At 42.4% G+C, this 70975-nt stretch overlaps 2 protein-coding genes across 3 annotated transcripts; one reads left to right on the top strand and one right to left on the bottom strand.

Moving 5' to 3' along the window:
* Positions 1 to 1578: 1578 nt before the first annotated feature.
* On the bottom strand, positions 1579 to 18171 carry LOC121340646 (solute carrier family 4 member 1 adaptor protein). Its single transcript, XM_041413538.1, has 14 exons — positions 17518 to 18171; positions 16626 to 16809; positions 15826 to 15948; positions 14857 to 14917; positions 13859 to 13998; positions 13573 to 13733; positions 12954 to 13023; positions 9099 to 9288; positions 8189 to 8300; positions 7370 to 7601; positions 6539 to 6613; positions 5464 to 5534; positions 3201 to 3273; positions 1579 to 2016 (listed from the first exon to the last, which is right to left on the bottom strand). Exons 1-14 carry the CDS (start codon positions 18043 to 18045, stop codon positions 1967 to 1969), a joined length of 2070 nt encoding a protein of 689 aa, XP_041269472.1. The 5' UTR covers positions 18046 to 18171; the 3' UTR covers positions 1579 to 1966.
* A 42-nt stretch (positions 18172 to 18213) lies between these two features.
* SUPT7L (SPT7 like, STAGA complex subunit gamma) lies at positions 18214 to 36165 on the top strand. 2 transcript variants are annotated; one of them, XM_041413540.1, is made up of 5 exons: positions 18214 to 18333; positions 18557 to 19218; positions 26069 to 26393; positions 27830 to 28067; positions 30979 to 36165. In XM_041413540.1, exons 2-5 carry the CDS (start codon positions 18806 to 18808, stop codon positions 31239 to 31241), a joined length of 1239 nt encoding a protein of 412 aa, XP_041269474.1. In that variant the 5' UTR covers positions 18214 to 18333; positions 18557 to 18805; the 3' UTR covers positions 31242 to 36165. The 2 variants fall into 2 exon arrangements, with proteins under 2 accessions (XP_041269474.1, XP_041269473.1); XM_041413539.1 differs by lacking the exon at positions 18214 to 18333 and having other exon boundaries at positions 18343 to 19218.
* The last annotated feature ends 34810 nt before the right edge of the window (positions 36166 to 70975 follow it).

Consider the following 70975-nt stretch of genomic DNA (forward strand, 5'->3'; position numbering starts at 1 on the left):
TGAGAAAGAATTTGATGAAAAGATGAAGCTTTATTGCTGTGTAGGTCCTTTTCTGTGTAATATGGTGATCTCTACTCCCATGTCCCTGTACTGGCTTACAGCTCTTACTGGAGGAAAAAGGTATTTGATGAATGATATGCATACCTGGCCCAAAAGGAGAGCATTCAAACCTGTCACACATTACACAGCTGTGGAGTATCAAGTGAGAAAGTGCTTCTGGGGTGGCAAAGTGATAACTGATGGGAGGACAACAACTTTCAAATATAATGGCTGCTTTTTCCACGGCTTTATCAAATGCCACCATGAAAATGACTGGAACCATCCAGTGGGGGATGACCTTTGGCTGTTCATGTTACACAATGAAGCAAAAGATGGATGGCCTAAAGAAAGCAGGGTTTACCATCAGATTCAGATGGGAGCACAAGTGAGCTGCTAAGAAAAGGAACAGATGGGGAGCTCACGGTCTTAGCCAGGAGCAAACTATCCAGGCCCTCATCCCTAGAGATATTTTCTGGCAGCAGGTCAGTGCCATTTGTCTGTACTACAAAGCAGCCCCTGATGAAAAGATACCATCCTGAAGTAGGTGGTCAGTGTAACAATAAAGGTGCACTTACATGGGCTCTTTGCCCTAGTGCTTTCCATGAGCATAAAAAGCAAATTATTATTTTCTCTGTCTGAAACCTGCCAGGCCTACTGCTGATGAATGGAACTCCCTACAGTTGCCTGGTACACCCTGGAACTGAAAAACACTCTGGGGAAGTGCTACAGCTATGAAACCTATGAGGTCTGGCATTTTGAATAGAGAGGCAACAGCCTTTCCTTGGATTACATAAAGATATGCCTCTGCCAGAAGCAGGAAGCTTTAGGCTGCCCAGCCTGGTGTGCAGATGCAGGCAAAACCCTGCTACATATGCTGAAGATTACAGGCAGAAAGATGCTGTTTTGTAGCTTGAGCCTGTTGAGTAAGGAGTTGTGTAGTTATCCCTTCACCCCAGCTTCTGATGTGCCCTCCTGTGATTTGTCCACGAGGATGCAGCCACTGGCTGCTGGAAGCACCCCAAAGGATGTGTGCCTCTGGTTTGCAAGACTGTCATTTTTGCAGTTTTCTTTGCCCCTGTATGGCTGTGCCTACAGCTATTTAAACCCTCACACATCCTGCATGACCTTGCCTTTACCACAGCACAGCCTCTGTGACAATCCTGAGTCACCCAGGGGATTTCTCCAGACAAAGACTATTTACCGGGCATGCCTTGAACCGCATTAAGATGGCACTTTGCTCATGTTGTGACACAAGAAGGACAGGCTCCATTACAAGCTTTTCCAGGATATCCTTCTGCCTGTTTCTTCTGTGCCAAGCAGTGCCAACCTCTTCAGTACTTTGGCATGTCTGAAACTTTATATAACACTGTACACTCACTATTTCTTGTCCAACTGCACGAGGGAGAAATGAAAACAATTTTCTTTTCAATATGTAAGTTGTTCTTTTTTCCATAGAAAAGGGAAAAAAAATGAACCTCAAGTTTTAGGTTGTGTTTACCATGACAGTATTTTCAAAAAGCAGTCACAGAAAAAACCCAATAGTGTTTCTTATTTTAATTTCATAAACCCAATATGAATAAATTTTATCAAGCCTGTAAGTATACAGAGGTGTATTCCTTTAATATTTTTGTCTACTTTTAGGTACAAATGGAAAAATGAGCTTACAGTTTAAAGCAAAATAAAAAAAAAAAAAGCCAAACAAACAAGGCTAAAAGTGAAAGAAGAGTAAGAAGAATGTGTGGGCTTTTACTTTAAAAAAGTATCTGGAAGACAAACAGAGGACACACAGGGAGAGCTAAGAGCCAGAGCAGCTGCTGATGCCCTTGAATTTAAATAGCATCTGAAAATCCAAGTCACTTAACGTGTAGTGAAAGAGTCCAAAACAGAGCAGTCCTTCAAGCCTCATGTACTCTGGGGCACTGGAAGTTCAGTAGCCATATTTTTCATTGAGATGAGTCTTGCCATCACCACTTTGACCTAATGGACAAAGAGGAAGAGTTGCATTATTCCTTTTATCCCTCACCTAAGAGAAATGTGTATCCCTGTATGAAAGAGTCTCTAGGTAGCACCAGCCATACAAGCGCAGAGGATACGAAGTCAGACTGCGTATTGCAATGTGTCTTTTGATTTACACTTAGAATTAATTTCAATTTTACTAACAGTGTTAAGATTACATCAGCTATTCCTGTTTGTGTGGCTGTTTTGTTTGGGCTTTTTTCTGGAGTCCTCATAATGCCAGCTTAGAAGGAATGTTTGACTATTTATTGTTAGGCAGAGCGAAAAAACAGAGCTCCCTCTTATGGACACTATCCCAGATCAGACTTTGGAGTTATTGAATCCAGGATTCTGCTCCTGTGGATTCATATGTCACAGATGTGCAGTCATTTCATTGAAGGATGATTCACCAGATTACAGTTTTCTTCAGTGAAATTTATTCTTATTTCTATACTCTTGCAACAGCCTTACAAAAATTATAGTAATAAATCTATCAAGTGAAGGCTAAACTTTGAAGTTACTCTGAAAACCTCAATGCACCAAAATGAGTTCTCTATTTTAGAAGAACTGAACATTCATTACCCTGTTTAAAAATAACTTCACCTAGCTAAAAACACCCTGGAACTAAAGATAAAAAATTATTCAAGTTTAACATATGTTGGATGAGTGCATCAATTATTCAGTGCCTTCACTGAAGCATTATCAATACTTTTCTCCAAAACAGCTGACACAGTGTTTATATTCCAATGATTTTTGAAAAAAACTGCAAAGAAGCATTTTTGGATTTCACAGACTTCTATGAAAACTGAGAATTCTGACATTGCTGGAGCATTTATCCCTAGAGGAGGTTTGAGCTAGTGTTTCAGCTAGGTTACCATACCACCATGTGAATGCAGTTAGCTCTCTCAGGTGTTACAAAACTGAAAAACAAACTTCAGGTGTCTCTCTCCATTTCCATGAAGCTACTACAGATATGGTCTGTATTTCACTGCAATACTTGCATGGCCATACAACAAACATGGGGCATAGCATGCCACAAAACATCAGGTTCTGGGTAAAGTATTCCTGAATCAGCTTTTTTCCAAGGACTTAGAAGGACATCCTGACGACTTATTAGGAAGATTCCTGAGTTATGAGACTAAAATCAGTAAGGAAATGGTTGATACCTGCAGGAGGAATCCATATGCAGTAGTCTGGGTCATCATCTGGGTACTGTGAGGAAAAAAAAGGTTGTTGGACCTGCAAAGAGAAGAAAGACTTTTTTAAGGTGCTGTACCCCTCCACCAATGTGTCACAACCACTAAATCCCTCACTAATTCAGAGATAAATAATCAGAAGTGAGGGTGATTTCCACAAGAGTCAGGGATGAAAACTAATACATAAGAAAAATCAAACCCTCAAACAGATCCAGTTCATTTCCATTGGAGTCACAGACTACTAAAAATGCTGTTTAGAGAGGACCTCTGGAGATCATCCAGTCCTATTTCTCCCTCAAAACAGAGTCTGTGCAGTTCTGGACAGTTTAAGTCTAATGTTTGGTGAAGTCATTTGGCATAGGATTTCTTTATGCAGGGAAAAGCTTTAGAGTAGAATTTTCAATAGGTGCTTTACTGATTTCAATGCACAATACCACTGAAAACTTTGGGTTTAAGGTGACTTTCAAACTGTAGCTTATAAAAGTTCAGGTATTATATAAGGGTAACTTAGTTTTCAAAGAGAAAAGAATGCTCATTGTTTTCAGGTCTCACTGGCATCCTGAAATGTTAAAGCAAACCACAACAGGTCACTTGCAATGCAGTTGTTGACACAGCAGTATCTTTCTGTCCCTAGATTTTTAGATTTTGCCACATCAGCATCATTTTCTCAACAACTTCTGTTTTCAACAACTGCAGGTAAAAAAAAATCATACAACTGTAGAGTACAAGACTTAAGAGCTCAAAATAATGACAAGTTACTCACTGATTTGCATTACTCTGTAGCATCATTGCAGTCTAAAGTTATGCAGTTGAAACAAATCTTCATTTCCTCAATAACTTTCCTTCCCCAAATTAACATCTAAAACAGCTTTTTTAGAAGACTAATGTTTTCCAAAGCATTAGAGTGCAGAGTTGTACAGCTTTTAAATATGGCTTGTGAACAATCACTTGGAAATTGTTTTTCCAGTTTTACATGATTCAAAGTTATTGAGATGTTACAAAAAAAAAAAAAAAAAAACCCAAAAAAAACAACCCAACAAAACCAATACCAAAAAAAACCAACTGACTTCTGCTTAATACTTTCCATGCAAGATCTGAGCCCAAAGGCAGAGACAACATGTGGAAAAAGTGGTTTGTCATGGGAGAAAGAATACATCTAAGCCATCTGGCCTTTGGAGAATGCTCAGTGTTAGAGCAAACTCTCTGCTGATGAGAGGTGCTGACTTGACTGCCTCAGCATGAGAAACTGCCTTGTCCTCCCATATTCATAAAAGTGGTAAAACTTGGGCTTTACCAGTATAAATAAACTCTCGATTTCTTCAGGATCTTCAGCGAGGCCAGCAACAAAAGACAGTTCTGAGGACTGTGCCTACCCAATCCCTGGGTCCTCAGCCAGGACTAACAAAGGAGCAGTCAGCACACACAGGATGCAGGGATCTGAGGTTCAGTAAGTGCTGCAGGGCTAAAATTAGATGGTCCCCACAAACAAACTGTTCCAGTGGTCAGAACTCATGGTCCACCAAGTACAGTAACCAAGTCAGCAGAAGGGTGGGATGCCCTCTAAAGGGAAGAGCCTCACAATAATCTTTAGGCTGTCAGAGAAGATCCTTTCCAGCTGGCAGGCAACAGGAAGGCAACAACTGACAGTGCCAAAATGTGCAAAGCTCACATAATTTACACTTTAATACAAATCTTATGTACAGGAGAAACATTATCTGGTACAACCACTCAAATTTAGTGGCAACTTGGTTGCAGAAGACATTAATCTCTCAAACTCATCTCTTTCACATCTTACAGAGAAGGATGAGGTTTGACACAGACTAACTGCAGCTTTAGTACAGTGTTCTGGGTCAGCCAATATGTATTTCCCAGGCTACTCTCCAAGCAAAGATCTGCACTGATATTCCAAAGCCTGGAGAGCACCGATGTTCTACAACACTTGTGATACAGGAGAAGCAGCAATCAGTACCTGCCAAGTGAAAAGGTGAAAAAACCAATTTTTGTGATTGAACAGGGAGCCTCTAGCATACCTGAAACGCTGTGCTTTACCTTTTCATTGGAGACCCCAAAATCTGTGTTCAATGGCAGTGTACAGTACTACATCTGGGTCTCAGTCAGCAGAGAAGCATTGCTATCACCAAGTTAGACTCCATCAACTTGTTACTCTTTCACTAAAAAAGAGCCTAGAAATGACTTCCTCTTAAGCTGCAGGAGTCATGGTATTATAACTGACCTTGCTTGAGCTATTGATTTTCTTAACTTTCTCAGATGTCTCTTCAGGTGCCTTATTTACTACCTTGGATGCTGGAAAGAAAGCAGAATGGTTTTATGACAGAGCCCAAATGACCAGTTCTACAGATATAAACTTACAGGAAGTTCACATAAAAATTAATACATCCATAATGAAATCAAAGATATCTCAATTCAACACAATTCTTACTTGAGAATAATACTGCTGGACATCTTACTGTTTTTCCTAGATTTAACTTAGGTTAAATACACTGTCAGTCACATAACTGAATGTAGTTTAGTAAGATCCTCTATTAGTGATTCTGTAATATTAACTTTAGTTAATAGCTGATGTTCATTTTCTAAAAGACACTCTCTGTAATCACTGCAGTGATTGATTTAGAAGGAAAGGAGCAGGAAATGTGCAGGACCAATTTGCTTTTTAAAAAAATAAACAAACAGCAAACTTTGAAGTTGATGGGTGAAAAGAACTCCTTGGTTTTCTGCCACTTAGTATTTGAAATGGCTCTCAATGGGTGAGATGATGAGGATAGATTCTAAGGAGTCTGAGTTACAAGAAAATAGAAATGTCATAAAAATCTCCTCCATGTACACTCAGCATTCTTCATTTTGAAGATCTGATTTTTTGTACATACATGCAGAGGCATTATCTAGGTCACCAGCAGATTATTACCTAATGTTATGTAGCATTTGTCACTTTATAAAAGAAAGTTTTGTCCTTCTGTAGTGTTAAGAGCTAGTGCAAGAGAATAACAGGAAAAACCATCATCATAGACTCCTAAATGAATGATTCTTCTCACACTGATTTTTTGGAACAAAAAAAAACCACCTCTAAACAGTTAATGACCATGAAAAGCAAGGACAGCTGTAATACAGTGGTGCCCAGTCTTTACCACACCCTTACCACTTCCCAAGCAAAACACAATCTTTCATTTCAATTCTAGATTCTTTAGGCTCTAGATTAGGCTCAGTTTGATTTAACCCACATAAGATACTAAGTCCTTTAGTCAGTTTCTAAACCCACATGCTATTACAAAATATTGTATTGTACTGTTCACCTTGGGATTTCTCTTGCGAGGGTCCCATCTGAGATTCATTCCTCAATACCTTTGGCTCAGGCAGAAAATCAACCCCTGTAACACAAGAAAGGAAGAGCTTAGTGGCACTGCAGTAACTCTGATGAGCAAAGTGCATCCCTGAGACCAAGTATAAAAGGGAACTCTGCTACATTTGTCTCAGGAACAACTCTTCTCTCCAAAGCCTTCCAAATTATTTCATCCACCAAGTCCATTGCAATACAATAAAGAAAATTCTGTGATCTGTTAAAACACTTTTCTGCAGCAACACGTCCAGCATTAAGCCAAAAACCTAGAACTAGCTTTCTGTTATCAAACATATTGTCCACTGAGAAACATCCTTACTGAGTTTTCAAATGAATCAGGCTGATGCAGAAAAGGAGGAACTGGAGATACCTCAAAGGTACCTTTCTGTTACCACTTTTGAAATTGTTTTTCTCCCTAAAAATGGATCTGAAGTTTTGTACAGACATTTGTTTTCTTATTATGTCACTTTTACTGCCAACAAAACATTGCAGTTGTTTTCATTTGGACAATCAATTTAATGGAAACAGGGCTTATCAAAATAGAACTTCCTTACATCCAGGAGATTTGTTCTTTCACCAAAAAGCATGAAAAACTGACTGCCAAGCAGAGTTTCACCTAGAACCATGTGAAACTCAGCTGCTGCCACTGTGGACTCATGGCAAGAAAACTATGGAAAATAAATAGGCTGGAGAACCTGTGACTCAAACATTTGATTCACATAGCTCTTAAAGTTCAGCATTAACAGACTCATCTTCATTACTAGAAAAATCAAAAACAATGGTTTACCGTCCTGAAGGGATTCTAGATTTTTGTTATTGCACGGGGAGCCATCAGGAGCATGAGTTTCTTTCCCTGTTTCTTTTTCTACTGTCATCTTCATTTCCAGGTTTGAAACTACTGCATCTGCTTCTTGCTGCTCTTCCATTTCTTCCTCTTCCTCCTCCTCCTCCTCCTCTGGTCCATCATCTTTTGTTTTCAACAAGCTTTCAGGGATGTCTGGACGCTTAACAGGCAACTTCTGCAAGACAAAGACTTGGGAATCAGCACCAAGACAGAGGCAGATGTCACAGATACTCATTACAGGAGAAAGCACACACATCACTGTCAGGGACAGGTGACAGGTAAGAAAACATTCAGGATGACAAATAGTTAGGATTTAAGGAAAAGTTATTAGTAGAGATGGCAAATGAAAAAACATATCCAGTCCATAAACAAGGAGTGCAGTCTTTTTTAAGAGGTACACTGGAAACTGAATCAATCATGGATATGATCTTGGCTATGAAGATGAAGAAAAACAAGAAAAGGACTGGCTGCTGAGGCAGAGCACTGGTTCAGCCTCATGTCCCCAGACTGCCTCTCTTGATCCACTGTCTTTTGATCACAGCTGTGCCCCAGGAAACAAGGACACAGAATGGCAACTGCTGGCAGCAAACAACATCCAACAGTCCCTGCTCATTGCCCATGCGCCTTCCACTGCCACAGGCTGCACCTCCATGCTGTTTCCATGCATGTTAGAACACACAGTTGCTATCTAGAGCCCCCACAGCCTGAGAAGGTGGTCCCACAAACAGCCACTGACCTGCAATACTTACAAGTCCAACTTACCCCTAGGCTTCCAGTTTTCAGTTTGAATTTGCTCCCCCCTTTCATTGCACCAAAGAGAGGCAGGTTCATCTTTTTAGGCTTGTTCTCTGCATTCAGACTGTAACTCCCACCCCTAATAAAAATTAGACATAAAGGAAAACAATATACAAAGTATCAAACAAATCTTATATATATATAAATGCAAAAAAAAAAAGTCTGCCTACGAGCAGATGATATATAAAAATTTTTTTATTTCTCTCCCACTTGCAACATCCAAGGAGGACACTGCAGGAGATGACTCCACCATCCTACATATATGTTGTAGGATTCACATGCCATAATAGGAAGCAAAAAATAAATGAACAAGGAAAAAACCCTCTGTATCACATAGACTCTCTTAAATTCAACTGCATACATACACACATTTATATATAAAAACACACTTGGAGGCCAAACCCTAATTTAAATGAAGCTCTAATCAAGCTGCCACTAGTAAATGAACCCAGCATATACCCTCTCAAACTGCAGTGGTACTGCTAGGCAGTAGCTGAACAGCCACTGCATTTGACTTCCAAATACATTTCACAGAGTGAGAGTGGGTTTCATGTTGTACGTAGTATCTGTAATATTCTTCAGCTCCTTTTGGATGCACATGGGAAAAAATTAAAGAAGCTAACAGTCTGCTTCCAGTCCCTTACCCGTGCCATCCTGCCAGCTTGGGCTGGTCTCACTTCAATGTGTGCATTTCCCTCAGCCATAGATGCTACAGTAGCCCAGAGGCACTGCAGCTCCTTAAAGAGAAGAGCCAGGTAGTTTGGAAGGCTCTCCTGCTTTTGTGATTGGAAAGCTGCCTATTTACTGGGTTTGCACAACTGCCCATGGAAAAGAATAAAGGGAGAAGTAATTGTTTGATGTTTTCACCAAGACTCACTGGGGCTTCAGCTCAGGTAGTTCTGTAGGCTTGACAAGCTTTATCAACCCTTTCAGTCTCTGCTGCTCTTTCTTCAGTTCAAAGGACCGCAAGTGAAGCTTCTTGCGTGCCACGCTGTCTAACGTGCATCCTGATTTCATTTCAGTCATGAACTCATCCAAGGAATCTTGAGCTGCTGGATGGGACTGGACTAGGCAAGATAAAAGGAAGATATATAATGTTATGTTGGGGAGATAACTGTAATCATCAGGTCCTGCCTTTAGAGAATAAGGTACATAGGAACAACTATCCTCTCTGTGAGTTCCTGTTGAATTGTGAAATAATGGAGTTGTCAGGCCTGGAAAGATGAAAGTATTTCTCCTAACAAAAGCCTGAAAGTAAACTTTAATTCACTTAACTAAAAAAGCCTCTCTTAAAATGAATGTTTCTTTGTGAGTGCTATTCCTGGTTGTTCATCTCACTTCTATATCTGCTATCCCTAAAAAAGTGGCTTAGGGATTTTTTTTGTAGTCACATACTAAACTAATCCCAGCCACACGAAAATGTACACCACTGCATAGGGAATCAGATTTTGACGTTCCTGGGATGTTTATGTCATAACATTTGCAAAGTTCAAAATCAATCAATGCTGCCTTGTACTCCTGAAAGAGTGCATACACACCAAATTTCATGCATTAGGCCAATCATATAGAATGTACCTTTGTTTTCACTGGATTTTCTGCAAGAAAACTGCTTTGAACTTGAAAAAGAGTAATGATAGTCTTTCTACTCCACCTGATTTCAAAATATTAACAATATTATGCATACTTGACTAATTAAAATAAAACTCAGGAGGTAAAACTAAATCTCTAACAACTAAGAAAAATAAATACTCCTATAATACTTGGATTTAAAATAACCAAACAAAAAGATCCAGAAAAATCCCTTTCTGTGGCTTGAACAGTATTTCAGAAGTTGTTATACGGTATTCAAAAATAACCTGGAGGCAAACAAAGAAAAATGTTCTTGCCAGAATTTTAACAAGTATTTTGACAGATAGTTTTATGCTTTTTAATATTCACTGGAAAGTGGCAAATTCAATATGTATTTTCTGCCTTATAAGTGTTTTTGTATATATGCACAAGCGTAATTGTTTGATCAAAGAGTTATTTTCAGTTCAGCTTGAGCTAATTAAGTAGCACTTGATATTTTAAATGCATAAAAATAAAACAGACTAAGTTATTCTAAAGATACATATTTGGGCAGTTTTACAAGACTTTAATTAGAGGAAAGTCTAATAAGACTCATGCTTAGAAATGGATTCAATTGAAAAGGGTATTTCTGACGTAAAACAAAACAGAGTTTACCATTTGAAAATACAAGAAAGCCATTAACAGTAACTGTTCAAAGACATACAGAATTAATAGGCTTCAAAAGATAAGAAACAGTTGTAGCATCTACCTCCATGCAAGCATAAATGATGACAAAACATGTCATAAAAGAAATTCTGATAGAAATACTCTTTCTTTTCATCACAACTATTTATACAAACTAAGATAAAAACCAGCAGTGAGAAGGTATTGTTAACAATGACTAAACCTCCTTGCAGGCAGGAGCTGAGCAGAATGATAATTAGATTTAAATATCAAATTACAAAGATGTGGTTTAGTGAATAGTCATATTCTCCAGAACAATTAAAGCTCCACAATTATATTCGGAGCTCACTGCTGCACTGCAGAGTGGTGTAAGTTCTTCAGTCAGTGAGTGATGCTCAGGTAGTTGGAGCACCCCTTCTTGCAAACTGGATTCTCTGCTCCATTCCACCAACAATGCCTAATAGCAGCCAGTTCAGCTTGCATTACAGTTAGCATTCCTTATCTGTTGCAGCAGTTTGCTACACTATTGAATTAAAATCTGACATTACTAGGAGGTGAATCAATCATGTCTAGTATACTTTATGTCCCAGTGACAAAAAGCTACAGGGCTATTTACTGCACCATCAACTTATTGATATTTTTCCTGAACAGGCAACCAAAGATGAGACTGAAGAGCTCCACATATTTGATCTGCATTCAGCAGCACCAGTGAATGAGTGATACCAAGTCAGTCCACCAGTAATTAGTTCTGAAGAACCCCAGGGAACAATTTGTGAACTTCTACTGAGCCTTTTTTAGACAACTACTTAATTTCTCCAAGTGCTTGGTAAAAGGTGTAGCAATTTAGCCTCTCATTCACTCACTAGTGTCTCTATACTCTTGTCTTTAGCCTCCAAATAATCAGTAAGATCAAACAAAAGTGCATTGAGGTTTCAGAACTGGATGTAATGCAGCAGTTTTGCTAGACAGATCATGACATTGGGACAAATGTTTCATGGTCAATAACCCTGCTCCTGGCTTTCGCAACATCTGTGATTAACCTAAAGCATTCAAATAAGAGAAAACCAAAGGATCTAGAAAACACCCAAACAAATCACCTGACTGATGCAATATTTGCTATGTTTGCTTTACCCTGGCCCAGTTCTAGGGAATTCCCATTCAATACTGAATGATTCTGTGCTTCAGTAAGTGCCAAGACTGCACTTTTTTCCAAGGCTCTAAACTAGCTGTGTAACCACTGCAATTTACAAAAACGTGTATTGGGATTGCATGACCAGGTTTTGGTAGGGAAGGGGCCTACAGCATTATATGGTGTTAGCAGAAGTATAAAAATGACCTGACTCTCCCTTCACCCAGTCTCTACTACAGTGTAATTCAACAGTCTTGTTGAGAAACAGCATCAGTAGAAAGAAAGGTATGAGAAGATTAGAAAGCTTGGAATTACACCTCTCAGACAATCTAAGCATTAGCTTATTTTGCCAGTCAATTGCTAATTATTTATCAAAAGTATAAGGCTGAAAACAATTCCTTCAAACATGCAGAACATCAGTTTAAATGCTTGGTGGAATGGTACTGCTTTTTGAACAGGGATCTGGCATAATTAATCACCAACAAAGATGCTGATATCGATGAGTTTTGGTGTGGAGCTGAATAACTCCAAAGAAACACAGCCACGTAACACACAGAAGATAGCCCAGCTGTCACATTGCTGCTGGGCTTCTTGGAGAGAAACTTCTGACAAACTAATGGTGCAACCTTCATTAATGCCAACACTGTTAGTAAAGTTTTTGTGTGAACAACTAGCCTAAACATATTTCCTTCCCACCTTCCTTTCACTCCATGAGACATCATCAGTAACAGAAAGCAAAATGCAGCCATTGGTACAGTCTGCTTTTAAACATAACTCACTAACAGATACCATCACTAGTCTGGGAAGGCTCTGCCTTTAGAAACAAAGGCATAATCCTAGAGCCTGAATGGCACTCTCCTCTACTGGCATGTTCACTGAACATATGGGTTGAGTGTCAACTGCTTTGTCTCCACATTTTTCACTTCCCACCTTTCCATTATACAGTGTGTTTATAACAAGAGAAGTGAAATAAAATACATTACCTTTTCTGTGAGTTTTTTCCTCCTCCCTTATAAATATTTTTTAAGGGAGTGGAAAAAACAGTGTTTCTCAAATTGGGTCATTTTCAGCAATACGGGCAGATAAACAGTAATAATACTCACTCTCTTAGAACTCCAGGAACTTGTACACTTGCCACCTTACTTGAACTTAGGTGTTGCTCTCTTTGGGAACAGCTGCATTCATTTGCAAGTGACTATAAACAGAGTACATAAACTACTGGATGAAGACTGTAAGAATTCTCTCAAGCTAACTCAGTGACCTGCAAACCTTCCTATCCCTTTGTGAAAAGTGGACACTGAAAAGAACAAACAACCCAAACCTTTGAAAAGAGAAATCTCTCACTGTGATCAAATAAACTTCATGCCTTACCTTTCCCTGAAACCTTCAGCTTCTCTGTTATGTCAGAAAGCTCATTTTCTGCTTCTTTTAGCTTTGTGACCTATGAGAGAACAACATGCTTAGAAGACTTTACCTTGTTAAAATCTCATTTTAACAGTTACCCAAGTATCCTAATCACATTACTTCCACTTTTCTACTTCTGAGCTTTGACCAGGACTTCCTGGGCTGAAAAAAATTAGAAGTCTAGATTCTTCCTAACCTATTTAATAATTTTTTGACATGGAAAATTATTTAAACCATTTCTGAAACACGAGAGTATACATAATTCTTCTGCAGCAGTGTTATACCACCACTGAACCCTCCAACCCTCTGTACCCCTCACAACCTACTGTCTTTGTAGGATTTGTTTGTCATATGCCTGTCAATCCAGGATTCTTATTCTTTGAAAGAGAATGAGATATTTCTTTGAGATGTGTTCTGTAGACTTAAAAGCTTGGAATTATTTTCCAATTATTTAGAACTAATTTAAAATTATCCTGTTCTGGCATTTTCTTCATCCACTGCCATGATCCACTACGATTTCTTCTCAGTCATAATATAATACAGGCATGAGAGAGTAGCTCTGACATGTCATAACAATTGTTCTTACCAGGGAGTCATAAGTCTCTGGCTTTTCCTCTATTTTACCAGCTTTCTTCATTCTGTTCAGTCGTTTCTTTTCCACAGCACCAGTTCGATCGAGGAAGGTGTCATCATCACTGTCATAAAAATCCTCATCTTCCCAGTTCTTTGATTTCCTTTTTCGGGATACTGAGAAAGACATAGGAGAAGGCAAGAAACAAAATGATTTGCATATCACTCAGCAATAAAGCAAATTCAAGACAGCAATCTCAAATCCCTAATTTAGGGCATTTAGAATGATCACAGTTATTCACCTGCTTCTTGCCTCAGTACTCCTCGAGCATCAAGCAGCCTGCAAGCTTCCAGTGCACACTGTATCATTGCTTCCTTCTTTTTTCCTGAATGGAGAACCTCTGCCACCAGCTGCTTCCCTGATGCATCATCCACAGGCAACCTGTTCAGTTTGAAGGATCAGAGAACTGCTCAGATACAAACAGCTTTGCAGGGATGCTACCCAGATATTTTACAATGGCATTGCCATTTCATTTTAATTTTTTGTTGTGCTAAATTTTTCCAATTTTCATTTCTTACAGAACCAATCAAAACACAAGCATGATTTCCTAATCATGCAAGTTAATTTGTATTTCACTGGTTTAAACAATAATTTTTCCTCTATTTATTCCATTAGAAATACAGGAAGTTAAAATGTTAAATGTCAATCCCTGAATCATTTTAAGTACAGGTATCTTGTATACATACAACACGAGTAACAAATAGTCTCCATAACGAAGCAAAGGATTTTTAAGCAGTACAATTATTACCGTGTTGACACTTGTTGACTTAATTTCCACCTCACTTTCTCCTGTCTTATAAAAGAATTACATTAGTGGCCTCTAGCAGAAAGCCCTCAAAAACTGTCATATACCATACAGGAACTGAAATTGGGCACACAGTAGAACTAAGTTTAGGGGTTTTTTGATCTTTCTCATTAGGAATTGAAAAAGATTGTTTCCTAGTTTCTTCTCTTGTATTTCTATTTCACATACTGCTCAAAACAAGGGGAGCTGAAAGAACCTAAACTCTTGCTTTCTCAATTTTCATCCCCTAGGAAAACCAAATCATGTCAGAACAAAAAAGGAGCACAGACACTGAATTAGGCAATGATCCTTGAACTTATGTCTCAGTATCAAGGCTTAAGTCTAAATTCAGTTGGCTTCCTTGCCAAGTGTGACACAACAAGTAACTCCTTCAGCTTCTATTTGCAAATTCAACAGTCAACTTCCATGCACCAAAGGACTGGAGATGTACATACTTGATCCTGCATAGCCAGCTGTTGTGCCCACGATCATCATACTCATATTCTAACTCTTCTCCTAGAGAAGAAAAGAAAATTGACGTAGTAACGAAAATTGAAATAAGCAGGAATAATCTTTATAGCAGAGAAGAATGCCATGGGACATTCTTCTAAACAAAAACGGATATAACAAGCTTTTGTTACATACCATGACTTTGTTTTACTTTTTTTTTTTTTTAAAGCTGTGGGATCTTCAGTTATGCTGATTTGGTTTTTGTTTTTGTTTTTTTTTCCAAAATCAAGGCTTTTTTCAGACCAAAAAAATCTCTAAGTGGCCTGTTAAAAACATCTAGTCCAAAGAAAAAAACAATCTTGTCTCTGTATGTATTAATGTAAATGATGCTGAAGCAACAACTGTTTGCAATCTGAATTCACAGATAATGTTTGTCTTGAAGGTTGCTTTTTCACTTCAACAAGTAAGTGAATATTCTTCAAGTTTCACTAGCAACCACTGAAACTTTAGACCACTTAATTATTGCCCTTTGTCTTTTTTAGATTTTCCCATTTTACAGCTATACACAATTACAGCCATCTCTAAAAGAAATAAAACATCTCCAAAACATTTTCCGAAGTCTGAAGTTGAGGGGTTTTGATATTTCTGCATAGCTTCAAAGCATGGATGAAGTCTGAGTGTCACTCCAGAGGATACAAGTTGAAGAATATTCCAGAATACAAGCTGCTCATTGCAGTTTAGGAATTAGTAACTAAGACTCAGATATACAATGGCGAGCCAAGTTTTAATGAAAAAAACCCAAAACAAACCATCACAAATCCCCACCAAAACCTGATGAAACAAAAAATGTTACCCACAGTGTAATAGAAAAGTGTTTCTCCCACATGACACCTTAAATCCCCCTGAAACATACAACAAAGTAACACTTCACTAAGTAAAAAATCTAATTTAATTAAAAAAAAAGAAATAATTACCTTCTCTATCAAAAAAGCCCTGCAAGGCCTTCCTAGGGTCTTTCATATAAAAGGCATCTTGAACATCCTGAAAATCAACAGCAATAGGATTTTCTTCAACCTCATCCTCCTCAGCATCCTCACCTAGAAGACATACAAAGTCCAAAAAAACCCCGTGAAACATGAGAAAGAGAACACCAGCATATTTCAACTTTCAATCGTTTGAAAGAAGTAGCAACTACATCATAAAATTACTTCCCTTAAATTTATTATTCCTGTACCCAATAAAAAAAAAGTTTTTTTGCTATTAGCTTTTCAAGTAGGATTCAGTTTTGCAGATCAATGTCAGTTTCAGTACTTTCAAAGGTTTATGACCTTATACGTTTTCACTCAAAAAAACCCAACTCACTTTGTCGTAAAGAGTTCATTAATTATAATTTACCTAGCTCTAACATATGAACTTCCTGTTTAAATGTAAAGATAGCTATACTGCATAGAAGTCTCAAGCAGTTAAATTTCATCTCTTGGGCAAAAGTGTGGACATCATCACAGGAGCAACCCAAAGAGCATTAATTAAGCTCTAAGTTTCACAGCCTTTTCTAGTTATAGACAAATTACCTCCTTGTGTTTAAAAGGAGCTCATCAGATGTCAGCTTGTCACTTATCCTTCTTTTTAACAGCAAAAGGATTAATTTGTACTCAAAAAATTTGACTGGATTGTGACTCTTGTCAGCCAATTGGAATATTAACCCTAATATTCAGTGAAAACAGGCTTACAGACCTTTGAATACATATCAGCCAATCAATACATCATCACTTACCCATGCCCCATGAGCAGCTCATATCACTGTTCTGACTCCTTTCATTTCTCTCCTCTTTCTCATCTTCCTCATCAGAGTCCTCTCCCAACATTGTCTTTTCTAATTTTGCTTGCTGCTGCTTGCGTAGTGCCTTCAGTTCAGTCACAGTTAGTTCTGACTCAGACTCCTGGTCCTCTTTGGGTCCCTAAGTCAAAACAGAAAATTAGCAGAAGTGTTTTTAAAAAACCCCAAACATGTATTTCCAGCACACATGCAGGTTACATATAATCACATAAACACATCATTACACTGCTCTTCAAAAAGTGGAATTATTTGACCATTAGTTATGGTTTGCATTCCAAAATATATTAAGTTTTAATGGCATTTTCAAAAGAAGAGCACAGAGAAATAAGCATTATTGTGTACTTGCAGTCAGATCCATCTCACATATAACTAATTAAAAGGCTAAAGGCAAAAATTCATGTCAGAACTACACGGGTGAACCTGAGGAACGAGCAGCGTCTGAAGCGCATGTAAAACATGCAACGCGTTGTCCAAGTCCCTATTAATAAACACTCCCCTTTTTCACAAAGAAATATTAGTTCTTTATTTACTGGGGCATAATAGAGTCAGAAAGACATTCCTAATACACCACACTGTTGGTGAGAAACGCCTTTTGCACCACGGCACATCAGCAGAAACCCGCAGCCCCGCACCTCGCTGCAGAGCCGGCAGCAGACACCCACAGCTTTTCTCCCAGTAATCAACCCCGGCAGCGCGGGGCTGTTTCCAAACCGCCTCACACCTCAGGCGGTCACCCGATGGGGCCGGGAAAACTCCTGCGCCTGATGCGGGCCAGCCTTTACCACGCCGCACACGCTCCGGAGCCGCCCGAGCCCGAACCCCGACCCACCTGCAGCAGGAAAAGGCGGGAGCTGCCCCCGAAGCGCAGCCCGTGGCCCACCCGCACCCGGCAGTAGGTGCGGGGCGGCACCCGCGCCTTGTTGAGGAAGGTGCCGTGGGTGCTGCCCAGGTCGTACACGTAGAACCCGGCGGCATCGGCGCCGCTGGGCTCGTCGGGGGAGCAGCCGGCGCCGCGGTACTGCAGCACGGCGTGGTGCCGCGACACCGATGGGTGCTCCAGGGACACGGCGCAGCCGGGCAGCCGCCCCACCAAGAACCAGCTGCTGTCCTCCAGCCGCACCGAGCCCAGCAGCACGCCGCCCTTCAGCACCTCCAGCCCGTACCCGGAGCCGGCGGGCGGGCGGCTGCCCCACGGCGGCTCCTCGTAGCGCGGCGCTGGCGGCGCGGCGGCGGCTGCACGGGGGGCTCCCGGCGGGCTGGGCCCCGGGGCGCCGGGCCCGGGGGCGGCGGGCAGCGGGCGGCTCGGGCGCTTGAAGGTGGCGGGCTCGGCCTCCATTGCCTCTGCCGCCTCCGCCATCTTCCTGGGTCCGTCCCCAAACGGAGTCCTCCGGGGACGAGCGCCGCGGCGCTGCAGTGCCGGGTGCAGGGCGCAGATCCCGGGGTCGCTCCGCCGCCGCCCAGCGCGGCCCGGGGCAGCGTGAGGGGCGAGTTAGAGAGGGTGGCGATGGCGGGCGAGGCGGCGGCAGCAGCGGCGGGCGCTTTCCTCCTCCGGGCCGGAGGAGCGCGGGTGGCGGGGGAGCCGCTCTCGGTGGCGGACCGGCACGCAGTTCCGGCTGGGCGGCCGGGAGGGGAGCGGAGCGGAGGGGTAGGCGGGGGGCGGACGAGCCGCGGGCCCGGGGTGTGGGACGGCTGCGGGCCCGGGCAGGGAAAGAGGGCGAGTGGCGGGCGAGTCGAGTGCGGCCCCCGGAATTTCTCCACGCCGCGGGTCCCGTTCACCGAGGCCCAGGTGGGCCCACACCAGCCCTTGTTACACACGGAAGCAATTTCCGTCTCACGAATGCGTTTGTTTCTGCCCCTTCTCCCCCCAGGAAAAGCCGCGATGCGAGCTGTAAGCCGCCAGAGTGGCAACCTGATGCCGTCGAGGACACTGCGCTGCTCGGCGAGGCGCTGAGCGACAGCCTGCTTGGCAGCCGTAACTTGGCTTGGCTGGAGCGTATTCCCTGCTCCAGTGTCTGGTCCTGCCCAAAGTTCTTTTCCCTGCAACAAGGGTCCTTTGTACCCGCAGTACTTGGTAGCCTTCTTCTGGGTTCTGGGCACGACAGGTGACCTATGCAAAAATGTTACGATACTGGGGCGAGATCCCGGTTTCCTCCAGCCAGGCCAACCGCAGCTCCTTTGACCTGCTGCAGCGTGAGTTTCGCACTGTGGAAGTCCAGGATCCTCCACTGCACCAGCCGTCTGCGAACAAACCCCGTCCCACCACCATGCTGGACATCCCCTCCGAGCCCTGCAGCCTCACCATTCACACCATCCAGCTCATCCAGCACAACCGGCGCCTGCGCAGCCTCATCGCCGCGGCTCAGGCTCAAAACCAGCAGCAAGCAGAGGGCATAAAAACCGAAGAGAACGAACCTCTGCCTTCTTGTCCGGCCTCCCCACCTCTCCCTGATGACCTGCTTCCTCTGGATAGCAAAACCCCCAAAATGCCATTTCAACTGAGGCACAGTGACCCAGAGAGTGATTTCTACAGGTGTGTTGGTATTTCTTTAGGTTAGTTCTTGGCTGAAGGAAAGCTGAGTGTTCTAAAATATATATGTAGTTATGCTGATTCCCTTAGGCTGAAGGGTCAAGGAAGTTCTATTTAAAGTATAAAACCAGCTTTAAAAAGGAAATACTTGGATTTTTCCTGTGTGAATAACATGCACATTGCTTGCTTTTGCTTCCTGTCTGTCACATGTGTGTGATGCTGATTTCTGTCTTGTTAGTGCCACGCTAAGTGCGTCTGCATGGTTTTGTCCGTGGTATTTCAACAGTTTTAGTTACAGCATGTGAAGTCTCTTCTGTTCAGATCACTTACAACTAAAGTTGTGTTACTGTCATTGCAAATCCAGAAAACACATGGCTAGGTTTAGGCTGTTCAGCTGTAGGTTCAGAAAAGATGATTTGATAATGTATTTATAACGTCTCGGTGGCCGAGGATCTGTGACACGGTGACTATCACATTCCACCCAGTTTGGTGGGCTTCGAGGCAGAGCTGGAAATGAACACAAGTGAAGGGAATTCTTGTCTCTGCTACTGGGTCTACCAGCTGGAGAAAGTGTGAAGAAAATTTGTGCTGCTTCTACCTCTGCTGCCAGCCTTTGATTAAACAGTATTGCCACCACTGCATGTCAGTCCCTCTGACAGGCTCTAATTTCACAAGGAGGTATTGCGTTTCTTGCAATATCTTACAGTACTTTGTCTGTCAGTCCCTCTGATTTTGCTCTAATTTCACAAGGAGGTATTGCGTTTCTTGCAATATCTTACAGTACTTTGTAGGTTATGTGTGTTTAAATTAAGGGATTAATCCTTGCTACTATGTCCACTAATGAACATTTTGAGGGAGAGGATAACACATTTTAGTTTTTAAAATTGGTAAATGTGCATTAACGGAATGTAATTTATCAGTTAAATGCCACTGAAATCTTTAATGGCTTGAGGTTATATAAAATGCATTTTATTGAAAGATGTTGCATTTGGTAAGAGAGTCTCTCTGAACAGTAGAGTGATTCTTTAGTGCTGTTTCTGGAGGAACACTGTCATCCTTCTCAGAAGATACAAAGTAATTAGCAGAGAGCAGAGATTGAAGGGAAGTATGTTTTGTGAGAGTGGTCAGGGCCTGTGACTCCTGCACTGTGACCCTGTAGTTTGTAGAACTGGGAAATGTTCTGTTCTGTCCTCCTCAGTGGCTTCAGCTTGAATTTCAGTTTTCTATGGTTCTGGCTATGTTTTGAGGGCTGCTTTGTCTTTTTGTTGTTCCTTCTGAGTTTTTGGGGTCCGGGTAAAGAAATGTTATTTAGTGGTCAGCCACGTGGGGGAGTGTAAGGACTACCTTGTGGAAACTGGAGAGACAGTTTTGAAATGAAATGTTTTGTGGCTGACAGAGTGGATTTATAATGAGCTGCAGTGTATTCTAGAATTTATTTGTGTGCTTGCTAGCCCAAACACATATATGCTTTTCCAGGGGAAAGGATTTGAGTTGTTGTTGCATGTTTGTTCCTAACTGTTTTGAGACACATGAATTAAGAATAGCAGCTGTTTTATAGATGCTGTTCTAGTAGCAAAAATGAAGTCCAGTGATTTGCTGATGCTTCTGAGTGTGTAAAATCAAATTAAAGCAAGAACATTCTTCCCCCTAATAAGACATGGTAGTGCTTAATTCTATGCTGCCTTCTGAAGTGCAGTTGTCAGAATTACAGTATTTGGATAAATCCATATTTTAATTCCATTTTTTTGGTCAGTAGCCTGGGTCTGAGAAGTGGTGTAGGTACATTTAGATATGATAAGAAAGGAAGGTAAGAGTAGCCAGCCTGAAACAGATCACAGGTTTAGTAATGTAGGTCTGTCCTCTTCTGTTTCCCTGTTACTCATTTTCATTCTTTGACACACTGTCCCCTTGTCTTTTAATCTGTTATCTCCTGAATTGGTTTTGGTTTTCCTCTGCCCCATATATAACCCCTACCTCCTTGTATGATGAGGGAAAGGCAGAGCTTAGTTTATGGCTATTTTTGAGTTGGTTTGGTCTTATCAATCCCCCAAAGTCTGTACTAACAATGGTTTTATAATTACTACACTGTTCCTTTCCTATAGTTTTCCAGACTGTTTATAAATATGTTAAAAAAACATGATAAAAAATGTTGATTGTGGCACAGATCCCCCAGGGAGGACCTGGTCTCCAGAGTGGAGATCTCTAATCTACTCGCTTGTTGATAGATTTGGAGGACTCTGGTAGGTTTGTGGAGCAGGTTTTACTGTTAAAAATAAGCTCTCTAGGTTCTTTCTGAGCATAACATATTTACTTTTGTGTCCTCTAGTTCTTTGAATTTCCCTGATGCACCAAAATATATCCATGCTTCCCAGCCTGCAGTTTTCCACATCTCTTCTGAAAGTATTAAAGGAAAATGTTTTCACAGTTTCTGTCTTCTGGTCCTCATGGGCCAAGGCAGTTTAAGCAAGAGGAGACTCACCACAGCTATTCAGATATTTCATCATTGCATTCCTTTAATATTCTTGGATGAAGTACCATCTGGTCCTGGTGATGTTACAGTTCTTGGAATGCACAGTAAGGATTAACATTTGGTTTTGCTTGGTGTAGAAATAGAAAAGAAGCTTGAAGTGTAATTGATGAAGAATGAATAAGGAACTGTAGACTTGAAACTACCATTTTGACAGGAGACTCTTACCATATAACAGCTGCTAGCTTTTCCATCTTCTCTGCTCAGTTTTCTCTGGTTAGCATGCATCCACCTTCAAAAGAAGCCTGACCTACTCATGTGCCTCTTCTTGTGTGTGCATGGTTGGGTTCTTAAGAGATTTCTCAGTCATTTGGTCATTTGCATTCCTGGCCACGTTGGATTGCCTTGAAAGGTAATCTGTAAACAAAATTGGGAGCTTGCAACGGGAAGACAGCTCTTGGCAGAAGGACGTGTGAAGAAATGTCTTTACAGAAGTAGAGGAGTACATGTCAGTGGCATAGCAGTTTTAATGTAGGGAAGGATTTGGAGCAGTGGTAATTAAAGTGGGCAGGAGACATTTCCCCTGATGATCTAAGTGCTTTGGCATAGGCCATTTCTAAGCTGACTGGTCTGGGTTATGCCACTGAGACCCAATTTATTTTTGCCATTATCTATTGAGCATTTTTTTTTTCATACCTGTGCAGCCTTCTGTAGACATAGCAGAGGTATTTAAAAAGACACTTACCTAGGATGAGGTGTAAAAAAGGCTCTTTCCTGAAAGAAAACAACTTTCTGGTTTGAGTTAGTGTGCTGTATTCTTTGGTGCTCTCTCTGACTAGTGTATCTTGTTTCTACAATGTTCTTTATTTTACTGCTTTGGGAAAATGGCTCTAAAGCAGCCTTGGTGCAGCTCATTTGGTAGAAATTCACCTTCACAGCGTAATGTTTCATCAAATTGTCCTGTTCATAGGAAAAGCAGTCCCTCCTTCCATCTGCTTGGCTTATGCTCACCTAGGAGGGAGCAGGGCACTTCAATCCATTCCTGCAGCTGATTGAACCTCAGCTGCTGATCCTTGTGCTGACTTAGCCTGTTCCCTGAAGACATGAGAAAGGATCGATAAGCTCCCCTTCCCTCTGAGAAAACTGTCCTGCAGGAGAGGAGCTTGGAGGAACGGATGGTGCTGCCTTTGTGGAGTGGCTTGTTGTCATTTTATTGACTGACACAGAAAGTGGGCCTTTTGTGAGTTCTGAAAACTGACTAAATCAGAAAATAAGTCTGGTTGGTATAAATGGACATTATTTTCCTGTCTTCTGTTGTAAAGTTCTGTATGGTTTTGATAGGGGTAGGAGAAGGCTGGCCTTTGGGTCTAATGAATTTGTAGCTTGACAAGTAGATTTCTGTCTGGAACACAATCTAGTGTTGGTGACCCATGTATAAAATATATAGCACTGTTAGAAATACAAAATTGAAGAGTGGCAAGTTGGCCAGTATTTGTGATAAATTTCATACTATATATTCTGTAGAGGAGATTGCCTCCATGTCACAGGCCTAATTCCCTGTCCTGCTAATCTCTGGTGACAAAACTTCAGGGATTAAAGCACTTGTGTTTACTTGTAGATATATGACTGAGCCTTTCAGGAAAAGAACTAAGTGCTGCACAGGTGGCATTCTGCATAATGATAATGTCTGGATGGGTGCTTTTTTGGTGCTGAGTATCTGGATGAAATCTAAGACAAAGGCTCTTTAGCTATGATCATCAGGGAGAAGAAGAAGTTTGCTTGTCCTTTTTGGGAAGGCTTGACATTAGATGACTGCTTTCAACATAAATGTCTGTATGACTTTTTGTTCATCTGCATTATTACAAGAGGGTACCTCGAAGTTGAAGGAGATGAAGAAAAAATATTTTCATTGTTGGTTTCTATTAACATCTACAACAACATTTCAATTTTTGCTCTCTGTTCTGGCTTTTAATCATATTTCTCAGTTGTTTATTATGAGAAACAGGAAGACAAGAGAAGAAAACATAAGAAAAACAAAACTAAATTGATTGGCCTTACCAAGAGCAAGAGATGGACATTTGGATTTGAGTACAGTACCTGAAATGTCTTTCCTCTCTGTCTTTAATTGATTAGATTTCAAGTTGATTATATGCCTTCCAGCATAGTGACCTAGCTGTATTTTAATGCTCACAATTAGTTTCTTTTCCTCTAGGAGTTTAAAAGAGACACAGTATTCTCTGCTACTTCTGAACAGTAATATGCGTTACTGAATGGTTGTTTTACTCTATTTTGCAAGTGGCTAAGTATCCTGCTTGAGATTGCCAAAATCTGTGTAATTTAAGTTTATCTACAGTGTTTTTAGTGAATGTCTCTTTATTAATAGTAGACTGGCATTCAGTTTTGGTAGCATAAGATGGTCTCCACTGCTGGCTGCTAGACAACTAAGTATGTCCTTTATATATAAAAAAGAGATTCTTTTTTATAGACATGAATTTTAATATTGTTTTCTGGTTGATTTTCTTTGATGGTTATTTATTTCTGTTGTAAACTCTTGGTCCTGGTGTTGTGTGAGAAATATGGCTGTTTGTGAACTTCAGAATTCTGCTGCTGAGGTGGAGGGGGCAGTGAGGGAGATGCAAAAATAGTATGGGTGACACTTTTTTAATAAAGAAACTGATGATCTTTTAATTAATCTTGTCAGGGTGCCTGCTGTCTTCTTTGCAAAGTAGTTACATAATTGAGTAGAAATTGGGATGCTAATCATTTTCCATCAGTTAATAGCTGGGATGAATCCATGACCTGAGATTCACATACTGTTTTTAATAACTACTTAGAAATGTGATTATATGCCACTCTTTATATAGTGTGTGATTCCCCCTTTATTTGAATAATCAGAAAGTGTTGTGCTGGCATTCGTAAAAATGAATAATCTTCATCCTGATAGTTGCAAGTTTCACCTTCCTTTTCACTCCTCTTCACTTTTTTACTGCTGTGTTTCAGTGGTTTTACTGCTGTGTTTGCTATGTGTCAGCTCTGAGGATCAGGGGAAGCTGAGACTGTGGCCCAGCTTCTCAGTGAGACTGAAGGGCACCTCATGAATTGTTGGAGAGACAGAGCAGTGAGAACTTTAACAAGCCATCAATACTGTCTGTGAGCTGTTAAATCAGGTCCTTCTACTGGAAAGAGTTTGTGGTGACGCAGGTGAGCGAGGAGAATCTCCAGTGCAATGTGGAAGATGTTGGGAGAAATTGATCAGAAACAAATGAAGAGTGAAATTGTTACCTCAGTTCTGCCCATGGTGCTGAATGGAGTGTAAAAAAATGTATGAGTATCGTACTTAGCAGTAATGGAATTTGATTTTTTGACATCAGCATTTGAAGTCCGTGTTACTGATATGGGCAAATAGATGACATGCACTTAATTGTAAGTTGAGAAATCTGGTAGATATATGTTTCTCTATCAGAGGCCTTGCCTTAACTCCTCCGGGAGTTAATGAATAGTTAATGAAATATGATTAATAGTGAATGTCTATTTGTTAACTCATGTTGATGAAAAATTTGGTTGGGTGACTATAAGCAAATGATGTTTGAAGTGCTCATGACTGTTGTTCTCCATCTCCTCCATCCTGTTTAGCTACTCCTTCCTGCTTAGCAACAGAGGAGGGAAGTCTTAAACCCAAGACCAGGGAATGGTACTTTATGGCCAGACTTCTCCAGGCCTCCTCCCAGGGCCTGGTGTTCACATCTTGTTCACATCTTAGGTTGCATATGGGGATACTTCTTTCAGTGTCATGCTTAGTGACTACTGGAAATGAGAGCAGAGAAAGTCTTTTTGGCTACAGTGTATCTCTGTGAAATGTATGTATGTCACATTTCTTGCTTTTTTATGTGTGTCTTTTACTATAGGAATTCCAATCTTGTCTACCCCAGAAGCCTTTGTATCTGACTATTAGGCCTGTGACATCAGAGATAATAAGGAAGAGCAATGTAATTAGCTGAGAGGGGAAATTATTTGCATTCATATTATTTAAAATGCCTTTTTTTTGTTTATGTCAAGGACCCATTTAATTCACATCTCCAGGAGAAAAGCTCTTGGGTGGGAAGGGAGATGCTTAAGGGTTCAGCATCACATTCATGAATCATCCAAACAATATGGTGGCATTAGAAGGGAAAATGAAACTTGAAAGTGCTGATTTGGAGGGAGGGGAAGAAGGAAAAGCAGCTAAACGCTTTCATATGGTGTGTTCATATGTAACAGAAGCTGTGGAGAACCCCAAACCCCCTGCTTTCCCTTTGTACATCACCTTATTATTGACAGTGTCTCTTCAACTGATACAGTCCTTCAGATTTTTGAAGGTGTGCTATTTTTGTCTTTTCTGTATTTCAGAGGAAAAGGGGAGCCAGTGACAGAGCTGAGCTGGTCCTCCTGCCGGCAGCTTCTGTACCAGTCGATGGCCACCATCCTGGCACACACGGGCTTTGAGTGCGCCAACGAGAGCGTCCTGGAGACCCTGACAGACATCGCGCACGAGTACTGCCTCAAGTTCACCAAGCTGCTGCGCTTTGCGGTGGATCGGGAGGCTCGGCTCGGGCACACCCCTTTCCCTGACGTCATGGAGCAGGTCTTCCACGAAGTGGGCATTGGCAGCGTGCTCTCACTGCAGAAGTTCTGGCAGCACCGCATCAAGGATTATCACAGCTACATGCTCCAGGTGAGAACAGCATTAGGGACCTGGTGGCACAAGAAATGTACCCCTAGTACAGTTGCTTATTCCTGAGTCTTACTGAGGGGAAATCTGACTGGAAGACCTGCTGGGTGTGGAGAGAAGTCATCAAGGAAAAGAGAACAGGAACTTTTTGACTGGAAGACAAAGCCCCTTATTTGTCTTCCTAGTGAGACTACTAAGCATGCTCCTACTGATGGCTTGCCTGAATTTAAGAAGAGTCTCCCAGCTCTTGAATTACCCAGTCAAAATTATCAAGTAGAGTTAAAATCAGAACTGATTGAGGAACTGAATTTTATCCTTTAGTAGGATATTTGTCTGGTTAACATTTTGGAAAACGTGTAAGCTGACATAAATTTCTAGGCTGTAGAGTGGTTTGTGTTCACTTAAGCAAGGAGTGACTTCCTTGAGCTTTAGGAGTGTGGGGTAGTATTTTGCTGATCTGAGTTGTCACACAGATGCTACCTTCTTATATAAAAATAACATCCCTAAAGAGTTGTCTTTGTTAGAAACATTCCTGCTCAAAATACCAGTTCTGTTCATTTTTGTTCAAATGTTGTGTCATTTTGGAATCTGGATTTTCTGCATCATTCTGCTGCTGCAGTTTACTCTCACCCTGCAGCTGACCATTGTCTTAATGATCATTGTTCTTTATGCAGGACTAAGGTCCACAGTAGCCCCTTTATTTGGAAGTATATCTAGAAGGGGGAAATAGGCTTTGCTATTAATTTTCCTCCTTGCTTCTGCTGTTAGAAAGTCTTGCAGTTTTCCTGAGCACAGGTCGCTGACTGTTGGGTTTTAGTTGTAGAAACAAGTATTTGTTAGAAGCAGATGAAACCTAAAATGTTTAAATTTAAATGTTTACTGTTGTTAAATTTCTGGAAGTGCAGGGTAGTTCTAAATCTCATTCCTGTATTTGTTTCACTTCTCTAACTGGAAAAAACTTCTGTGTTTTTTGCTGTGAATATGGCAGAATATACTCAGGCTTTGCCCATTGGGGACTGCAGGGCTATTGAGGATCTGAAGCACTTGGTTTTTCATGCTGGGGTGAATTTGTTACTGGGGGATGCGGACAGTCTTACAGGTAAAACCAAAGAGTAAGACTGAGACATTTTGCTTTTGTTTCATGCTCTGTTTAAATTTCTGAGCCTCATAATCTCTGTTTATAAAACAACGGTGCTCATAATTATCAGTCAGATGTTAGTGGATTAAACCTCTTATTAAAGTCCCTTGTTACAGCACAGAAGGTGCACTTAAAGGGGAAAAAAAAGCTCTTGTGTGGCTGGTAAGTTGTTTACTTGTTCATTCAGGTCAGATGTTAATAATGTTCAGGGAACAGAGTGCGCTGCGATGTAATTGCCATCAGAGCCTCTGAAGTCACTCTCACCTTTCTGGCTTCTTTTTCACCTGCTGATGTGTGACAGGTTAGCAAGCAGCTCTCTGAAGAGTATGAGAAGATTGTCAACCCTGAAAAGGCAGCAGAAGACACAAAACCTGTGAAGATTAAGGAGGAACCTGTTAGTGATATTACTTTCCCCATAAGCGAAGAGCTGGAAGGAGATCTAGCTTCTGGTGACCAGTCATTGCCTGTGGGAGTTCTTGGAGTTCAAAGTGAGCGCTTCTCTGCCAACTTGGAAGTAGAAGCTTCCCCACAGACTTCAGGTAGGGGTTTCTTGCTTCTCCCAGAAACAGTCTTTCAGCAGTTCCACGTGATCTTGTTTCCCCGGGTTAGGTTTGGATTTGTGTCCAGAGATTCATATTCCTGCAGACTTGAAAGCCGTATCCCTTACATAGTTTAAGCACTGAATGAATTCTGGAAATATGAATGGTACTTGGTGCTGTCCTCCATATTCAGAAGTCCTCCATATTCCCTGGTAATGACAGTCACTGTTTTATGAAAGCCTGTCGGTGACTTATGTGAAATGGGCTCCTGGGAATCCCTCCTAGTGTCTGTACCCAAATCCTGCTGTAGTTGGCTGAGGCCATGGAAAGTGAAATGGTGAGTAAATTAGTGGGGTTGTGGAGACCACTCTTTTCCTCAAAGTGCCCTTGATGACATTGAAGCACGCTGGTGGCAAGCATGGCAGAAGCTGCTATGGCCATGCCTGCTCTATATCTACATAGAAGTTTCATTCTCTTCACTGTTCAATGAAGCTGAATGTCCTGGAATGAAAAAGAGGCAATTTTGATTTTGCATAGAATCATCTGAACTCTGCAATAATAACTATTTCACTTAAAAATCTGGTTAGAAAACAACGAAGCTTGTCCTCCTATTAACCCTAAGCTAAGTAGCATATATAGTGAGGTTAGAGCATACCTCTAAGTCCACTAGTGTTTTTTGCATTTTTATGAGTTTTAAAAAACATAAATCCATCTAATGTTTTTCTGAAAGCTCATACTGTTTTCCATGTCACCTCTGAAATGTAAACTGTTTGCAATATTTGGGAGAAGGAGCAGCAGATTCCTCTGGCCCATCTAGGATTGCAAGTGATTCATCTGGAAGGCTTTGTATTAGTATCTACCACTTGAGACCAAGAGGTTAGCACGCTAGCTGTATATTAAATGCCTCTTGCTTCTCTGATACAGAATTGATGTTTTCTAATTAAGAATACAAGTGCTCTGTTCCTTCCTCAAAATCCCTCTTCACTTCACAAGAGCCTTTGGAGATCTCATCTGTGAGAAGTTCCAGTCTAGACCTGGGCAGGCTGGAGAGTTGTAATATCCTAAGGAACAAGAAAAAGCTGCTGCAATTAGACCACTGCCATCTCGAAATTCAGGTGTGAAGCCTGCAGGGAGGGCAGCGAGGCTTCAGTGTCTGAGGGCAAAACTGTCATTACAGCTTTCCATGTTCTTCCTGTGTTTTTGTGGATGTCTGACACTGCAGTTGTGAGCTGGTTGCTTATATTCATTGCAGTTGGAAAAATGGAGGCAAAATTGTTCCTTGTTCCTCCGCCTCTCAGGATAACGTGAAGATTAGCTTATTTCTGAAGTACTTTGAAGTTAAAGTGCTTTGAAGATGAAACATCCTTTGTTGATGCTTAAGTACTTTTAGTCATTAGTGACACTCTTAGTGACAGGTGACAGAGCTGAAAGGAATAAGGCTGAGCGATGAAGAGCAGCCGATGAAGGAAAGACACAGTTTAGTTTAGTGAGCACCTTTGATTATTATGTAGACTGGAGCTGTAACTCTGGAACAGCATTTTAATGATGTGTCCATTGTTGTTGAGAGAGATGCATTTACTTATGATTGACATAGGAAGGCCTTCCATTAAGGCAACTGAGCTAATGTGGGCTGTGTTATCAAAAAGGTCTCATGAACCTTGGTTTTGGCTAAGCTGGTCTGGAAAAGATTCCTGACTTCTTCATAAAGGAGAATTCTTGGCACAGACACATGCTGGAGCATTTGTTCTGTTTGTAATTTCTACTAATAACAGCCTATTGTTACTAGTATACTGATAATATGGAATAGGTTATAGGTTTGGCTCAGTACAAGAGCTTTGGTTGTGCTCTCAAACTGTAGCCATGCTCTTTGAGACAAGAAGTTAGGAAAGCTTACTAAAAAAACAGTTTCCTATTTTGTTTTTTTTTTTGTGGTTTTTTTTTTTTTTTTGGTGAGTTTTTTTTTTTGCTGTTTTTTTAATTTTCCACGTGAGCTTAACCTCACACAAGAGAGAGAAGATTTCACAGTTTATTCAGTTCTGGTCTGTTTATGCCCATCTCAGCAAGGAGACCAATTAGTGTGTTTTTAATAGGATTTTTGTCTCACTTTAAACTTAAACAGATATAATGCAATCTGTAATTACTTCTCTTGGGGAGAAAACATTTGCTGTTATCAAGGAATATGGTTTGGTAATCTTGCACAGAAAATCCTCAATCAGTGCTCAGATTGCACACTAGTCCAGAAATGTTTTATAAAAAAGTGAGGCCGGGGGGAGCTGTTTCCCAGCAGGGCATCTATCTGTGAGGTTGAGCCAAAAGGATTTCTTTCTGTTCTGGTGAAGGATGGGATGAGACCTGTGGGTGCTGAGTAGAAGGAGGCAGGCAGGCAGACAGCTGACTGCAGCTTTGATGTACCTGCATTTCAGTGCTTAAAGTGGTATTTGGGACTGCTCATCTACCTAGTACTCCTGCCCATTCACTTTGCCTCCCCTGCAGAAGCCCAGGGTGTCTGACAGTTGCAAGGACCTCGTAATGACTTCTGAACTGCCTCAAAGTCCTGCTTATGCAGGATCTAGTCCATGTGCTGTTGGTGTACTCATTGCTGCTAGGACATTCCTTCTGGAGAGTGGTGTGGAGTTGTTTCTCATGGAAAAAAATCACATGGAGGCTAACAGTGAAAGGATACCATCATATTTTTGCAGTGGTAATTGCTGGACTATTAAATAAGTTAGCAGATTTTTTTTTTTATTGATCACAGTGCTTGGGTGTGTTTTGTTTGTTTTCCCCCAGCCACAGTTAACCTGTGGCTTTGCTTCTGTTCCATCTTTACCTTTGCTGCTGTCCCTTGTATCTGCGTGCTGTTTGTGATTTATCTTTTTACTCAGTTACTACTGTTTGCTTTTTCCTTCTCTAGGGGCTGAGGTGAATGCTTCCCCACTGTGGAACCTGGCACAGGTGAAAATGGAGCCACAGGAAAATGAGGAGGCTAATGTACATGGCCATGGGGTTCTAGGCAGTGATGTCTTTGAGGAACCAATGTCAGGTATGAGTGAAGCTGGGATGCCACAAAGCCCCAATGGCTCTGAGAGCAGCTATGGTTCTCATTCTGCTGACAGCCTGATGGGATCCTCACCTGTCTTCAACCAGCGCTGCAAGAAAAAGATGAAGAAGATGTGAAAACAAACAGTCTTTTTATTTGGTCCTGATGGTGTGCAACAGACACTTGAAAGGAACTAGTAGAGTACTGTGATGATTCCAACACAGGGCTGGCCCTGGTGTGTGAGGGACCTGCATAAAATGACTATGAGAAGTTTGATGTGTAGCTCCCCTTTTTGCTGGCTTCTGTACTCCATCCTGATTCATGAGACTGAAGATCACCCTTTACATTTGATGGTGGCATGGCTTGCTTTGGCAGATTAATGAGGAATGTGCCTGTGAAAAGTAGTTGTGAGGAGATTTTCTAAGTTACAGAACCATTGAATACTTTGGTTTAAAGGGACCTTGTGGCATTTCTACTCCAGCCTCCTGTTCAGATCTCAGCCAGTTAGAGCAGGTTGCTAACGACTTTGTCCATTTGAGTTTTGAGTAGCTACAAGGATGGTGATGCCAAATCTCTCTGGGCAACATTTTCCCATATTTGGCAACTATCACAGTAAGAAAAACAATATATTTGCATCTAGTTGGAATTTCCCATGTTCCAGCTTGTGTTCACTGTCTCTTGTTCTGTTATTGTTCATCTCTGAGAGTCTGACTGCCTTCTCTAACCCAGTTATTAAGGGATTATATACAATGAGATCTCTTTTTAGCCTTTTCTCTTAAATGTGGAGAAACCATGTTGCCTGAGCTCTCCTTACTTGTCCTGTGCTCCAGCCCCCAAACCAGCTCTGTGACCTTCCACTGAAATGGCTGCAGTGCCCTTGTAAGGGGGAGCACAAAAATGAATGACATCTTCCAAATACTATCTTGCAATTGCTAAGAGGAACAGTGATTTCCCTCGGTGTGCTGGCTACCTGCTTGCTGACTGTGGTGGGCAGCAAGAGAGTCCTAAGTCAGGGTATTTTAGTTGGAGAGCCATCACTGATGATGATGATGTAGCAAAGATGCTGTAGTGTGGTGTCACAGTGCCATTAGCCAGCTCCCTCAGTGCCTTCACGTTCAGCCTGTTGGTTTCAAAGTTCTCACTAACTCAGTCTTCCTCTGCTGTAGGCAATGCTTTATTCCTGCATGCTGCTAGAAGGCTCGAGGACCTGGCAGGCCTTAAAATAGAACTTACAGTGAAAACAGGTGAAAAAGATGTTGTGTACTGACCATGAAAGTACAAAAAGCATCCTTTGTTACCATATTCTTTGCATTGTTGAACAGTAAACCATATTTTATTTAACGTTCCTTTTGCTTCCAGTGTACTTAAAGAAGCCCTTCCGGCTGAGCTTTGGCTTTCCTAATCGTCTCTGTGTACTTGGGCTGTGTTTCTATATCTCTGTTGGCCAGCCCATCATCACTTCCACTTCTGTGTACCTTTCTGTTTGTGTTTGAGGTCGGTCAGGAGTTCCTCAGTCATCTGTGCTGGCCTTCTGTCATACCTGGTGTAATTTCTGTTTGTCAAGAAACAATCAAAAAGGACTGATTTTTTACTTTGATAAGGCTGTCTTTGAAGACAAAGGACCACACTTGGGTTCCTTTGAGTAGCCAGGACAGACTTTCCCTTGTGAAGTTCTGCTGAGACGTTCCTTGAATAAAACAAAATATGCTGATCTAAAGGTACAGGACTGTCTTGTACATGTTTCTCAGGATTTTAAATGCCACAGTTTTATGTCTTCTGCAGCCAATACAGTCACATTCTCCACCAATTCTTCCTTGTTGGAATCCAGACCAGTAGAGCTTACTCCCTACTTGATTACTTGATCATCTATTCAGGGAAGTTGATGTAGTTTTCTGTAGAGAATGAAACAGCTTTTACTAGTCGTGTGAGCCTGTACTGGCAATGCAAACTTTTTCTTTGCTGTCATTGGACTAAGTGCAGCAACTTCAGGTTGGCTGAGCTTTCATATTCAAGGTTGTTATCTTGACAGCTTAGTCTGAAACAGTCTATTTTGCTGCTTGCTTTTATGGCTCAGCTGACTGATGGAATTTTTTTTGTTCTTCACAATCCTCAGTTGATCAGCTCGGTCTTTAACTTGATTCAGTGTGTCTCTCTCTCAAAAGAGCTGGAATGAACATGAATCAAGAATGAACAGCCACTTAAACTGGCTTTATACCTGTAACCCCTTGGGATGGTTGAAGGAAATTTACCAAACCTACCATTTATCATTACAATTGCAGGTTTATCTTTTGAAAGAATGAGCTTCAGGCATAGTATTTTTGTTTCTGTATAACGTGCCTGGCCTTAATTCTTTTTTCCTAACTGTATTTCTCTTCCACTTTATCGAAGTGGAATCCAAACAGAAAATTTCTCAATGTCAAATAAGAATGCATGACCATAGGCTTTTAGGGACAATGGAGTTAAAATTGTCCATCAGAGTTTTAAAGGTCTCTCCTGGGGGGGTAAATTCTCACTATTTTAAGCCTAGTCAGTAGTAGAAGAGCATACCAGGAAATCTTTATTTTGATTCCCCCTGAGTCACCATTAGCCAAGCTGCAATGTCCCTGTTTTCTCAGCTGTAAAAAAGAATAGTAATATTTGCCTTTTAGAAGTGTGCTTGAGATTTAGTTACTCTGCAAGAAAAAGGTACAGTAATCATTCAGAGAGTTTTGTGAGAGCTGCAAGCTTTTATTCCACTTCAGTTGGCCTGTTGCTGGCTGGACAATGCTTAGATGGTCACTGAAATGTCCTATATGACACAGATTTTAAGCAAAACTGCTGATCACAGAGACCGACACAACTCTGCTGTTCAACTGTCCAGGTATAAGGAAGGCATTTGGGGTACCTTCTCACTCAGCTTTAGATATCTGCATCTGACCTTGTTCCTTTGGACCACACTTGCAGATGAATAGAAATAATCATTCTTAGGTCACAGTCCTTTTGGCCTTGAGGTAGAAGTATAAAGCAGGTTGAATGAATGGCTTTTTTAGAAAGGTCTATTTTTACTTTGTGTGCCCATGAAGTGAGTTCAACTTGACTACCTCAGCTGAAGACATCCACACTGTCAGTGTATGAGTTAAGTGATGTGACTTAAGCCTTTCCTGGATGGGAATCAGAGACTTCCTCCTGCTGGGCCAGTGCTTTTTCTTTTCCGCACATTTACTAGAGCTTGCAGTTCAAATGGTAGTACAGGGCTAAGAGCAGGCTGCCCATCTCAGCTAAACCAGCAGATCCAGCATTCCCCACAACACATAGAATGTGCCAGGATGGGGCCTTGAGGCTCAGCCTGATTTGCCCCTTGTGTCTTTGACACTGTGTGAGAACACCTGTCATAGGGCCTTTCTCTGTAGGTGCTTTGCAAACTGCTTGTTGTAGTAGTGTTCTTGCAGCCAGGGTACTTATGCAAAGTCCATTGCACTGTTTTCAGGAGCCAAATGGCAGAGTGACTGCTGCCAGCATCGCTTGCTCATTTGCAGGATTTCAAGTGGGCTAAAAATGAAAATCTAGTGTTCTCTATGGCTTTGGTTAAACCTCATGAGTGTTAATCTTAAGTGCTTTCTCTGTATTGTTCCTGTGCAGATGTTCTGTCTTGGTTTTTTTTGTGATTTTTTTTTTTTATTTCACATTCCTTTTCCACACACACCCATTTCACCCTGTAACATGCACTCTACAACAAGGCAAGCCTGAGTGCTTCAAGTGTATCTAAATACAGTGTATACTCACTGTCTTTTGAGTCAGCTGTGTTCTTACAGTGTAAGGGAGAAGTGCTATTGATTCTCTTTGGGATACATGTTTATGGAGAGGTGAGAAACCCATCAGCATCACTTATACACTTAAAAATGAAGGCAGAGTAATAGCTGTACGTCCTGTTCCCCCATTGTGCTAAGGGTTGCAGCTGACTTTTGTGTGCTTGATGTTTCCTTTTATGCATGTGGAAGCTTTACCTTCTGGGTGAGCCCTTCGCCTCTGAACATTTATGGTTCTTATATTTACAGTGGTGTTCATCATGCATGAAATAGTGAAATTTAAAAACTAGCTCACAAAGTCAGACACAGACTGTGTACTCTTTTGATGACTCAAATAAGATTTTGCTAGGTGTTAATACAGCCTTGGGCAACTAGTGAGATGTGTTCATTGACCATGTTATCCCCAAATTTCAAACCACAGTGAGATTATGCAGTGGGTTGGAATGAAGCTCTGCTCTCGCAGTTGCTGTTTCTTGCTGATGGCTGGTGAAGCACTCTGCTGACCCACCTGCTTCAACAGTCTGCAGTTTTTACAGTTCTTTCATCTTTCTTCTTTCTCTTTCCAAAAGTGGGTGGATGAAAAATAGGAATATTGAGTATTGACCGTATCCATATCCAGTAGCATTGATGTCTTACAGTGATTTATTTTGCCATGATGGAAATTGGTAGGAACTTTGATATCAATTTGGAGAGCAAGATCTGTAAATTACTTGGCTTTTGAAGTGTTTTGCATAGGAATCATACAGGATTGTAGTTGAGAGAGTGCTGTGTATCATATTCCTTTTCCCCTCTAGCAATACCTTTTTATTCCTTTTGAAGAGTTTTGCCTGGTATCCAGTAAAGTTTGCTGTATAAATGGCAGTGTAACAACTTATGTGTACAGCTGTATGTCAGACTACACTACCTAGTGATTTAATTCCAAGGCCATCCATGATAATTGGAATATGCATAATGCTGTGCAAAAAAAGAGATGTTTCCTGCATAGAAATGTACAATTTAAAAAGAAAACAGGAAAACAAGATTAGGTAGGGTAGGTGAGGCCAATCTGATTATGTGCTCAGTTCTGAGACTAATGCACATGTTATGTGTGAAGGATGTTTTACTTAAAAGTTTTTGTACATGCATGTGAAAAAAATATGTAACTTTGCTTTGTGTTTATATGGAACAAAATTACTTGGAAATATTTCAGGGTTGGGTTTTTTTCCCTTACTCTCCTGGAGAGAGTTGCTTTGTAATTTCTAAGAAAAGAAATAAAACTATTCAGAAATAAAAATTCCCAAGGTGTCGTGTGTGTTTTTTGGTTTGTTTTAGAGAATGATGCTTTGAACACAAAAGCCAGTCTTGGGGTTCTGTTTACCCCTATGTGGGATCTGGAGGAGACATTTTGCAGGCCTGAATACAGTACTGGGATGATATATCACAGCCAGGAAGACAAGAAATGTTATTCAAGCATGTGGCCAGGGAAAATGGAAGTCTTATTTTGCACAGGTGCCCGTGCTAGTGAGCCCCTGAAGTGATATTAGAACCACAGTGCTACTATTGGTATTCATCCAGCATAAGCAAGTGCTCTTTCTGGGGTAACTACTTATATATACTTCTACTACTTATATTAACAGACTACCTAGGAGCCCTGCTCCAAGCCGTGTGCTTTGCTCTTTTATGTGCTGGTCTGCTTATTTTACATTCTGCTTTTTTTTTTTTTTTAACTGGTGAACTGCTTTAGACTGCAGTGAACGAAGCACAGTGTGCTTTCCCCTCTGCTCTGTCAGGGCAGGGCTGAGGAAGGAGGTTTGAAGTAGTCCTGCAAAGCAATTGCAAATAGCACACCCTGAATTAGGATATTGGCCGGTGCCGCTTGCCAAGGGAGGAAATAGTGCTTGCTGCCCATCAGGCTTGTACTTCAGCGCAGTCTGCCCGCACAGCTGGTTCTTCCAAGCCTGCCCAGCTGAACTGATTTCCCGGTCCCACTCCGGGGCTGTTCTTGCCCCCTTCCCTGCCAGGACCTGGAGGCAGAGGACAGCAATCCCCCCTTGCCATTGCCCCCACCAGGTAAAAGCCTGAGGCCTCGGATCGCTCTGCTCCAGCAGCATGGGGTGTGTGTGCGGCAGCCTCGGGAGCAGCCGGGAGCCCGGATGGCAGCGGGCCTGGGCTGGCTGCTTCCCGAGGGTCGCCCGTGGGCGCTGCGGGCGCGGCGGTGGCCGCGGGGTGGTGCTGGCCGCTCGCCCTGCCGGGGCTGCCGGCCGGGGGGCTGCAGCCGCAGCCTCTGCGCTCCCCTAAAAACCCCAAACGCCAAACCGTGTCGTGTTCGCCGAGTCTTTTATATTGGAGATTAGAATCTCCTCTTTGTTGCTATGGAAACGCTGCGTGAGAGAAGTCGACCTCATTATGAGTTGGGATGAAAAGTCCTTAGGGGTGGGCTCGGCACCCAGCGCCCTTGCAGGGGGGAGAATGGGGCTGCGGGATCGGTGGCAGGGGCGTCGCTGCTTTTGCAGGGATCCTTAGTTTGCAGAGCTTGTCAGTCTTTCCCTTCAGACTCATCAGGCCAGAAACAGCCCCTGCTCCTGGGCCATTTCCCTTGGGAATCGGCTCAAGAGTCGTGGCAGCATCACTTGTGCACCTGGACTGCAGGTGCCCTTGCTTCAGCTTGTGTGGAGGCTGTCACTGCAACAGGCAGCGGGGCCGCAGCAGTGAGCTGGATGAAAGGCTTGAGTGTTGTGAGGGGTCTTTGCTTCTGGTGCCTGTGAAGGCCCTGGCATACACTCTGTGTGCCTTTCCCTCAAGTCTGGGCTGCCACCTCTGAGCCCAAACTGTCCATGGAGGTGTGCCTCATTGTCAGCATTGTTTGTACCCATCCAAACATCCTGCTGCCTCTGCTCATCCTTGCCACTCAGGTTTGTCTTGTCCCCTTCCCTGACCTTCACTGCTCATTCTCCTCTTGAACTCCTGACAGCATTTCTGTGCCCTTGCTGCCCAGCTTCGTGTGGCAATTACTGCTGTCCATCTTGAGTTGCAAACACACTTAGGAAGCAACTTTTTTCCCCGAGTGAAAAAAAAAAACAAAAAAACCCAAAACCCAAACGATTATTTTTCTGAGTTTTAGGCAAATTTTTTCTTGGTGGAGGAAAGGAAGTTGGAACTTGCTGTAACTACATCAGTTGTAAAAGCTGATGGCTCTTCTCAGTTATTCCATCTTGTTGCTGTTGGACAAACTGCCTGACATGGAGGGTGTGCTGGGTTCCAGCTCTGGTATAAACTCCTCCATCCCTTCAGGCTGAAGTGGGGGTACAGGCAGAACTTGTACAGCAGGAGAAGATAAGGCAGGGGATTCTACAGGGGCTGAGCCAGGGCTGAGTGTGACATGTGCTCAGGGGTGGGGTCTGTGTTACCCTGCTGTGCCAAAGCTGGCATTTGTTAAAAGGTAACCCCATGAAAGATTTTGAGAACTACACTTTTTTAGCCTTTCTGGATCTCAGTTTCAGGGTATTTCGAGAAAGGCTGGAAAAATGATAGTATTTGCCAATACTAATACTAAAATCAAGAAAAACAGGCCCCTTATTTTCCATGTTGGTGGGTTTGCAGACTCCTCTCCTCTCCTCTCCTCTCCTCTCCTCTCCTCTCCTCTCCTCTCCTCTCCCTCAGTCTCTTTCTCTTCTCTTCTCACCCTCCTTTCATTACATTTTCCAGTCATGGAGCAACCACAATGGTTGGTTTTGGTGTTCCTGATTTTGCTGGAGGAACTTCAGTGTGCTTGGTGAATGTGACATTGGTGCTGTTGCAGCAGCTCCTTTGAAGACAGTGATGCTGAATGTTTAGCCAAACCCTTCTTTTTTCATCTGCAATGCCCAGTAGTGAATAGACTTAGATAAATGTAGCCAGACCAGTTTGACACTCTCCATCTTTCCCTTTTGACAGTCTCTTGACTCTTGTAATACCATAATTTTGCTATTATTTGAGTCAGTACAAACTCTTCTATTGTACAGCAGTCCTGGATTTCTCTAGTGAAGAAAGGAAACAAGGAAGCCAATTGCTGGTAACTCTGAATGCCTAAAGAAAATTACATGAACCAATTCTAATCTAAAAAGCTGTAGTATATAAAAACTGTCTGAGTCTTCCTTTTATAGTCTAAAGAAACAAAACCACACCTCCACTTCCCAGCTTCTTTGATGGTCACATTGAAAGCAAATTAGTTGCATTTATATTGTGATATCTGAATTAAATTTGTCTGATATGGCTGAGATGTCACAGCTCTGTTAACTACTGATGCTCTATAATACAGTGTCTTTTTAAACAGGCAGGGAGGATAAAATAAAATACGATTCTTTGTCTACTGAATGGATTTTTTCTGTGGGAAACAGTGAGCAAACCAGCTACATCTCAGTATAACCAAATCTTTCACAATGACTTCAAAAGAAAGCAGAGAAATTAAATAACTAGAGACACTGTCCTTCATGTATTCATCTCCTCTAGCCCAAAGCTCAGAGACCTTCCTACACTCATTTCTAGTCTTTGAAAAAAATTAGCATTTCACAAAAAAACCAGCAGAGCTCTACAGCTCTCAGCCATGATTTCTGTTGTTCTGTTTTGTCATTCTGTTTGCATGCTCAGTTTTGATAAATTGTCTTCTTCTTGGGTTGGGTGCAAAATGTATTTCTGTAATGAATGAATGTACTTCTTGCTATAGAACATCTAATAAGATACCTTCTAAGATCCCTATCTTGTGTTTAATTATACAGAATCATCCTAGAGGTGTTTAATTATACAGAATCATCCTAGAAAATACTAACTGATGTCTGGGTCCTGAAGCAAGTGTGAATGAAAGATATCTGATCTTGTAATTGTGGGCTAGAAAGGAGATTGTGGGCCAGCTTGTGGGCTGGCCACAGACCCTTATGCAGAGACACTGCTTTTTCTGTTTTATAAATTCCTCACGAGTGTGACGTCTTCCATGGTAGTAAGCAGTTTCAGAAACTACAGACGCAGACTTCAGTGCTGTTTGTGGGAGTTTCCAGGTGGTTTTAACGAGGCACAGAGGTAATTTTGCAGAGTCATGCTGCAAGTAGATGTACCTGTGAGCGCCAGTGTGGGACTGTGAAAGAAATGGGTTTTTTTGGAGTGGCAGATAGAAGAGAAAGTGACAGTCTGCACAGAAAATCTGTGTGCAGCCTCCTCATGGGGAGAAAACACGAGCTTTTGGAGCATCTACTGAAAATTCATAGAGGGCGAAGGATTTAAAAGTGAAAGGAAAGGCAGAAAAGAGCGAAAGATGAAACAAATTGTTCTAGAAACTGCAGAAGTTAAAAACTGCAAGTCTTGATTCCTCCCTCTCCCTCTGCCTGGAATCCCTCTGCATCCATGAGATGTCAGTGATTCAAACTGACATAGGGAAAACTGACGAGATAGTCAATATATGTGGGCATGTATTTAGGATTTAGTTAGTTGATATTTGTATATGCATTTATTAAGGCAGAGATGTACAGAGCAGTTATATATGTGGCTGTGCTGTTGCCATCATATAATTTACAGTTCCCAAGGATTATGAGTAGCTCCTGTGCCACTTCTGTCATCATCTTGTGGGATGTGTGACCTGAGGAGTTTTGGGTGCTTGAAATAACCACAAAGTGCTCCTAGTCTTTCATCTAGCAGTTCATACAAGCACGTCTGTGATTTTAAGTGTATGAACAACAGGGTGTATATGTGCTTTGAATGATGCCTATACCTCAATGCTTTGCTGAATAAGAGCAGTACAGCAGAGTAATAAGCAAAATTGAAAAAAAAAAACAAAAAAAACCCCCAAACTAAATCTACTTATTGGGCTATATTTAGGTCAGGATCTGCAGTTCATTTCTCTGGACACCTGATGCCTCTAGCTAACTGGCATGACCAGCTACTCCAGGAATGATATTTTATTCCACTGATCTGACAACACCCATCGTTTTCTTATACACAAATGTCCATATCACTAAATCACCTCTGCCATTGTTAGTGCTAATTGGCTCCCTGACTGTAATCTCAGAGGAGCTTGATAAGCCTGAATGGAAGCTAAAGGCCTGTCTCCCCACAGAATGGCACTGGAACAATCTATGAATATATAACAACCTCTGCTTTCACATTATGCTCCCTGGTCTCGCTACAGAGAGGCTTTCAAAAGCCAGGGCTATCACCCTCCCCATTTTCTGTCAGGACTGAGTTTGCCCACACGGAAGTTAAAGCATACTAGCCACTGGTAAGTGTTTGCTTTCCATCTTATTTTTCTGCTAGTGGGTGCCTGTGTGTGCAGTCGAGTGCGCTGGGCAGGCTCCAGCTCCTGGTAAACAAGAGAGACAAAATGGGGACGTGAGCAGAGTAGGGATGCAGATGGGTGTTGGCATGAGGTCAGATGCTTTTACAAAATACCACCCTTCATTTAAGCTGTGTCATGCTTTCTGATGTGTCATATCTTATGATGGATTAGACAAAGCTAGCAATTTTTTGGCAGGCTGAAGAAAGCTTATGCAAGAGTAGATCTTTTTACTAAAATTTCCCTTTCAGAACCCTTCTGAGAAATTCTGAATTGTCCTGGAAATTCTGCTCTACCTGTAGAAGTTCAGTGTGTAATCCTGAAAAGATCGTAAGTGTTGAGCAGTAATTCTTTGAGGACTAGTAAAAATGTATTCTTTTTCTTGCAAAGAAATTTTTTTATCCTTTTCCAAAAGGAGTGATGAGCTTCTCCTTTTATTGGGAACACAAGAAAGAGAGAAAGGGAGTGGCAGTCCTGACATCTGTAGCTCCTGCATCTGAATTGGGCTCCATCATTTATTTTATATAACCAGAAAATCTTCTTTTGAGAAAAGAGAAATGGAGCAGGCTGTGGAGAATGGAAGAATCAAGATTTTGTTCCAAGGAAAGTGAAGGAGGAAAACCAAAATTCTGCCAACAGAAAACCAGTGTTTGTCCTCTGTCACTTTCATTGCCATCCCACCTAGTACAGTGGAATCCCAAAGGGAAACAGAAGTAACCAGAAGGTACAGAAGTATTTTCTTGTGTTTTCAAAGCATGTTGTCAGTCAAAGCTATTTACATGCTCTCTTTATCTTGTAGGCCTTGAGGGTTTTCTTGTCTTTTTGTCTTCAATGTATGTGGGTGAATTGTGGCATCCTCTCTGCTCCCCTCCATCTTCTTTAAGGTCTCTGCTTGATTTCCCAGTGAGATGCACGTAGATTTTCTATTTGGCAAAATGTGGCATCACTATTCCACACTCCGCTCTAAGTCTTATGTGTCAGTCTCCTTCCAGCTTTGCAGGTTTTGTTTGCATAAATGAGCGGATTGCAACAAAAAGAATCTGGATTGGCAGCTCTGAAGACTTTAATCCTCTTTTCATCCACAGAGCAAAAATAATGCAACAACAATGTAACTGGGATGACTGCTGTGCTGGCTAACACCAGGGACCAAACTGGGGAACCTCCAGAGCTTAAAAGCACAATCCCTTTTATAACCTGAGCTGAGGCAAGAGGTCTGTAAAACACCTGTAAGCTCTAGGGACTGGGAAGGCAGAGGGAGAGCTAGGCCACAGCTGGCTGCTCAGTTACATGAGTTTGCTCTGGAAATGAACTCTTTCCAAGTGTCTCAGCTTTACAGCATTGTAAATCCTGTGCAAGTCACTACCTAAGTGATAACAGTATCTTACTGGCCATACCGGAAACTGGATTAAGTCCTAAGCCTGAGGAAGACTAATCCTGAACTCAAGTTAATCTTAGATTCTCTGCAGATGTTACTGGCAAGTTTACTGGGCTTGTTCTGCATTAAGGATTCTGTCATGGTTACAAGGTTAATGGTGTTCCTGGCTGTTCCTGATGTCAAGCTCTTGGATGAACTGGGTAGTCATTCTCCTGTGCCTCATCTGGAATCATCTGTGCAGAAACAGAGCTGGCCTGCAACAGGTCTTCCTCAGAGTTCATTGGAAATACGGAGATGGGAGAGCCCTGCTGTAGTCCATTGTCTTCTTCAGGATCACTGGTACAGAAATGATTAACGAATGACATTTGTCCACATCTCTCCTTGACAATCTTGAGCTATGGGAGATTCCACAGAGTCTTGTTACATGACCAAGCTTTTCCCTTACTTTTAAAATATATTTTCTAACAAGCAGCCTATGCGTTCTTTGCTGCAGGTTAAGGTTCCATAGGGTGTGTTGGTGATTTCCTGTAAACCTCCTCTCTTATTCATGCCCTTAAGTCCTGTTTTTGTGCTGGAGGTTATTCAATTATGTAAAAATCCCATGCATACACCTTGTCTAATGCTTTCCTTCCCCAGACCATTTCTGTTAAGGTCATTCTGAGTCCTGACCTTGTCAGGTCTGTACGTGCAACCCTGTGCAGCTTAATGCTAGCAAGTTTACTAAGCATAATCTCTCTTCCATCAAGCAATCTGTAGTGAAAAAAATGCATAGAAGCAAGCCAAGGACAAGACATACAGAACAGTTTTGGAGAAACAACAGTGGCAAATAACTGAAGGTAGATGATAAGATTCTCAAAGCTAAAACTTTTTGGCTTTGCACTGAGTTCTGAGATCTGGGAAATTCCTATTTGAATTAAAGGTATTTTAAAATAATTTTTAATAATGTTTTTACTAGCTGTTGTACCAGTTGGATCTCAATCTCAAGGCTACATTTCAGCATTCTGAAATTATTTCACAGAACAGAGTGGCTCTACTCAGCCGAGATTAGCCCATGGGTCACTTCCAGACCGGTGGCTTATCTCTCACTGAGAGGGCTGCACTGCACTGGCTCCAGGGCTGGCTGTGCCAGCCAGGCATCACGCTGCCTTCACCAGCTAGAACATGGGCAACTGCTCCCACAGTCAGAATCTGGCAGAAAACACAGGATCTTCCCAGTAAGGTGGGAAATGTGCTGCTGTGTAAACTTTGGCAGAGTTTAGCCCCAAGATATCGAGTCTGATCTGGGGAGGAGGCTCCACTGTGAGGAGTTCTGGCACATTAAGTTTCACAGACCCAGCTGATACCTGCTCATTCAGAGAATAAATAAAACAGGATTTAAGAATTAGTACGCTTTTTTTTTTTTTTTTTTTTTTTTTTTTGGGGTGGTGATGTCAGGCCTTAGGAAAGGTATCTGATATAATTACTTGTAGAAAACTACGGGCCGGTAAGCAGCTTCCAGCTTTGTCCATCTCTTCCTACTCCCAACCTGACACTGAAAAAATACACAGCTGAGGACTCTTGTGGGAGGTGCCACAAAGCAGGGGTCTGACCTTCTGTTTATATTCTGCCTGGGTCATTTATTCACTCTGTAAGCAATTGTCTTGAGAGTTCTGAGCCACAGTAGTAAAAGAGGAGCAAAGTTCCATCCACTCCTCAACATATTTCTCAAGACACTGGGAGACTTCAGTAGGCTGACTGATCTCACAGTCTCCTGAGCAGGTCAGGGCCATCCCATCAGATCAACAACTTGAAGAATCACAGAGCTTGTCCCAAACCAGTGGCCAAATGTTCTGGCAGTCCTAAAAGTAACACTGGCCACTGGACCCTTCCGTAGGTGGTGAGAAGGAAAAGACGTCGATGACGCACATCTCAGCCCTGATACGTGTGAGCTGTCGTGCTTATCATTACCATTGTTCATTTGCTGCAAAGCAGGTGTTAGCTCAGAAAAAACCCATAAAAGCTGCATTCTGGATTGTTTCTTCCTCGTTAAAATGATCTGGGCCCCCGTGGGCATGTGTTGTCTTAATATTCTGGTGCTGAGAAGTGCCGCATTTTCATAATGAAAGCTGTTGCAGGAAAGCAATTCCGACCTCAGATAAAGGGAGAAGATTACACTTGCCACTCGAGTTATGGTATTAGAACAACTGATTTTATTTGTTTTCATTTTCCCTGTCAGCTGCTGCTGAACCTCTATGCAATGTTCTTCAGAGATGTTAATTGTATTTTGTGTGTCTGGATCCCCCTAAGAAGTGACAAACATTTTCAGTCACAAATTGGATGTCTCTTTTCATTTAAACATCAACTAGGAAAACTAATTTAAGAATGGTGAAGCTGTTGTTCCAGCAAGGGCCCTAATATGTGATAGGAGCTGACAGATTTAGGGATATAAAGCAACAAATTTCAGTGTTGGGAATGTAAATCTATAAGATATTCACTTAATTTTTCCCTCAGCTGGGTCATAACTGAAGAAAAAGAGCCACATGTCTGCAGTAGGACAAAATAATAAAGTAACTTCATTCAGTTTTCAGGGGTACAGTCACATAATTTAGGTCCAGCACTGAAGTGGAAAGAGCAATTTTTGGACAAAGTTCCTGGAGACACCTATGGATGCCTTTGCCTTAAAAAAGACTGGATTGCTTCTTTAAAGTCTTGAGTGAAAAGGAGAAAATAACAGATAAATAACATGCAAAGAGATAACATTGAGTACATGGATCTGTGCAAAGTGGGATGAGGAATAAATTGCGGATCCTCCAAACAACTGAGCTACTGAATGGAAGAGGACTAGAAGCTACACTTCTGACAGAGGTGCCTAGGCAAATTCCCCTAACATGACCAAAGTCTTGTGAGGCTTGCACCTGAGTACAGTACAGTCTGATTCCCTAGATCTGGGAACTCAAAACCAGACTTGACTCTGTCAGCAACACAAACAGATATTTTAAGAAGAGCTGCCCTCCCCATACTGGGAGACTTCACAGTGCTGAGCAAAGATGAAATGAAGGTGCTCAGCAGGTGTTAATGATTCTCTCAGATGCCCTGGAGAAAAAAGACCCCAGCAGAACACATATCCCTCTCCCAGGCACCTCTCCCTTCCAATCCTCTGACTCTGCATGGCCAGATGACATGTGGTAAAAGAGCATGTGAACATCAGGAAGGCAGTGGAATATTTTCCTTTTGTTTGCAAGTCAGCGTCCAACACAGGTTTCAGAGCTGGAGTTCTCTTCCCATGAGTTCAGGGTCTGTTGCTCATGGTTCTCAGTTTCAAGCTAGTCTGGGTGTGCTCCAAGCAGATGGAGCTTTGCAGCATTTAGGTAGCAGACACTTTCTGACAGGTACTGTGCTCTCCTGTGAAATGTGCAACAATCCTTGACCAGAGTCAGTCACTGTGTTCTTTAGTGAATGCTTGAAGGTGACTCCAAATGCATGTCTAAATGACATTTCTCTTGTCTTGGTGCTCAAGAGAAAAGAAGCCTCCTGTAATTGCTGGAGCAAGACTGTCAGCTGCTGTGCATCCTATCGGACCATGGCCTTAGCTTACACATTGTGGGATGGGCTTTCTTATCTCTAGGTTGCACAAAGCAAATTTCCAGCCTCATAGTCCTTTGTCTTTCCCTGTGGCTCCAATAACTTGTCAAACAGGAAGCTCAAAGGACCTTAAAGCAACCTTGATCCTCCTTTTTGGTTGGTGCCAGGTACAGCATAAACCCTTGTGGAGAACAGCTGCCTGTTAACATGGAAATTATTGTGATCAGCAAGGAGGCTGAGAGGACAGGGACTGCCACACTGAAAAGTCTTTCTGGAGCAGCTGCATGTTCAGCCCATGACATGAAGGAGTCACTAAGAGCTTCCTTATTTATTTTCTAGTTTTCTATTTCAGGCAATATGCAGAACCGGAAGAAAGCTAATTCTGAGGAGAGATGGCTCTGCCTGCATCCCTCAGGGTGCAACTCGTCAGGTACAAGAAGCACACAGCATCTCCCAGAACATCCCGTGGACTGTAAGTCAGGTTCTGGAAATTTCACCTGTGCTAAGTAGCATCTTCCTCCACAAGTGGTCCTCCTGCAATCAGTGCAGTAGGTTCTTACCTGAGTGAGGAAGTCAGACAACAGCTGGTCCTCAAGGCTGGGAGTTAAAAGTGTAGCAAGCAAGCTGATTTCCATAAAAATGGAAATGAGTCAGAGAGGGGAGAACTATATTTGAGTGCAAATGCAAGCCATTAGCTCAAAGCCATTACTGTAATGGCTAGAAAGACTTTTTTTTTTTTTTAATTATCATTACTGAAATGCATTAGCAATATATTTTTTTAAAAATGTAAGTATACACAGTACAATCCCATCTATCTGCCAGAGCATGAAGTAACCCCATTTCAGTGGTACGTGCAGAGGAGTCTGTGGAAACTCTTAACTACAAACAGAACTTTGCACAGGAATATGAATGAAGGCATTACCAGGGAGAACTTGAGAAAGGCAGCTGTGATTAGTACCAACACAAATATTTGCTCAAATGGGAAGCTGGACTTTCAGAACAATTTCTAGGAACACCTGCCTGGCACTACCTGCCTTCCTGGCCTTGAGCTGTGCTGATGCTCCTCTTCCCCAGAGCACTGCTTTTCTCTCCTTCCCCAGCAGAGCCTTTGGAGGATGCCTGGCTCAGGTACAGAGCTCACAGGTCCCATCACAGGACATGGCAGCACAGGGGACAATCAGGGTCCTGCTGGTGTGGATGCCAGCCGGTCAGGGAGAGAAACTGCAATCATTTCTCACAGTGGCTTGTGAGAATTTTTAGGGAGTTGTAAGAATGTGATAACTTGTTAGTGTAAACAATCTGCAGGAGGTGTTTTTCCACCTTGTTTTCCTGTTCTTCTCAAGGACAGTGTGTGAGAAAGATCTTTTTTATTAACTAGCCAATCAAGTGGAATGCATCATACCAGTCTATAAAACCAAAGATTCTTTTGTAATAAAGCCTTCTTTTCTCCTCTTGCATTTGGGTCATTCATCTGTTCTTGTGTCGTTCTTGGTGCAAGGGTGACACTGGTGGTGTGAGCAATGTGTGTTGAATGCAATGGTACTCAAGATACTCTTGGACAGCCTTGGATTTTTGTTTCAAGAGAGTCGTCTTGCCACTTCATCTATTCTTTGTAGTTACATTTGCAATTACATGGTTAAAATAGATGGTCAACGAATTAAAAATATTTTTCTGTGAACATGTGATGAAAATTATAAGCTTCAGTTTTATTCAAGCTGGGAGTGTGTGGAGGACTTCTCCCTGACTGTGAGTGGAAGTGGGTTGATTATTATGTTGCTTTTCACTCCATCTTCTTTTTGCCTTTGAAAAAAGGAAACAAAAAAAGAGAAAACTCCCATTTCCATACTATAACAATTGTTTTGGCCAAATGCAGAGTTCAGCTGAAGGTTTTGCAGCCCTGTTGCCCACGTGCAAGGTGGGCTGTGCAGCCCACATCACTTTCACATCTCCATTGCATTTTTTGAGAGGAACTGTATCATCAGACTGAGGTAACAGAATGAAGTGTTATTTGTATGAGAGCAACTTTAGACGCACAGAGGAGGTTCTCAAGCATAATCTAGAGATGATCTGAGGGAGACACACCACACCGAGGTAAAGAAGTTCAACTATTCATGTAACTCAATCCAGGAAGCATGATTGCAGCCATTCCCAGTGCTGACAGAATCTAGGACAGCAGAAGAAAGATTCTTCTGGTGAGCTGGGGGAAGTTTCTGTGTTTTCTAGGTTTTCAGCATAATTTATGAATCTAGGACTGAAATTGTGCTTCCTTGGAAAATATTTGCATTTGTAGGGTTTTTCTTGGGCAGCCACAGTGGTGGATGGTGTAGGGGTATTGAGTTGTGCTCTTGTGGCTCTGCAGTCCTGCTGCAGTTCTGGAGGAACTGTCCCACTTCTCACATAATTTGGTAGAAACATACCTGGAAAAGCACAGCATTACCACCAGTTGCATATTCCCTGGCAGTATCCTGTCCATGCACAGTCACTGTGTACAAGTGTAGTTTTTTTCACACCAGTACTCTGCAAGTATCTGAGGTGTCACTGTGATGAGAAGGCAATGTAGCATGACAGTCAGCTTGTCTGCAAATGCAGGGATTTGGCTTTGTTAGACACTTCAGGTGAAGACTTAGAAGCCAACCTCTGCTTTTGAGCACACTGGCATGGTTCTCACTGGAGGCAGTAGAAAAAAATAGGCAGAAGTGGTGGTCAATTCACCATATTAGGTGCTTGTGGAAGTTCTCTTGTGCACACATGTGCATGTAATCTGTACCTTCCTTCAGAAGCCTTAGTGGGGGCTGAACCTGGCCTGCAGATGATATGGAAGACATTGTCTGCTGGAGAAAGATGTATCATATTTTATACCTGGAGTCAATGAGGTGACAAATGTAAGCCTGTTTTTTATTACCATGTGGCTGCTGTATTTCTCACAACTGTCTGTCGAGGGTTGTCTGACAGAGATAGAAAGTCCTCGGCTGTGTGTTTCAGTTATTTATATTCTAGGTCGCTGTCTGCCATCCTTTCAGAGAGATGACTGATGCCCTCAGCCCTCTGCACGAGGCTCTTTCTTTCCCCTGAAACAGCTCAGGGTGTGGGTGCTTTCAGCTGGGGCCCTCCCCGTGTCTAACAGACCCTTGATTTCATGGTGCCAAATCATGTGCCAGATCTGGGGTGTGCAAGCAGCCCCACCAGCTTGTGGCTCAGTTCACAGATGTGGCTAATTCCACCAAACCTGCATTATGGACAACAGAAGACCTGCAGGCAGCTGTGGTGCATGACCCTGTGCTAAGCCAGTCCAACAACAAATGCTGTTCTAGCACTGCTGTAAGTGCAGAGGGCATCCTGTGGCCTGGCATGAGCCTGACAGTTCCTGCCCCTAGGTGGGCTCAAAGTCATGGCACTGTGAGGCTTTGGTGATAGAAACCTGGAGACGTGGTCCTGGAATGATCTGACAGCACAAAAAAGAGTGGCACTCCTTGCCTGCAGGAGCCCAGCTGGGACATTCTCACTCTATATAGACTCATCTCTGAACTCAGGGACTTTTTTCTAGGATGGGTCCCAGAGAGCCAGTGGCTGAGGCACTGTCTGCATGAATGGATGTCCTCAGTTATCCTCTTTCCAATTTACCTTTGTGAGCAGCACGTCCCACTCCTGTCATGTTTTCTGTGTGGGAGTGGGGGAGGTAGCAGTCTGGGGCTGTCACCTTTCTGTGCTTCCCCAGCAGACAGATTCTGAATGGGCATGAAGCCTTCTCTTGAGACCCTGGCTGAAGGTGGCTGCCCTGTGTTGTTTAAATGGGATAAGGAGTCAGGGCCAGATGAAGGAGCTACATCTGCTCATTTCATGCACCATGGCCCCCTAGAGACAAGGTAATGACACTCTGAGAGGACAGCTGTGTATGGTGGGTCTGGAAGGATTTCAGTGTGACCAGTGCTGGGGAAAGGAACACTGGGGTGAAACAAGTAGAGAAGGATTTATTTAACTTCAGCCAAAGATGGCCATCAGTTACTGACACAGTCCATTAGTGGAGCTGTTTGTTATACCAACTTAATCGCGTCTTCAGAAAGAAAAGGGGAAAAATAATCAATATCCCTAGTTCATTTTAAAACAATAAATAACCACAAGTCTCTCCCCTGTCTCGTACATAGTATTGCTCTCAGCTGGGAGAGTGAAAGGTGGCTGTTTGGCCAGTAGAATCAGGCAGTGTGGATCAGTCTGAACTATTTCCCTGCCTCCAGGTGCTGAAAAGAGGTCTCACTTCTCAAAGGTGATGCATGGAGCAGCTGCAATACCACCACTGTCTAACCTGAGCTTTCCCACCTGTCATTTGCTCCTTGCTGCAAGCTGCTTTTCCTGCATCAGCCATTTTAGCACAGCAGATCCCAGCACTTGCTGTCCCAGTCCATAGCTATGGACATTATTTCTTCTATTCTAGCATGACCAGTGGGTTGAAGGTAGAAATTCATTACTGTGAGGGTAGTGAGACACTGGAATGGGCTAACCAGAGAAGTTGTGGGTGCCCCATCCCTTGTAGTGCTCAGGATCAGGATGGGGGGGGGCTTTGGGCAACCTGGTTGTTGTGGTTTAGGAACGGCACTCCCTAATTTAATGCCCCCTCCCCCACCCCGTGACACTCCCCCAGATCACACACAGCTCGCTCGCTCTCCTTCCCCTGAGGAAGTCATGAAGTCATGAAGGATGGGTTGAGGTAAGAACAAATTACTGGGAACACCAATGAGATAAGGGAGCAAACAGTAACAGCAACAATACTAATGGCAACAGTGTACGAAAGAGAGGGTGGTTGACATGCAAAAATATTCACCAAGCCATGGACAGTGAAAACAAATGTTGGACAGACCCTCCATGTGACCATTCTTTATCCCTACTGCAAGCCAAGCCCATCTTCTTCCAGAAGCAGGAATCCCTTCCTTCTGCCCTCTGACAGTGAGGTGAGCTGGTACAGAATGACAACCTGGACATGCCCTCACATCTCCAGGTTCCACCCCCTCATAGCTACTGCAAGAAAATGAATTCTGTCCTGGCTGAAAACCAGGACATGGGTCTAGTGGAATTGTGTCCCTGTCCATGGCAGCAGGGTTAGGTTAGACAATCTTTAAGGTCCCTTTGAACACAAACCATTTTATTCATTGCATCTGAAAAGAATCTATATCAGCAACTGCAGTGCTTCATGAAAGGATTGTGAAGGACATAAGTAAAACCTTGTCTCAAAGCTTGGATCATTTTTTGCTTTGTAGTATGCAGGGCAAATGCATGCCCTGAGAAACTGGGGTGAGGTGGAGAGAGCGGGCAGGAGCCATGTCAAGCCCAGACCCCCGATCAGAGACCGCTGTACATGAACCAACCACGTTCATCTCTGAGCTCATTTCTCCTGCATACCCTCATGTAGCACAACCCATGGTACAGGAAATACAATAATGAGTATAAAACATGGGGTATTTCTTTTTGTGGTGCTTGAAGAGGGCAATTTTACCACTATTTGCTTTCAGACATTTTTTTCATGAGTCTTCTGTAGTTCTTGAAAATTCATGGGATTGGCTGGGAAATCAAATGATTAATAAGAATAAACTGCAGGCATTTTTAAAAAAGACCTGTTAGATTTCTAAGTCTCTTTCATCTCATTGCAAACAGAAGGAGAAGAAATGCCCACATAAATAAAATGAAAGCTGAAGATCTAGGTGGTAGACCTTTAAGACACACTGTAAATATTGCAGAAATTATGATGAGCTTACAGCAGTCTCTGAGAAAAATCTGTCTACTGAAAATACATCCTCTCAAAGATCAGGACCATAATTTAGTCAGGTGTGTGGAGAAATATGCTGTAAGTGCTTAACAAATTATAAAAAAAAATAATAACAATTAATAATACATGAATCCTGAAAAAAAAAAAAAGATGAATCACTGCATTAGAGAACACAATAAAAATCTTTGTTTCTTGTCAGGCATCCTGTGCTGACAGCTGTATCTGCTACAACAGCATATGCTGGAAAAATGCTCTGAGATAGGGCTCGGTTACTCAAATTTACAAACTGGCTGATTGGAATCTGGCCTGCAGCATGACAGTCTCATAAATCAGTGATAAACCTTGCTCTGCACAGCTTGCTGAGATGTGAAGCAAGTACCATCTTTGCAGAGAATGGCTTGCTGTATGGCGCTAGTGTGTCTGGTCCTGGGGTGGATGGAGCAATGCATGTGGGAAGAATTTTGGAGAGACCCGTGTCACACAGGGTGGGAAGGTGTCAGTCATGGAGAATACCAACTCCTGGCCACCAGATCCATACAGGAGATTGAGAAGTGTTTTCCCAGTGTTTTCTGTGTGACAATTAAGCAGCTCCCTGTGGACTTGCCAGCAGACACAGTGACGTCCATGTCCTCCGGCCGGCTCTGGGGGCTGCCCTGAGTCAACTGCTTGTCTCTCAGGGTGTACAAGCAGGAGCATCCTGCCTGCTCAGGCCAGGGTGCATTTGTCCTCACAGTGAGTTTATCATCCACATGGGAGTGCAGAGAATGTTGTGTGGATAATGGAGATTGCTCCCTTCCTGAGGGCTTCAATTCTCAGAGCACTGATCCCAGGGAGAGTAGCGTGTTGCAGCTGCCAAGCAGAGGGAATGCCTCGCCTTTGCCACCAAAGAGAAATCCCAGCTAAACAGTTACAAAGTCTGCCCAGGGCATGCTTGAAGGCAGAAAAAGCCAAAAATACTTGGAAACATTAGGTGTATGGTAGCATTTCTCTTTCTACTTTTAGAATCCTTTTAAAGACATATTTCTACTGGGTTGTTTATTCTGAACAGATCTGTACATTGGAGATCGATTTTTAGTTATAGAAGGGTTCTTTTTCTTATCTTGAAAATACAAAGGAGCCATAAAATAACAATAAATCACCCTTTTTACTATGTGGAATCCTCTTAACCTTGCCAAAGTGACAGAAATTTGCCTGGGTGTAAAATGAGCCTTAAAACTAAATTGCATATTGTTCTTTTAACCTCTGTCATCTCCTCTCAGAGTATGAGATCTTGAGATGTGGCTCCATTCTTCTTCAGTGTTTGGAAACTGCTCAGCATGCATGGCAGGCTACTGTAAACATGGGTAATAAATAAGTACAGCATGACAATTTACAGCTTCAGCTTCACACTGTTTCAAAGAGACAGTGGCCACAATGGCCAGCTCAGGTTTCCTTATATTTTAAACAGACAGAACTTAAAAAAAAAAAATTATCCATACAAAAGGTACTGCAGAAGATTTCTAACCTGACTAGTGAAACTGGGAGACTTCCTTACATCTGCTCTCATTTCCTCTTGAAGCTCTTATTTTTCCTTTTAGAAAATACGCCATAATTATGGAATACTTTGCGCTTTTCTCCAATGCAGTCCTTATGCAGCCTTTCAGCTACATAGGTCTTCAAGTATCTCTGTTGTTCTCACACCACAGATAGACAGAAAGCTCTTTTTCTTCAGTCTTTGGTGGTGTTTGCACATAACAAGGTGTTAAAGTCCCAATTTAATATGTTCTTTTTTAACAGAAGTGGAAACCTTTCCTATACCATTCTTTCCACTTCATCTTTTCCTTCTAAGTCAGGAAAATTTCTTTCCCATTTCTCTCCTTGGGATGACCTTTCCATTAGGATCTACTCCAGGCTCTACTCTTCCTGTGTTTTTCTGCTCACTGCCTCAGGACCTTTTCACAAGATGGTGAAAACACTAATAGAAGGAATATCAAATATTGTCACTATTTGAATGTTTCCTGCAATTTCTCCAGATGATGAAATTGATAGAGCAAGAGCACATAGGAGACCCTGTCTCTGGCCAAGGTCACTTTGGCCAGTCTTTGCACAGACACAGAACAAAACGGCAAGTATTGCTTCTAGATGGAAAAAACCCCCAAGTCTCAGTTTATACAAGGTAATAAGGTAGTACAACACAGAGAGGGGTGGCATGTTGAAGCTGATACAGTCAGTGTGGTTTCAGCATGGCAGGAAGGAGAGACTCCCCTATGGAAGAGCATTTCTCCTTGTGAGCTGAAACTTGGAACAGAACATTTCTTTCCATAATGGACTGGAAGAGAAAATCAACTGCATATAAAAGTAGTCAGGACTCAAAATCCCACTGCAGCTGATGAGAACATCTGTCTCTACCTAGCATCTTTGTGCTCACCTTGGTCCCAATTACTCAGGGCTTTTTATGCAACCTCTTTATCAGCTCTTAACTCTACTTGAAGGATGAAAGAGAAAGTGAAAAAATTCTAGGTTTTTCCATAGCTATACATCCTTTCCCATAATCTGAATGACAGTTTGACACCCAAGTTTCTACTGTCAGCTGTTCCTCTGAGGGGATGAGGGAAGAAAAATTTTGTGAGGTTTCCAATTACAAGTGTAATGATCTCTGTGCAACAGAAAGCAATATCTGTCGGTAATGCAGGTAGGTTGAAACAGAAGATGCAGAAGAAGAATAATAGAAATGGGAGCGTGATGCATACAGAGATGCCTCTGACATCTATCCCCCACTGATCCTCTGTCATTATTTGCTGAAAAACTCAATTCACTTGTTTGGAAATGAAAAAAGAGAAAACCTCCAAAACCCAGAAGCAAAGAACTGTGTGGCTGAAGAAGGGAATGTTCTTCTGTCCCATCACTTCGAAGACTTTTGGAAAGCTGATTCCTTTGACATGAAGCATCAGCTGGACATCCTTGTGAGTATCTGACAACATCTAATTCCCAATGTCAGGTAGCAATTGAAATTTTTGCTGGTTTTGTCAGCTCTTGAACCTGACTCCTGTCTCAGCTCTGTTATAACTGGTGAAGTTAGGCCCTTATTCTGCATCTTCTCTGGTGCTGTCATGGACAGACCTTCATTCATTTTGGGCTGTCAGGTTATGTATCATCTTTACCAGTTTCTCTAAATAGAGGGAACATTTGCCCATGTCTGTAGGGAACATGATCAGTGTGGTGAAATTGGTGCTGTGCAGAAGGACGGAGTTCCTTGTTTTGTCACCTGTGGCATTTTTTGGCTTTACTTCAAAAACAAACAAAATCATCAAAATTTCCTCTCTACTAATTTAACCTTTATCCTGCTTGTTTTCCTGCTTCCTGGGGGGATTTTGTAACCAGCCCTTACAGGCTGATTGACTTATCAGATGCAGTTGTAGGTGATAAATGGATGACTTATAAGAGCAATTAGCACAGCCAGCAGATAGGCCAGGCACAGCATGATTTTACCAGAGTCAGTTATGGAGAATGGTTATCTCCTTAGAAACTGGGCTTTGCTGAGTTTAGCGTTTCTTTTGAATCTGGGTGGGTTTTTCCCTAAAATCCCAGATGCTGGTGTGGAGGGGCTGTCCCTACCTGTGGTGAATGTCTGCTGTAGAGCTGTAGGTGTGCTCAGAGACAAGGGCAAGAGGAGCCTTTCAGATTTCAGCTGCCTCCAAGGAGTGAACCACATGTGCACAGACAGGTCCTGCTCCAAGGAAGGGAGGCTAGAGTGGCCATCAACTACTTGATATCTTTTGGTCATCTTGGTGCAGATAAAGGCTCTGGCACAAAGTAAATCAGTTTCCTTTCTTCTGCCTGACTTGATCCTACTTGGTTTTTCTACCTGCCTCCATAAAAATTCTCACAGCACTGTCTAGTAGCATCATCCATGTCCTCATATGTGTCCACCTTCAGTAGCATTCTTGCAAAGTGGCCTGTCCTGCAGTGGCTGGAAATAAAAAGGAAGGATACTGCTTAGCTTACTTCTCCTTGAAGATTATTAATGCTTTGAAGATGCTTTCCAGCCTGTTTCCTGAAGTGTGGAGAATTCCAGGTATTTTTATCCTTTTTCTTCATCTCACAGTGGCTTGCTGTTTGCCTATGGGTTCTGTCTTTGCAGACAGCCTGGGTGATCTTTGCAAATCAAGCCAGTGTTCTACCAGTTTAAGAAGTTGTTTTGTGGACTTTGATGCTTATTGCTGTGTGGGAAATGATCTGAACCAGATTGGCAGAGGCAAAGATTAACTGTGTTTCTGCCAGAAAGACTTGCTGGAATAATTACAGCTCTCTGCATATAGTGAGCAGCCCCTCTCACAGCACATGCAGATTTCAGGTATGTGGAATGACAGCTGCTTTGGGCTCCAGCTGAAGGGCTGGGATGCACTTTTCCCTGTGTTTTAGTTAAGTGGAAAAGAGCAGCTCAGCAAATGGTGTGGCTTGAAGCTTGTCTCGCGGGAACAATAAAAGCCACGATCTGGGCCTGTCTCTGCTGGAGTGTTTCAGATGCTGGCCTGCAATATGCATCAATCTACACCAACATCCTTGTTATAAGTAAAAGTTATGTTAAATTGGATTAGATTTCAATTATATGGTATTAATTATGTTGTGTTAAGAGTTAGAATTGTTAGAATGTTCTGGAAGAAGGATCCAGGGTTTGGTGGACAGGCAGTCTAGCGGGCAGAGCGAGAATGAAGACGATTGGACGGAGGATCTGACCAATCTTTGAAGCCCTGCAGAAATGATTGGTCCAGAATGAAAGGCATTAAGGACCAATGAGAGGCCTGGAAGCGGACCAATCACCGTGCGGATCCAAAATCCACCAATCCTGGACTCGAAACGGGCAATGAAAGGGGGAAGTTCGATTGGGCTTGGTTCTTTTTGGAAACTTGTTTTCTGGGGACAGCCCAGTACGTTTGGGAACACGTACTGTTTTGTTTTTTGAGTCACTGTGTGAGTGCTTGGGCCTATCCTGGGCACTCTGTTCCTTGCAGCTATTTAAATAAATGAGAACCTCTTTCTCCTGAGAAAGTTTGGCCTCGTTCGTATTTGTAACAATCCTGACAGTGACTGTTGGATTGTATTCAGACAGGGTGTGGTTGCCAGGGGCCAGCAGTGGTGCAGAGAGATGGACAAGTGGGTTTGGCAGCCAGGAAGGGGCAGCTCAGCTACAGGGTTCACAGGAGGGACTGAGCTGTATTTTCTGCTTAGATGAGTTCAGGCGCTCTCTGAACTGGTTAAGAAATCTGTTTACTGCTACCAAGGCAAGTACAGCCTAAATGATCTGATCTCTAAAGATGGCACTTTGGCTCCAGCACATAACCTTGGTTAAAATGCATAGACTTCTAGGCTGCTAGGCTGATGCTGGGAACAAATTTGTTTTAGACTTTGTCCTGTGCTGCTGTGAGCTCAACACAGTCATGATGCGCAGTGCTGGAAAACCAGGGAGGATTAATGTAAACTGAAAGTGATTCAACTCTAGGGCCTGAGAAATTCTCCTTTAATGCCAGTTTTCCAGCTGAGCAGCACCTTGACTTTAGTTGAATTACCCCTGATTCATACCAGTGAACGTAAGGGTTCTGGAAAAAGACCAAACCAGTGTGGATTTTGCATCTGACTTAGCTTGCTGTTCATGTTTTAATTTTCTGATATCAAGTGTGTCTTGAATGCCAATGCTGTTTTCTCTCAAATCCCAGAATACAGATTTGTGGAAATAGGGCCTGCATTTCAGCCTCATCTCTGACAGGAGCCTAGTTTCGGCATCTTAAAGAAAGCATAACCCTGAACAGCTCGTGTTACTGAGGGAAGCAAATGAAATCTGAAGAATGTATTAGGTTTAGGATAGGAACTAGAGACTGGAATGATGAGAGGTTTACATGCCCAGCTTGCTTTGTTAATAGCTCTGGAGAAGGGACATCAATTCTTTTAACTTGATCTGTGCCCTGGTAATGTTCCTTTAAGACGAGCAACTGCGTAGCGAGTGACTGCGAGGCTCCATGGCCACTGAGAGGGTCTTTGCTGTGGGTGTTGTTATTCTGATCAGCTTTGACATCCTATAAAGCAGCACTTATTCTTCAAGTAAATCCGAGCAGCTTTTCAGAATTCATGAGGTTTAAGTCCAAATAATTACATTTATTGATCTCTGTATGTGAAGAAAATTCCCAATTTATTGCAGACCTCTTTGGTGCTAGACCTCAAATTAGGCCATGTCAGGATTTTGTTTTTTCTAATCTCTGTTTTTTGATGCTTTTGTTTGTCATTAAATTGTTCATCTGGTAATAAATGTTGCCAAAAAAACTGTTGCTGAGCAGGCAAACTAGGATGCCTCAAATAAGCCTCAGGGCAGGCAGACCCTCTTTAGGACCAAGGGGACAAGGGAGGATTTTGAGTCAGCTGTCCACATCCCCTGCTCCCCCTCCTGCCATGGCCTCATGGCAGGAACCTGAGGTATGCTCTGGAGAATAAAAAGGGAGCAGTGCTTCCTCTAGTTCAGTGGGTTAAAGCCCAGGTGCTTGGAGATCCTCAAGTGCACCCTGTGCCCAGAGGCATCTTCTCTAGGAAAAGGAGGCTGGTATTCCTGCTGGTTGTGCCAGAGCTAAAGGGGAATCACCAGTAGGGCTTCGTGGTGACTAGAAGATCCATATATCCTGCATATACATCTAGTTAATCTCCCATGGCCACCTTTGCTGGCCAAACTGTAGCTTTGTAGTCAGACACAAGAAACCGGCCCAACACCTCTGCCTGGGGCCCAGGATAGGTGGAAGGGTCTGTCTGGAGAATTCTGCTTCTGGACATAAATGTTTCTCCTTACTGGGATCACAGGGATTCATTTCTTACTATACATTTATATACTCTGCATCATATGTGGTCTTTCAGTGGCAGAAGGCAAGGTGATTTCACAAGCTGCTGCTTGCTGTTTCTTGCTGCTGGGCTCTGCCCCAAGCCCTTGGCAGGGGGGTCAGCAGGAGCATCCCAGTGCCCCAGAGCTCCCTGCCTGGTCCTGCTGCAGGGTACTGTGGCCTTTGCCTGGGCTGGAGGGAGACCCAGCTGGGCAGGAAGGGACATTTGTGCTGGGGGCTTTCTGTGAGACTGGAAGGTGCTGCCAACAGTTTAATAAATTATGCCTTTCTTCAAAAACACCTTTAAATTTATATCTCAGTTTAATAAGGCAGTCCTCACATGTTCTTTCAGGGCACATGCATTATTTAAAAAACATTTATAAAGGATTAATGTACTCTGGAGCCCCACTGACACAAATCTCTATCATTTCCAGTGCCAAAAGCCAAAACAGTCCAGCTTATTCTAAGAAACCTTTTTCATCTGTGTGTTTATCTCTAAATCTGGAAGTGGGGAAATACTAGACTTACAATATTTGTTTATCTGCAGGATTCTTGTTTATCCACTAAAGAAACATCGTAGAAGCAGTGATACTACTGTCTCTCCTCTGCTCAGCCTAAACTTTCTGTTCTGCACATGGTTAGCATATTTGCACAGAGGATCTCAAAACCTCTGATCAATTTGTGCTGACTTCTGCCACCTTTGGCTGTGCAGGCTGGTTGCCTGTACCTCCAGTGTCCTGGGTACAGATTTGTAAATTAGGAAATGTGTCTGTTTTTTGCAAAGGGCTTCCTGAATCTGCAGGTGTCAACAGCTAGAGGGATCTTCCTTGTTATTTTTACATGGCAGATAGTTGTGCAACAAGGAGCAACAGAGCTGTCTCCCTCCATGACCCCACAGTGGGCTCTCAGTAGCTGCCCCTCTGTCCTGACAGCTGGAACTGCTGGGCAGCATTTCCAGCTGCAGCTCATCTTTCTCATCCTTAAATCTTTTGAAGTGATGACTGAAGTCACAGATGCTGGACTTAAGCTTTTGTGGGAAACAGCAATTCATACCAGGAGAGGAGCAGGAGGTTTGAATCAGGTTTTAGACATTGCTGTTCTTCTGGCACTCTTCTGGAGGATGCACTTGTGTCAAAAACACTTCCTCCACATGCTCAGGGCCAACACAACCTTTCTGGGCAGTGGGAGGGTGATGGACACCAAGTCCCCCCTGTGCTGCCCTCTGGCAGCCCCTGTGCAGCCCCACTGCTCTGCTGCAGGTGTGCAGCAGGTGATGGGGTGCACCAGGGCTCCCCCTCCTCTGGCTGACCTCGCTCCCTCTCACCAGAAGAGCTGCTTTGTTAGGCAGAGGAGGGACATGGCAGCACAGCCAAGAGATCAGAAGTTTCTTTACACAGATGAGTAGAGGTGAGCTGCACCTGGGGTCCCACCCCACGGAGAGAGGAGATCAGTCTCCCAGCCTTGCCCAGCCTGGCGAGGGATCACCATCCCAGGGGGTGTGTCTGTATCTGCACATGGGGAGGTGGCAGCTCCTGAGCTGCTGGCTGGGCTCCATCTCAGCTGCTTGCCCTACTCCCTGTGCAAAGGGAAGTTGTGGGGCCAGGAGGCTGCAGAGATTTCTCCTCACCCTCAGCATTGCAGAGAGCAGCCACTCATTAGCAATCAAGATTTCACTGGCACCTAAGATCTTTGCAAATTATTGTTGTGCACCACTCCTCTCCTGCCCTTTCCTTTCTCTGTGCTCCTTCCCCGTGGCCTTTGATTCAATAAATCAAAGCTTAGTGCCAAATCTTGTTACATTCCAGCTTCCCTGTTATTCCCTCTCTGCCCTTTGGGAGATGAAAGCTTGGAAATGTGTATAATAATGAGGGTTCTGAGATGTGAATAAAAGACATGAGAAATGTAAACGAGGATGATGATCAAAGATGATGCATTAGCTCTGACGAGGATCTATATTGTTGCTAATAGGGTGGCCAAACCCAAATACAGGATGACAGAAAAAAAATCCCTGTGGTACTGCAGATAAAGTCTCACTTTTCATTGGGAAGAAGGTGAGAAAAAAGTGTCATAAAAAGGGATCTGTGGTATTTGCACTTTTCTTCAGTGGCAGAGAGATAGTCTCAATTCCTGAGGCAGCTGAAAGATTGGTGAAATATATCTAGTTAGGCTTCTGTCAAAAATAATAGGAGTATTCCCATTTCTTTCATATTTGTTTTGTAATTGAGAAATAGAAAATAACATTAATTACTTTGTTTTATCTTTTATTAGGTAACTGCCATCTTTGAAAACTGAAAAAAATAACAAATTTTTAATTCTAAAATTTTTTTTCTCTCCCATTTCCCTGCTTTTTTCATCATCCTATTGTTTCTCCTCAATAGAGCAAAGGGAAAATAACAGAGGAGTGAATTAAGCCTGTATTAAGATCTAAAGCAGATATGATGAAAGAATGCTTAGTTTTAAAAAATTTATATTTTAAATAACAAAACACCCAAAAGAGAAACAAAGGTCAATTTCTGTTTGAAACCTGTTTCTAATACCTTTTTCTAAAAAACCCCTTTCTAGTTTGCCAGATCAGAAAATTCTGTGTTGTTCACCATCTCCCCTGCTGCATGTTTTGTCTTTTCTGCAGCTTTCTTCCACATTTTCACCTGCTTCAATCTCCCCATCTGGTGCACAGCCTTGGATCCCAGACACCAGCCCAGCCCTCACAGAAGTGGGACAGCACAGAGAGATTTCCTCGTGATTTTAGCAGAAAACAATGAGCAAGAGTTACCAAAATGAGACCCAATTCCCCTTGAGTTTGCATTTCCTGTATCCTGAAATACATGCCTCTAACTTCTCAACTGTTCTGTGTCTGATGTCTCAGCATTTGCATTGTTTATTATGAGCTAATATTTGGTTGAAGACTTTATTGAATTGTGGCTTGTTGATTTCAGACCATTTCTCCAGTTTATTGACACTACTTTGAATTCAGGTCCTGTTGTACAAATGTGCTCTTAAGCTGGAGTGATCAGCAGATTTTATAATCCGCACTCTCTGCTGTTGTTTCAGTTACCAATGAAGAGCTGGAACAGATCCAGGACTGGGTCAGATTCTTTTGGGATCCAGATGAGATTTCAGACTGGCAGTTAATCACTGACACTTTACTGTTTATGTTTTTGTTAGCTTGTTTGTTTTCTTTTTGTTTTTGTCTGTTTGTTTGTCTTGTTTTGTGGGTATTTGTGTGTGTGTGTGTGTTTTTGTGGGTTTTTTGTTTTTGTTTGGGTTTTTGTTTGGGTTTTTGTTTGGATTTTTTCGCATTTGTTTATTTCAGTTTTTCCTCCCTGGCTGCACTGACAGGCAATTCCATGTAGGCCAGTGACTCCCACCCCATGACCTGTGAAATGGTGATGAGCACAAAGCCATAGCAGCTGGTCTGCAGGTGCTGCAAAGAAGAATTCTTCCTTATGAATGTTTGCCTATTAAAAGTTTGATGGTAAGGCCAGACAGTGTTTGCAAGGGAGTTTATATCTGGTTATACTCAAGGGTCCAAACACCTAAAAATGCTGCTAAGCTGGATTGTATTTCCTTGGTTTGCCTATGGCCATGTGGGACAATATTGAATGCTCTGCTAAAACATATATCTCAACTACTTCCTCCTTACTCTCCTTACCTTGTCAAAGACGAAATGAGATTTTTCTGGAATAAACAACGGACTTGTCATTTTGAAATGAAGAACTGAAATTATTTTTACTTGATAAATTCATTATGTTGAGCTTTTTTTTTTTTTTTTTTTTTTTTGTCAGCTGGTTTTCCTTTGGGTTTTTATGTATTGATCAGGTGGCAATCTCTGCTAGGGTTTTTCCAGGGAGCCTGACTAGTCAACAAGTTTCCTTTCCGCCTTATTTTAAATAAATATTGTATTTGCCCTTCCTGTGTCTCCAGAGATTTCTTCCAAGGCCCAAATTTCAGGGATGATTTCTGAACAGATCAGATATTTTTACAATTGGTTCCTCAGTGCTTGAGGCTGGATTTCAGAAGACACTGATAATTTGACCATATCTCAAGATTTTCCTTCTTTCTGGCCTGTATTTCTGTCCCCTTGTTCAAATTAATTTTTGAAGTATGTTATGGAGCCTGAAGCAGAGATGGATTAAGCTACTGCACCCTTCTTTATATCAGCCATAGTTTCCTCTTTTCCTGTTAAATAACAGCTTGTGTGTGCTCTTTTTCTGCCTCTGCTGATAACCTAACACTTGTACTTGTGGCTTTACGCCCATTACTAATTATAATTAAATTTGTGCTTTAGCATTTCTGATTTTTAAGCTGGTTGTTTGCTTTGTGGTCTAATTTTCACTTTTTCGCTATTTTCTTTTTGATTTTCAGGTCCCTAAAGGGCTCTTAACACAACTACAATGGTCTTTAATTCAGCTTTCTATATTTCTATATTCACAATAGGATAGGTTGCCATTGTGCTTTAACATGGTTTGTCTCAGTAATGGCAAATTTCTCTCCTCTATGCTTAAATTGTGTTCTTAGGAGAACTTCTCTGCCATGTTGCTGAATCTGTTGAAGTCTGGGAGGGAGAGTCTACATTTTCCTTGGGCTCCTGCTAATTCTGCCTCACTTTCAAAGAACATGAAGCACCAGCATGTCAGAATGACTGCACCCAAATGACTTCCCAGCTGAGATTTTTAACTAGTAGCTACCTACTGATTGCAATCAAGCCTAGAAAAGTGGCTTGCTCTGCCAGCATCTTCCTTCACTGTTTGAAACAAATCCCCCGAGCACTTGAAGAGTCTGGCATACTGTCTGTTCCTGCTCTACTCCTTTTCTAATGCTTCTAATGCCAGATGAATATTGCTGCTTTCTGCCAGCCACAGTTCTGCCCCTTTGCTGCCTCTGGTAATTTATAAATGCAAAAAAAAACCAAGCTTCAGCATCTCCTTAGTGAGATGGGTGCAGTAAAATTTTTTCTTGGTCTCAGCCTTAATCTTGTCTTTGCTTCATTTAAGGAAGTTGGTGTTTTTTTTTTTTTTTTTTTTTTTTTTTTTTTTTTTTTTTTTTTTTTTTTTTTTTTTTTTTTTTTGTGTGTGTGTTACTTTAGAGTCAGGTTTTGTGCAATCCTCTGTTTCCTGCATCTGTTTTCATTCTGCCTGCGAAGGGCTCCCACTCTTCCTGGCTGCTGCTTGCCCTCCCTGAGCCTGTGCAGGCCATCACTGGCTGCCCTTGTGCCTGCCTCAGCTCTCCTTGCACACCCTCCATGCAGCAGCTTCTCCTCCTTTTCCTCACCTGTACGATTTGTCACCTTGTCAACCAGAGTTTTGTCTTACCAATCCAGAGAGAGGCACCACAGGTGGGCAGGTGAGTGCTCAGGACGTGCTTTTCCTGCATCCTTCTCCATGGTCCTGGGACTAAAAGTGGGTCCTGGAGGTAGCTAAAGGACAGCATATGAGTCAAAGCTGTTAACTGTTTTTCACACACAGCAGTAAAAATCCCCAGAATTTTAGTATCTGCCATGAAGTTTATTGATTTCCAATAAACTGAAAATGCTTTGGTTACAAAGCAGCTGCTTTTTCATTCTTCCTTCTCCTGTCCTGGAAAATGTCCAGTAGTTGGTGGTGACTTTTTAAATAACAGTCTTCAAGCATAGGGAAAAGAACATTTTTGGGAAAAAGAGCCTATTTTTCTATAAAATTACTTTTCTATAAAAAATATAAAATGATTTTTATATAAAGTATTTAGCTGATTATATAATTTAGTGATTTCCCTCTGTAAAATACAATTTACTCATCTTCTTTTTCTTTATCGTCTTTTCACAGCTTCCACAGAAGCTGTGATCCTGCAGATCCTGTGATGCTATCAGCTGCATTTACAAAAAGTCTGGTATATATATTTTTTTCCTTTTCATTCGCAGTTTAATTTTTTCCCACACCATTATAATATGAGCAATTATCTTTATCTGAGAGCAAGGAACTAAGAAAAGAAGAAATAAAAATCTTGGGGCTCGCATGCTCTGAAGCAGCAGCAGCTGATGGTTTTGGTCACTGAGGCTTCTGGTTGGGTATATTGGCTGAGCATATTGGCTGAGGTGCTGTTCATGAAATGGGCAGGACGGGGACCTGGCCATCACCCTGAGCTGTTGGTGAAATATTAACAATAACTCTGGGAGCATGGACTCTCCCTGTCCCCCTTTCCAGGCTGTAACTGCATGGAGAAGTCAGGATAGCTGTGCCGGCATGGCCAACACTGCCATCCTCTCTGGGGCCAGTGGATGTAGATGTAACAATGAAAGTGCTTACTATTTCTTTAGGGTTTTTTTTTTTTTTTTTTTTTTTTGCAGGCTTAACTTCTTCATAGGTTAGTAAAGTCTCATTTTGGGGTCTGGCTCTAATTTTGTCAACAACAGCTGGCTGTTGTCTTTGCCAGTGATGCTTTCTGCCTCTGAGAAGTACCATCTCCTGAGAGATGCTGGCCAGGGGGAAACCTCCCCTTTGAGCAGCCCACAGAGAGCTCTGAGCCTCCTCCGTCTGAAAATTAAACAGTGGGATGCTGGTAGCTCTTCTGCTGGCAGGTTTTGTTAATGATGAAGAATTACCTATTATGCCAGCGTTGGGTGGCTGTGACAATTCCATTAGATATTACTAATAGTGTTATTAATACCCGGCAGCTTCTCTGTGACTCTTGAGTGCATGCGTGTGTGTGGATGTGTGCGGGTGCGCGGGGGAGGCAGCGATGGAGACAACAAATCTGTTGTCAGAATGCAGCAGCCACTGCTGTCACCTCTCCCTTCCTCCCATGGGGGGCTGTGCCAAGAGTGCCAGTGAGTCTGGCAGGGAAAGGCCTGGCACTGCCTTTCCTGGGAGCAGAAGCATGAGTGAAGCTGGCTGATGGGAAAGATGCTGATCGCTGGTGCTGTGGCACCCTCCTCTGCTGCCAGAGGAGTCCATCTGTGACTTGGGAGGCTGATTCCTGGATCCTCTTGTCGTTCATCCTCACTTCAGCTCCACTCCCCTTTCCTCTCTCCTGGTTTTTATACTTCTAGACCACAGCCAAATAATTCAGTTTCTGGAGCAGGTTTAAGTGCTAGAGCTCCTACCTTTAGACAGAGCCTAAAGAAGTGGCACAGAGCTGACCACATAATGGAGGGTGGAACTGCATTGCTTTGCTTTCTTAGTAGCATTTTAGCTCAAAGGATTAAAAAAATGAAACAAAATTATTGTGGTACTATCATAATGCAAAAGACATTGGTATGACATGCATGAAGCTAGTGCAAAACTGCTCTCCATTCAGGGTTCCTTGGAGATCATAGGCATGCAGACTTGAGGGGGAGACATGGGATTAGGGGGAATGCAAGGCAGAACAATTTGGAATGTAGTGATGTAGCTAATCTCCTCCCAGAGGGGTGGCTCAGCCACCCTGGAGGCAGCCTGTCGTGCTGACCTCCTGTAGTGTGGGGCAGCTCCTGCCCAGCTGGCCAGGCAGTGGCTGCTTTGCTTTTGTTTGGCTCAGGGAGGGAGAGAATGTGCAGCAGCCTTGCCTCTAAGAGGGCTGGAGTCTTTAAACACCTGTTAAGGCAAGTATCAGAAGTCTGTGTGTCCACCCCTTGTCCCTCCAGTATCTGGACAGTATCCAATGTATTTGTATTTAACCCAGCAAGAGGCAGAAAAGGTGGAATGTGTCCGTTGCACCCAGAGCACTTTATTTATACAGAGCTCCTTCTTTTCTTCTTTAGCTGCCTAATTTTCAAGATGTTTAAGGACAAATGTCTTCCATACAGTGCTTCGTATGAACAGCACCAGGCCATTCCACTCCTGGTCAGCCCCTCAGGGATTTCTACCCTGCAGTGTGAACCCTGATATCAATGCTTTGCATCATTTTTGTCTGCTGATTTGGGAGCAGGACTCCTCTGCAGTGCAGTATCAGCAGCTTTGTGCTCAACACAGCTTGCTGCCTTCAGGGCTCCAGCACTTTCTGGGGTTGTTGCAGACCTATGGAGGCCAAGGACATAGCCCTCATTTGATCTCCTGGCCTTTCTTCCCATCCCTCTTGCAAGCAACTGTCTTCTGCTGTCTTGTGCAGTGCTGGGAGTAGGTATAAATATGTCAGACCACTTAATTGTAGCCTGGCCCCTTCTATTCATGTAGATGGGACAGAACAGGATGAGAATTTCACTCTATTTCCCCACAGCATTACTATCATCATGAAATACATGGGAAGAAGTTTATGAAACTTATGAAAAAACACCTCCCCTTTCCCCCACCCCCCCCCCTCCCCAATATTTTGAATTTAAACCATCTGCAGAAGAAATGTGTGTAGAAATAGCTTGTGCATCAGTGCAGTTGAATTTTTCTGTGTCTTGAAAAAATGCAACAATTCTTTCCTACAGCTATTGATTGTCATTCCACATCTATGCTGTCCTCCTAACTTCAAATCAATTTGTGCTTTACCAGGCTCTTTCATGTCATCTTATGACAGAATGCTAACTTTTCCCCTTAAAGGCTATTTATTTCTGTCTCTTTGTAAGGTCAGTGAAAATCACTGTACTCTGGCTCCCTAAAAGTAATCCATCTCGTGGAGGAAATGATGAGGTAGTATTATGTCTGGAAGTCTTTTTAAACAAGTCCTCAGAAACATAAAGAAAAACGTGATAGGCTTGGTCAGGGAGGGGGGAATTGAAGATGTTGCAAGAGTCAAGTGTGGAAGCAATCAATGGGAAGCTTGGAGTTTGTATTCTGGAAATGTCCCCGCTTCTGGAATCTAATTGCAGATATTCTCTGCTGCTACAGAGGGGGGGAAAATTAATAGTAATCCAAGCAGGCTCCCAGGTGGTGGATAGCCATGAGTCTGAATTGGAAGGATAATTTATCTCCTCTGCCACTTTGAAGCCTTTTAGCCTGGGGGAGATCCCTTGTCTAATGAAATTAATTGAATGTGTCTGCAGTCTGGGTACTCCATCTGAATTTAAGTTTTAGCAGTTTCCAGGTATCCACTCCTCTCCAACAGGCCCAATGCCAGCATAGCATGTGTCACACACTGCTCCAGGCTCACACAGAATAAAATCTCCAGTACAGAAACAGCCTCCTGCTGTCTCTACCACTGTGTGTCTGAGCTGCCACTGAACTGCATGCACTGCAGTGCAGTCAAAGGATCAAATGCAGTTAGAAAAAGTTGTAGAAGAAATTGTCACAGGCTATTTTTAAGTGCAGAACAATAACGTCACAGAAAGCTCCTGAACAGCAGGTTGCCAGAATGTAGGAGAGCATTATTGGGAAAGGGTTACTCTATTTTCATCCTCCTCTTATGCTGCTCACCTCAGTGTTAGTTATTGGCAGTTATTAGAGAAAAACCACTGGAGCAGTTTAATCTTTAGCCTGGCTAGGAATAGCCATTTTTGCACCTGCTGCTGGCTCAGGAGAGTCCAAAGCTCTTGGTGGGAACCATATATCAAGCATAAGTCTCTGATGGCAAACAAAAGTGTCCCATGCTCTTTTCTCAAAGAAAATTACAGCTTGGGTATCAATCAGGTAGTGGGAAACTGAGAAACTGAGTTGTAGCTGTAGGCATACACATGGTTGTGGCTGCTCATGTCGAAACAAAGAGCTGGATCACTGCAGGAACTCTCTTGCCAAGGTGGGAGCACAGTAATCAGAGTACCTAGGGGTCCCCAGAAGCAAACTGGTCAAAATATCAAAGAAATCACTACAGACAGCAGTCACACTTTAATGTAGATCTGATGGGGATTGATTCAGCATTTAATTGATCAAGAGAAAATTGGTGGGGAGGGAAACTGGTGACAGGCAGTGTAAACTACCATAGATGGCTAGACACTGTAAATGGGATGGTGTTATTTCTTCCTTTTCCTCATGCTACACAAGAATTCCACAGGCATTTAAATACTCTTAGATTTCTTCTCCGCTCATTTTTTTACTGCAGCCTTCTTTTCCCTTCACCACCAAGCTGCATTAACTTTCTATGTTTTTAATGTGGAGCAGATTATCTGATTTTATACAGATTTAAACATGGCTCTGAGACTGCATAAAAGTATCAGTGATATGACAGTGGTTTGTGTGGGCATAAATGCTGTATTGTGTGGATAGCCAGAAGCCCGGCTTCATAGTGAATAAATGCAGATTTGGTATGTACAGATGTGTGCTTATTTGCTGAATACTTATATCCTCTCAGCTCTGGGAGCTTCCAGGAGAAAGTGGTGTTTGCGTGACAGTCTTGTTCCCAAGGAAGAATAACATGCTTGTGCAGAAGCACTGGCCCTTAGGCTGTTGGATGAGGGAGGTTTTTCTTTTCTTGTGTAGGTTGCACTGAAATCAGCGCTGAGAAAGCCAGACTCGGACAAGTAGACTCCTTATTTTTTTTGGTGATATTTTGTTCCTTTTTTAAAGGGACATTTAGCTGGAATGCTTTGCTCTGTCAGTGAGAAACAAAATTATGTTGATAAAAAGCTTCTGTTAGATTCAGTGAGAATCTGATTCACTTGGATGCAGTGAGGTAGCGAGGGGAGTATCTGAGCTTGGACATGTCCTCCTTCTGATGCTTGAAGACACACTCTTGCCTTGCTCACTGAGGAGCTACTGTACTATTCTGCTTGCCCCAGCTGTGCTGTAAAGATGAGTGTATAGAAACTTAGAAATCCCTGTCACCTGTCTCAGTTTTTTGCCCTGATGTTGGAGGGTGAGCTGTGTCTTGGACAGTACTGCAGTGCAGACCGACCCAGAGAAAGGAAATCCCTCAGATCCTTTCAATGGGTGGTACAGGGAGCACTACCATGGCAGGGCTTGGCAAGCAAGAGGTGGCCTTGAGTATGATTTATGCAGAGAAATCTCCCTGATGGGAAGGTAATAAATTATTCTTGCTGGAAAAGGAAGTCACTCCTCTGGGTTTGAATGTGAATTCTGTTGGTTCCAGCTTAAGTCCAAATTTTGTGAGTCTAGTCCTAAGGCACCATGTTGCAGGTACTATTTTTTTTATTTCAAAAATCTTTTCTCAGCTATGAATCCCTCACCTGTTCCCATCAGGCACCACTATTTGAGGCAATTAAGCAGCAGCCCCATTTTGTGTTTCTGTATTCTGTCACACTCAAGTATTTAATCATGGAGCAGATCAATATCATGCTTGTTCCTCTGCCCTGCTCTCCCTGGGTGAAGAGGTTATCAGCAGCAAAGGGTGGTAGACTGGATTTTTAAAAAAATCTCATAAAGATTAGTCTTGACATTTGATAAAGGCCCAATAAAAGGTGTCAAACTAAAACCATACATATATTACTTTTTGGGATTTTTTTTTCTGTAAAACAGTATAAAAAAGAGAAAATTATGTAAGACTTTTCAGTTTTCTGCAAGCCTGATTGAAGGAAATATGTTCTTTCCCAGACAATGTATAACAAAAAAAAAGAGGCCACAGAGAACTGGATTTTGTAGCAGATATAAAAGGTGTACCAGTGCCATCTATAAATACAGATGGTGTTTGATCTGTCTGGATCTACTATGCTATGAGTGAGACAGTTTAATGACAAAAGATTGTGCCATCTTGGAGAGCTTCCAGATCCTGATCCTGATAGGGAAACAGCAAGTCCACTTCAGCTCTGCCAGAGAAATTTTAATGCCCTCTTATAAATCTATGTGGAGGGATACGGTGTCAGCTGAGAGGTTGATGCAGGGACAAGGGAGAAAACTTTCCCGTGAGGAAAGTTTCAAGAAGGGCAGTGTAGGAGTCCTGAAGGACTCTTTTGCACCTTGTCAGAGGAAGCTGTGGGACGTGTTCATCAGGATGGAGCCTGTTGCCAGAGAGACTGGAAGGATCTGGCATGTGAGCAAACAGCCCTGACCCAGCTCACTTTCTCCTGTACTTCATTATTTTCATTGTTGCAGAGGACAAACTGCTGTTTCTTAGGCAATTGCTTCTAATTGTTCTTAGATGTGCAAATCTAGAGTGGCTTATCACTGTTTTTAGGATGGGTAAATGTGGTTGAGCTCCTAGGAAAGGATGCTCCTGTGTCCTGTTTGAATGTAATATAAGAGTAGGATAATGCTGGAGTGGCCAGGGAAGGATCAACATGCTTTTCTCTGGAGATGTCATTTCAAAAGCTGCCTTGATCACACAGAAAAGGAACATGACCTGCCGTAGCAGGAAATCCAGCTCATTAACTGGGGAGGGTGCTGTGTAGACATGGGTTAATGTAATGGCCACTGGACACAGCACTGGAACACACCAGTAATGATAAAAACAAATGGGCTGAAGGGCATCAGAAGAACTGAAGAAAGTGTTTGCAGGGCAAATTTGCTGTTCATA

This window comes from Onychostruthus taczanowskii, unplaced genomic scaffold (assembly GCF_017590055.1).
Source record: "Onychostruthus taczanowskii isolate IOZ18803 unplaced genomic scaffold, ASM1759005v1 scaffold42, whole genome shotgun sequence".
Classification (NCBI taxonomy): Eukaryota; Metazoa; Chordata; class Aves; order Passeriformes; family Passeridae; genus Onychostruthus; species Onychostruthus taczanowskii.

Excerpts from the sequence above, each read along its gene's own strand:
- SUPT7L (XM_041413540.1), top strand. The coding sequence starts at position 18,806 with ATGTTACGATACTGGGGCGAGATCCCGGTTTCCTCCAGCCAGGCCAAC. Across the intron at positions 19,219-26,068 it reads CCAGAGAGTGATTTCTACAG|AGGAAAAGGGGAGCCAGTGA; the intron begins GTGTGTTGGTAT and ends TCTGTATTTCAG. Across the intron at positions 26,394-27,829 it reads ATCACAGCTACATGCTCCAG|GTTAGCAAGCAGCTCTCTGA; the intron begins GTGAGAACAGCA and ends GATGTGTGACAG.
- LOC121340646 (XM_041413538.1), bottom strand. The coding sequence starts at position 18,045 with ATGGCGGAGGCGGCAGAGGCAATGGAGGCCGAGCCCGCCACCTTCAAG. Across the intron at positions 8,301-9,098 it reads CTACCTGAGCTGAAGCCCCA|GGGTGGGAGTTACAGTCTGA; the intron begins GTGAGTCTTGGT and ends AATTTTTATTAG. Across the intron at positions 3,274-5,463 it reads AAATCAATAGCTCAAGCAAG|GTCCAACAACCTTTTTTTTC; the intron begins GTCAGTTATAAT and ends TTCTCTTTGCAG.